We start from the raw sequence: 60948 nt of genomic DNA, 5'->3' as shown, positions 1-60948 counted from the left end.
AAGACATGGGTCAGGGAGGAGTCTGAAAGTGGGGAAGGACTGACTCAGAGGCCGGCCCGCTCTGCCAAGCCCAGCTCTGCCCGCCGCTGCCCCTAGCTTACCTGTTTTGTAGAACAAGGTCCCGATGCGCTGATGGGAAAGGGAGAGCACTGTTCAGATTCACCTGTAGGGTTCAGGCCAAGCCCACTTGGCAGGTACAGCTAGCACACCTGACCAGCTATCCACCTGTCCTGTAACTCTAGCCATGCTCACCCGGCATACTTGGCCTGTGGAGTGTGGCCCTCTTGGATGGCTGCTCATTCAGTCACTCGGCAAACGTTCCTGGAGCATCTACAGTGCACCAGGAGGACCCAGCGGGACCCAGCCAGGACCCTGCCATGGACTCTGCCCTCAAGCAGTTCAGAATCCAGTTGGCGAGAAGAGACAAAAGAAGCCACAAGCATCAGGGATTCTGCCCACGCACCTCACAGGGCTCCCTGCCCATCAGTCCTCTCAAATCTCATTGCGCTTCTCTTTAAAATGGGTGAAATCTCTGCATTGCGGGGATTCAATGAGAAAAGACGTGCCAAGTCCAGCCTGGATGGTGTTGGCAGTGCTGTGGTGGAGCTGGGGAAGATTTGCCCCAGCAGGGAACCTGTCCCAGTCCCCCTCTGAGGCTCTCCTCACAGCCCTGTACTGCTTGACCCTTCAGGGAGGATGGAAGGTTAAGTCAACAGATGCAAGGTCAACTGTCTTCCTATGGAACTGTGTTCCTATGGAACTGTCATGTCCCCAAGAGCCCGGTGAGACCACCTGCCCCTCTAGGAGTTTCTTCCTTCCCATTGGCAGATGGGCAAGTTGCCCCTTTGAAACCCAGAACAGCAAAGGGGAGGGGTGGGAGGGAGAGACCCGGGGGAAAGGGCACACCTGGGCTGGGGCATCCTGGGAGTTTCACAGGGGGCAGGGAGACAGCTGAAAGCATGTTGCTCTTAGCATTCCACGGAACATTGGCAAAATGAATTCCTTATTTTGCTAAAGAGCTTTGGAATGTAGAGCAGACTCCTGACTCAGAACCATCCCTCATGCCCACCAAGTCCGTCAAGGACTCTCCAGGTCCAGAAAACCTGGCTTTCTTCAGTTTCCTCACCTACAAAATGGGCAAAACCCAAATTTGGTTGGCTCCACATACACTTGGGGATGCAGAACCCCAACCCCCAGCAAAGCCTGTCTCCACCAACAGATCTTTCTGCGAACCTGGGATGGAGTAGGGAATGCCCAGGACTGCTTGTGACTGTGTTCTGCATACTGTCTGCGTTTCTTTTTTCTTTTTCTTTTCTTTTTCAAGATGGGGGTCTTGCTGTGTCTCCCCGGTGGGAATACAATGGCACAATCACAGCTCACTAATGGCTCGCTGCAGCCTCAGCCTCCCAAGCAATCCTCCTGCTTCAGCCTCCTGAGTAGCTGGGGCCACAGGTGTGCACCACCACACCCAGCTAATTTTAAAAACATTTTTGTTGAGATGAGGTCTTGCCATGTTGCTCAGATTGGTCTCAAATTCCTAGGCTCAAGCGATCCTCCTGCCTCTGCCTCCCAAAGTGCTGGGATTACAGGCGTGAGCCACTATGCCTTGCCTTGTCTGCATTTATCTGCCTCTCCTCTGCCCACTTCTCTGACACTCCAGGAGTGAATTCCCAGCCATGGATTCTTCTATCTGATGAGCCTTGAATCACAGCCCAGAGGTCTGTGAGCTATAGTCACTCCACTCACAGGTCTGCCCACACTGTGGTGTTATTAAAATGTTTACATTAGCTGCCAAACTTAAAAATCAAGCGGTATCACATAAAAGTTCCAGATAGACAACTTGTTCTTGAAAATGCAGAAAATGGCACACGTTTCCACCAGCAGTGTTGGCTGGATCTGGGTACACTCTCCTAGCAGGCTCCGTGAGGGTGTAGGCGTTTGAGTTTGCCACTCTGGGTCTAGTCCAATCTGCTTTGTACTCACCTGCCCTCTTATAGCATATCTGAACAATTTCAGCTAGTATCTGCTTAAATGCCTCTGGTCACAGGAGGCTCACTACATTAGCGAGGCAGTCCACCTGAGGTGCGAGGAAGGGGCTTCTATGGAACTGTCTTCCCCCTTTCTGTAAGGAAAAAAAAAAAGACACAGAGGAAAGAAATGGGTGTTGGAGCCAAGCAGCTGTGGATCTGAGTACCTCTCTGGCATTCAACCAGCTGTGTGATCTAAGGCAAATGATGGCCTTTCTGAGCTTTTGTTTCCTTAGGTGTGCCACCCCTGCAGGGCTGTGTGAGGCTTAAACTGGAGCGAGTTTATAAAGCCCCTAGAGCAGGGTCTGACTCAGGGTACATGTTCCCCAAATGGCCTTTCTCATCCTAGGTAACTTCCAGCCATGGCTGCAACACCCCACGGTGACCACGGGAGCTGGCAGCGAAGGAAGAGGGGGCTGGACGATGGTCTGTGCCAGACGGCAGTGGGAAGAGATCAGGCACTTGCTCCCGTGGGCATCCACCCTCTCAGCAGGCTGCAGGTACCTTGCATGCTTCCTGGACTGCTTGGCCCACCAGGTGTGTGAGGGACTTGAGGGTGGCGGAGCAGGCCCCAGGATGCAGCCTATATCCCGGTCCTCCCGTCACAGCCCAAAACTAGTTCTGGGGGATGGAACTGGAGACAGGGAAGATCAGGGGAGGGAAAAGCAGGGAATGATAGTCCGCCTCACTGGAGAACAGCTGTAATGACTGGCCACCTGGCTGTGCACCCGGCTGTCTGCCAGGAGTTCCACCTGGGTCCCTTCACTTCTTACAACCACCCTAGGATATCGATACTGGTATTCTTGTTTTACAGACATGAAAGTTTAGACTCAGAGAGGTTAAGAAACCTGCCTAAGGCCACACAGCAGGACACTTGTCTTCCTGGTCCCTGAGCCTGCCCTCCTGACCACTGCAGTCTAAGACCTCCCTAAAACCCCATGGTCCCTAAATGCCAAGTCGTTGGAGTGGGGAAAGGGAAAGACTTTTGGTTTTGGTGTTTTTTTGGTTTTTCACCTCAAAGTGCCTCTGAGCCGTCTCTGAGCCTCTGCCCATGAACTAGTGTGCATCCATCGGAGTGTGTCACCACACGAGGTACTCGGTGTTTGGGGTCATGCGTGCAGGAGCGAGCGTGGGGTGGATGTGCGGCCCGCGCGTGTGTCCACAGAGGGAATCCGTGGGTGGGTCTGGTCCTGGTGTCGCCGGGACGTCCCGATGGTGTCTTCGCGCACTGGGACCCTGAGTCCACGTGCGCAGCGCGGGGCGCGCCCCCGAAGGTGCCCGCAGCCGGGGGAGGGTGGGCGTGAGCACGTGCGGCGGCGGTGGCCGCGGGCCGGGTGGCCGCGGTGCGGGCTCCGTGTCCCCCACCCCCCCGCCTCGGTGCTGATTGGCTCGGCGCCGTGACGGGCCGGCTCCCGCCCGGGGCGGCGGCGGCGGCGGGCGCGGGTGCCCGCGTGTGCGCTGGGAGCCGCGTGTGCGCCGGGGTGTGCGCCCGGCCGGGTGTGCGGAGAGCGAGGGAGCGCGCTCCCTCCCGACGCGCGGGCCGCCGCGGCCGAGCCTGAGGGTGCGCGGCGCCCCCGCCCGCCCGGCCCGGCCATGGCCCCCGCCCGGGGCCGCCTGCCCCCCGCGCTCTGGGTCGTCACGGCCGCGGCGGCGGCGGCCACCTGCGTGTCAGCGGCGCGCGGCGAAGGTGAGCGGCGGCGGCGGTGGGGCGGGGGCGGCCGAGGGGCGCGGGGCGCGGCGCGCGCTGCCTGCGGCTCAACTTCCTTTGCATCGACCCTGAGCTCCAAGGCGGCTGGGATCCCTCGGCCCGGGGGGCAGGGGCGGCACCGCGGAAGAGACCCGGGATTAAGGGACAGAGCGGTGGAGATGGGAACTCACCAGCTTGAGGAAGAGGGACAGGTACCGGGGACTGGGGGACAGTGGGAAAGGACAGGAGACAGGACTGACGGATGTGCAGCTGGGGACAGAAAACTGAGGGCCGGGGACAAGGGGACAGGACTGGACAGAAGACAAGAGAAGAGGTAAGGAGGAACGGGTACAGTGAAATAGGGCAAGGAAGAGGGTTGGGGACAGAGGACGTGGGGGTAGACACTAGGGATGGAGAGACAGGAGAATGGGAGAGGAGGTTCAGAGGTCGGAAGGAAAAGGGGGTGGGGACGGCATTGAGAGACAGGAGCCAGGCGCTGAGAAACGGGACCCCGGAGAGCAGGACGGGCTTTGAGGGGAGGCAGGAAGGAGGGGCGGAGAATGAGAGTCTGGGAGAGGGGTCAGGACCCGAGGGCCACAGTCTGGCGATGGGCTGGGGAGAAGAAGCGAGGGCAGGGAAGTTCCAACTGGAGGAGAGGCAGCTTCGTGGGCAGCGGGAGCGGCTTGGGGAGGAGAGGGCTGGGGGATGGGGAGGCCACAGAGAGACTGAGGTAGGCAGGCCCCAGAGAGCAAAGTCTTGTCAGAGAAGGTTGGGATGGCAGGGTCACTCTGGGGCCCCGTGTGGGAGGAAGGATTGGGGTGGGAAGGTGCACTGAGTCGTTGGGACCAAAAAGGTCTGGGAAATGATTTCTGGTGGTGGGGGCTGAGAAAAGCTGAGAGGGAGCACCCAAGCCTCCCATCCACACACCCCTTAGCTCCCTGGAGACCCCAGCTCCATCCAGCTCAGGAGGTTTCCCTGGGTCCCACTCCCCGCACCCCAATCCCTGCCCTGGCCCTCCTCTGTTCCCACAGCTCTGCCCCAAGGAAGCCAGAGCATCTCTGGGCAGGCTCCTGGGCTGATGATGTCCAGGGACCAGAGCTGGGTCCTCACCCTGCCAGGATGAACTTCCAGGTGTGAGCGAACTCCAGAGCCAGTGCTGCTCTTCCACGCCCAGACAGACCACAGATCTGCCCTTCACGCACAGCTCTCCGAGGTCCCACCCTACGCACAAGCACACACACAGGCTACTTGGGATTCACACTTGTGACTCAGGCCTGTAGAGACTCACGTGTGTGGTCAGTCTCCCCACCCCACATAACATCCACAGCCACACACACAGAAATGAAGCCAGTACACATGAGCACAAACACACATGTACATGCACGTACAGATGCATGCACATGCAAGTATGCAACTCTGTGTCTACATATATACATCACACCACATATGTAAGGAGCCCGTTGCTTGCATTGATGCCCATGGAAATGCATGTGCACCAACAAACACGCACAGACACAGATAAAATCATAGTCTCCCGTGAGCCCAGGACCCAGCATGGAGGAGGGGCATGGCAGGGTGGCGAGAGGTGAGATGCCGGCAGAGCAGGGCCAGGTGGATGTAACAAGAGGCAGGTTCCCAGGCACCGGGAGAGGTCTGGGGTTGGGGGGTGCTGGGGAGTAGGAAAGGGGGCAGGGTTGGAATCTAAGAGGCCTTGGGGCCCTGGGAGCTGCGCCTGAGAAGACGGCTTTCCGAGGGTGGGTGGAGGGAAGTGGGCAGTTTGTTTGCCCAGCAGGCTCTGAGGAGACCTCCATTGAGGCGCTGGGAGCCGGGTGATGCACCCCCAACCTCCTGCTTCAACTCTCTTCTCTGGGGAGGAGCCATCACCCTCTGGAATCACAGGCTGGTAGCCCCAGAGCCCCTCGAAGAGGGGGCTTGGACCAGGCTCCTGTGCCAAGGACAAACCATGGGTCTGGGGAGGGGACCTGTGCAGCGGGTGGGGGCCAGCAGCTGAGGAAGAGGCAGGGTCTAGAGAGAGAGGCAGGTGGGGAAGTCTGTGTCCCGGGTGAAGGGAGGCGTAGCCCAAGGGCGAGAGTCCACGCCCTCTCCGATCAATGCAGCAGGGTACCCACAGCCAGGCACAGGTTACCCACGTGAGTCAGACAGCCATGGGGTGGAGACCTAGGACCTGAGTTCCATGTGGCGCATCTGGGAGTCCTCTCCAGCACTGTCCCTGGGCTGGTCCAGAACAACCAGTGCCAGCCGAGGAGACTGTTGAAACTCGGGAGCGGGGGCTCTGCTCCCAGCTGGGTCTAGCAAAGGTGACAGGACCTTAGCCTGGCCAAATACCCCTATACCAGGCCACTCTCACAGCCTTTGCTGGGGCACCATGGGCCCAGGAAGGGCCCCACACCTGCAGAGATGGCCCCCGACCCCTGCCAGGCCCAAGGCCGCTTATTGCTCTCTGGTGCGGTTTATCCTCCACTTCGAGGTGATCTCCAAGGCATTCAGAATCCTGGCTGACATCCCCTGGCCACCCCGAATTCTCCAGCCTCACCATCATGCGCTGTGTCCTCAGGGAATGTAAATCAATTTAAGTATTAGTCTCAGCGAAATGGAATGGGGGAAGGCGACGGTGATGGAGAAAAAAAGAAATCGCATAATGCCTTCCACAGTCCAACAGGAGCGGCTTAGGAGTTATCTGTGTTTCCCAGAGCAGGAGAGGGACCGGTTTGATCCCCTGAGAACAGCCCGGGCAGATAGGCCTAGGAGAGATGCCTATGGACATCTTTCAGATAAGGAAACTGAGGCAGAGGGGTTAAGCCCTTCACTTCACTGAAGGGCCCTGGGAGACCATGGAGTCCAATCCCCCTGGTTTGTAAGCGGGGAGATGGGCCCACAGGGGAGAACTGGCTTCACAGTCCGGCAGCGCAAGAGGCAGGAGAGAGGCCCCCTGCGGTGACCAGAGCGTCTGAATTCCCAAGGGGACCCAGACCCAGGCTGGGTGGGCCTAATGCTGGCGTTCTCTCAGCCCTCATCAAACGTCCTGTGGACTTGGGGCTTCCTTCAAGGGACACCCTGCGTTTTCATCCATTCAAGGGGACATGGATGGGGAAGGTGGAGATGGAGACAGAGGAAGAGGAGGGAGGGGAGGGACAGAGAAGGGTCTGGAATGAATTGGAACAAACAGCTCTGGAATCCTATAGCCCTTCCTGAGGCCGATAGAATCGACTTTTGACTTATCTTTGGATTATCTGAGCCCCCTGGCTGGTTGATCAGGAATCAGCTGCAGATAAGGTGGGGCCTCCCCGGGGAGGGCAGGGCCTGGAGAGCGGTGTCTGCAGGCCCTGAAGTCCGCACGCTCCAGGGGGAGAATCCTAAACGGTGGATATCCACTCGGGTGGCTCCAGGGTAGGGGCAAGTCTGGGCTGCATCCAGGCCAGGTCACGGAAGGGGCCCAGTCACCCCGAGACCTGTGTCCGAGATGCGGGATGGGGCAGGGGGGCCCATACGTGTCCTTCCCTCACCGTGTCCCCAAACTCGGCTTTGCTGGTCTGGGGGAAACTGCAGTGCAGCCCCCTCCCCCTCCCACCAGCCAGCAGGAGGAGAGAGCTTGCCTGACCCAGTTTTCTCCACATTGCCTGAGAGGGAGGGAGGGAGGGAGGCGGGAAGCCTTCTCTCTGCCTCTGCCCCTGGTGTGGGGCCGGCTTGCGGAGGGGGACGTCCCTCTGCGGACATTCGCTCTGTCCCCTGATCCCAGGTGGCCCCTGGGGACCCAGAGGGGAATGCAGGGAGAAGCACAGAGAACCCCTCCCTAGTTCTGCCAGCCCCACGCCAGCCGGCCTCCTCCAGGGTCCCTGACGGTGGGGTGGGGAGGGTGAGAGGCAGGAAAAAATCAGCAAATAAGAGCATCTTCACTCCAGCATTTCCTGAGGACACTTGTCCCCGTCTTTGAGGGGCAGGCTTAGAGCTATGCAAATCTCAGGCAGAAAGACACCCAGCCGCCTGCGGGAAAGTTCCAGGAGGGCTCCATCTTTAACCCCCGTCACCTGCCCAAGCCCGCTGACTGGGGTGATTAAAAGCCCATGGCTGTTGGCTGGGAGAGGAGGTTCATGGAAGGCAGAGTGAAAGGGAAAGCTGTGGGACTCTGGAGCCAAGAGCCTCTCATATAGCAATCACCAGCTAACCAAAAGGAAGCAGAGAGGTGAAGGGACTTAACCAAGGACACACAGCAGTTAGAGACGGCTAAAGCCTGAGCCCTGATTTCTAAACAGCATAATGCATCTGTATCACCTTAAATGAGGGAGTGATCACAAGGGACATGGAGAGAGGCGGGGGGCGAGGGACTTAGAGAAGGGAAACTAGTGTTGTTGAGGACCAGCCCTGGCTCCAGGCTTTGCATACTTTCCTGACCTTCATCCCACCCTTAGGTACTATGAACCCATTTTACAGATGCGAAAATTGAGGGTTACCTGCTAATAAGTAGCTGCCTTGAGACATGGGCCCAGGAATGTCTGACCCCCAAGATGGCTCTTTTCCCTCCCGTGTTGAGCTTGCGGGCTCTCCTTTGCAGAGGGCCTGACTTAGAGTGACTTGCCCTTTGGACCAGTGCTCCTTTCCCGCTGTGGAGACTACCCAGAGGTTCTGCTTCTCAGGCCCGAGCATCTAGGGATGGTGATGGCCTGCAGTTGCTAAAGCAAGTGCTCCGAATGCCAGCCCTGCCAGCTGCACCTGTGGAGCTCTTGGCACATTCCTGGACCTCCCTGAGGTTCGGTTCTTTTATCTGTAAAATGGAGATAATAATGGCCGCCTCTCAGGTTGTTGTGCGGGGGCGCAGATGAGGCATCTCAAGCTCCCTTTGCAGATATTGGCACATAGGTGCTCACTAAGAGGCAGCTCTTATCCCCCAAGCCCCTCCATACCGGATGTGCACAGAGGACATGCTGGCTGCCAGGCACCATGCTGGGGGAACAGGGTAATTATTAAGCTGGGGCCAGTCCTCCGATGGGAGGTATGACTTTGCAGCATGGACCTTGAATGCCATCATGGCTCCTATAGGAGACAAGGGTCAGGTCATCATCACAAAAGCCCTGTGGGACTGAAATCGTTATTACCCCATTTTACAGAGGAGGAAGTGGAGGCTCAGGAAGGTGAGGGGACTTGCCCAGGGACACACAGCTCCTAAGTGGCACAGCTGGGATTTTGAGGCCTGCCAGCCTCGAGCCCACCTCTTAACTATCCCACTGTGCCAGCAACCAAGGATGTCTGGCACTTGGAACAGCTTGTGCTCTGGGAGTTCAGAATATTACTTTTTGGCCAAGAGGGTGAGAGGAAGGCTTCAGGGAAGAGAACTTAAACTGGGCCTTCAAGGAGAGGGGAAGAGAGAAAGGGCATTCAGGCAGAGGGACCCGTGTGAGCTGTGTGCTGGGGGCTGAGAATGGACCAGTATAGCTGGGTCAGGCTGCGCTTGAGGAACTGGGGAGAGGTTACAGGGGCCTGATGCCCTCTTGTCTCCTGTTTTACAGTGAATTTGCTGGACACATCGACCATCCACGGGGACTGGGGCTGGCTCACGTATCCGGCTCATGGTGTAAGTGACGGGCAGTGGGGACAATGTCATCCCCCTGTGAGCGGAGAGAGGCTGCCACTCACAGAGTCTGCATGAGATCGATCAAAAGGAAGCAGAGGCCCAGAGAGGTCAAGAGACTTACCCAAGGGCACACAGCAGTTAGTGCTGCTGATCTCTTAACAGTTTAGTGCATACAGACCCTTGAGATTACGGAACCAACCCTGGCAACAGATCCCTGATTCTTCAAGTCTGAGGCCCTAGATCCAGGGATCCCCATGGCTGGATCCTACAGATTCATGAGGTGCCAGGCCAGGACTAAAGAAGGCCAGCCAGGCCTTCCTGCCTTCTGGGTTGCTCCCTCCCTCCCAGCTGCCCTGGCCTCACCAGTCCTCCGACCTCTGGAGTCTCTGCTTGTCTGTCTCCCCAAGTGGCCAGGTTCCCAGGCCTCCATGGTGACTCTGGACTCGGCCTTCAGGTCGCTGTGGGTAATGTGCTCACAGGCCATGCCCCCATCCTCCTGGGGAGGAGCTGCAGTGAGCAGGTTGCACTGCCCTGTCCCTCTGCATCTCTTCTCTGAATCCTGCGGGGGCAGGGCAGTAGAGTAGGAGTGAGCCCATGAGCCTGGTGAGATCCCGGCTCTGCCCTTGACAAGCAGGTGGCCTTGGGTCACCACTTCACCTCTCTGAGTCTCAGTTTCCCCATCTATAGAAAGGGACAAGCCTGTGATGACCTCCTAGGTCTGCGGCAGGGCGAGAGCAGATGACACAGTCTTGGTACTGAGTCTGGCACAGGGTGAGCCCTCAATGAACGTAGGCTTTTATAATGATCTTTAGCATTGTTACTCACGTGTATTATCGCACACAGTTACCGTCACATGAACTTCCTCTCACCAGGGTGCTCAGAAACACACACATGCACACACACGCGTGCGCGTACACACAGATGCACACATCCCTGCCACGGACACGAGCACATGGTGCATACCTGAGTTCTGTCATGTCCACGTTCAGCTTCTATGGCTATGAGGACAGAGGGATAATAATATTAATAATGATGATGATGATGCCACCAACAGTTACACTTGTGAAGGGCCTTTCTTGACTTTGGGTAGAGTTTTCATCTGGGCCTTTTGTGGGGGGCCTGTGGTTGGAAGTCTAGACATGGCCCCACTCCTCTCTCTCTGGGAGTCTGGTCACCAGGCAGCAGTGAGCTGAGCCTGTTATCAACCCTCATGCACCGGGCTCCCGGGAGCTGGGGGCGGGCCACATGGCCCTGGCTCTCCAGGTCCCAGAGCCTGGAGAAAGCCCTCATCACCTGAGCCAGCACCACTGCCCGAGGACGGAGGCCAGGTGCTTGGGGTGTCCCTTTACCTCGCAGCGTGTCAGTCCCCCGCTCTGTAAAATGCTCCTTGGTGTGGCTATCTTCCCCGCGTGAGTGTGGTGTGGAAGGCTTTGGTGCAGTGAGCTGGCCCCCGTGTCAGGGTTCCACCCATGAGGAGATGGATCCTGGTTCCTCCCTCACTGCATGGCCGTTGGCTGAGTTGGCATTCCCCTGAATGTCTTTATCCTGGGGTGTCTTTATCCCGCCCAGAGCATCGGACTTGGTGTTTAGGGTAGCGAGGAATTGTCAGGGTTTTCAGCAGGTGGGGAGCATGGCTGGCCTCGTGTTTTGGATGCTCACACTGGCAGTCTCAGGTGGGTTTTCGTGCAGGGCGCTATAAAGCATAGCTCAGCATTCTGGCATTGCATTCACGAGTTAGAACAAATCAGGCAACTTCACTGAGCTCTGAGCAGGTCACAGGCATGATCTCATCACTCCCCACAACCAATCCTTGAGGTGGGTGCAGCCACCGCACTTCACAGGTGAGGAAGCTAAGGCTCAGCGCAGCGAGGAGTAATTTGCCCATCATCAGGCAGGTTCCAGCTGATGGCAAGCCGGGACTTAAACTTGGGTCTCTCTGAGCCCAGAGCCTGTGGTGAGTCCCTTATGCCACCTTTGAACTGCAGGCAGTAAGGCCTACTCTGTGACCATTTCATGAGATGGGGAGGCAAGCCTGCACTCTCTGCTGAGCCAGGGACCACCTGCCATCACCAGGGGGCCTGGAGACTGGGGCTTCTCGGAGAGGAGGGAAGGCTGGAATGACATGCCTGATTCCCAGACTCTAGACTTTGAACCTGTGCCAGGCTAGCAGGTGAAGCCTGCAGAGTTCCACATCCAGGAGGTCTGTGGAAGGGCCTGGGAATCTTCTGTTTAATAAGCTTTCCAGGGAGCCAGGCATGGTGGCCCACACCTGTAAGTGTAGCATTTTAGGAGGCTTGCTTGCGACCAGGAGTTTGAGACCAGCCTGGGCAACATAGTGAGACGCTTTCTGTACAAAGATATTAAAATTAGCTGGGCGTGGTGGTGTGCGCTTGTGGTCCCAGCTACTCAGGAGGCTGAGGTAGGAGGATAGCTTGAGCCTAGGAGGTGGAGGCTCCAGTGAGTCGCTGTACTCCAGCCTGGGTGACAGAGAGAGATCTTGTCTCAAAAAATAAAAATAAAAAATAATCAGCTTTCCAGGTGATTCTCCTGCTCAGCTGGTAGGGGGAACCTCTGGAGATGGTCCTTGAGGTTCTATCCATCCCTCTGACTCTGGAGTCCATTCAGTAGCTTGAGGACAAGGGTCACCCAGGGCAGTCTCCAGCCTCAGAAATGTTACACAATTGTCAGACAGGTGCAGAACCTGAAGGGCCAGGGCGCTGGGTCCTGATGAACGGGGGCTCCACCTCCTGTAGTCAGTGTGATTCAGGCAGATCACTTACTTCGTCTCCACCTCCTCATTTATAACATGGGGACAATCTTAGAACTGCTCCGTGCAGTGCCACCAATGGCATGATACATGAAAAGGCCGTTTTACCAACGAGAAACTGAAAGCTCTCAGAGGCGAAGTAATTCTGCGAAGACGGGGAGGTCTGGCCCAGACCCTCTGCTCTTCATCAGGCTGCGTCCTTCCCTCTGCTCCCGGGAACTTCTGCACGCTGGGGCTGGGACGTGCTCCGCCTGCTCTGGCTAATTAACATGGACTAACGAATGCTGCTTTAGGTAAGCGGGCAAGTTAATTTCCATTGCACCCCCTGGAGTAGACGGAAGGAGCAGGCGTTCGCTACCCCATTTTACAGAAGAGAAGCCCAAGCCTCAGAGAAGGGACGTGCCTCAGCAAGCGCTGCACAGCTGGTTCACTGCATTCTGATCTGGGAGGAGGACAGAGTTGGGGGAGCAGTGTATCAGAGTCGGTTTTTGGGCTTGAGAAGCAGCGGAGATGGGAGTGGCACCCAGCATGGGGTGGGGGTGCCCCAGGCCAAGAACAGGGCTGATTCTGCCCTTGCACCAGACCTCCAGGAGTCTGTGCCACTCTGGGCATCTGCAGCAGCTCCTGGGGTTGGCAGGGCTAGGCCAGACCATTGGCCCCGGTGGGGCAGCTGTAGTAGACTCAGATTGAGCTGATTAATTTATCCGGGTCCCTGGCAGGAAACAGACAGGGAGCAGCTGGCTGGCTCTTTGGTGCTCCATTAATTGTGACAATGACTTTAACCCCAGATATGATGCTGCGCTGCCTGGAGCCTCTGACAGCAGAGCGGGGTGTGGAGCAGGGGTCCTTCTTGGGTTGGGGAGACTCGGAAGCATAAACTCTTTCAGGTGAGGATCGCACTTCCTGGGACCCCTTTGGAAACAGGAAATCTTCCCACATGGTCCCTGGAGGCAGGCGCGGTGGGCTGTGAAGATGCTGTCAGTTCAGTATCATATTCGGGCCATTTGTCAAGTGCCTTCCTGTGCCAGGCCTGAGCTAAGCACTTTGCAGAAAGTTTCCCACTGCATCCTCTCAAACCTAGCTGAAGTGGGGCCTGCTTGAGTCCCATTTTACAGATGTGGGCACTGAGGATCAAGATGAGACTAGATGGAGGGGCTTGGGATGGGGAGGAAAAGACTTGAGATGCCCATGACCTTCTCTCTAGCACTTGTGGAATAAGCCCAGAATTCCACAGGTTCTCAGAGCATCTGGTCATGAAGCCCCCCTCTCCCTTTAAGCAATAGGCTCTCTCGTTCAAGGACAATTGAAGAAGGTCAAGGTGTTGCATATGTGAAGGAACCAGGACAGGGGCCCAGAGACCAACCCTCCCTCTGCCCTCGTCCTCCAGCTCCTCCTCGGGGCCCTCATGAGTCCCTGAAGTCAGCTCAGCAAGGACTGCTCCTGGCCAGCTGGTGCTCAGCAACTGAGGAAGTTAGGGCTGTCCCCTCCCCTGTCTTCTGCAGACCTCCACCCTTGCAGGAGGGTACTGCTTCAGTGCAGTGCCAGGTTGACAGGTAAACTACAGATGCCCACACCCAGGAGGGCTGGGGAGGGGCCTGGGAGTCTTACCCACCTGAATTCCCTGGGCTTATCACCTGGCACTGCCTGGTCTGGTGGACCTGGGGCACTTGGGACAGGGAGTGTTTGTGGTATCTTTCTTTCTTGCTTGCTTATTCTGATGAAATACACATAATGTAAAGTTTACCGTCTTAACCCTTTTTAAGTGCACAGCTCGGTGATATGTAGTGCATTCACATTGCTGTGTGGCCATCACCACCACCACTGCCAGGACTCCTTTCATCCTGCAAAATGGAAACTCCGCACACTTAAACAGTCACTGCCTCTCCCTGCCAGCCCCTGGCAGGCAGCGTTCTACTTTCTGTCTCTCTAAATCCGACTAGGTACTGCATATATGTGGAATCCTAACGATATTTGTTCTTTGTTTCTAGCTTATTTCATTTGGCATGTCTTTAAGGTATATCAGAATTTCCTTCCCTTTCAAAGCTAATACTCCATTATAGGTATATTCCACATTTTGCTTATCTACTGGTTCATTGACGTACACTTGGGTTCCTTCCACATTTTGGCTATTGTGAATAATGCCGCCATGCATAGGGGTGTACAAATATCTTTTTGGGACCCTGCCTTCAATTCTTTGCGATATATACCCAGAAATGGGATTGCCAGATCATATGGTAATTCTATTTTAAACACTTTGAGAAGCTGCCATACTGTTTTCCACAGCAGCTGCACTATTTTACAGTCCCACCCGTAATGCACATGGTTCTAATTTCTCCACATCCTTGCCAACACTTATTATTATCTTTTTTTTTTTTTTTTTTTTTTTTGAGAGGGAGTCTCGCTCTCTCGCCCAGGCGGGAGTACAGTGGTGTGATCTTGGCTCACTGCAACCCGTCTCCCAGGTTAAAGTGATTCTCCTGCCACAGCCTCCCGAGTAGCTGGGATTATAGGCACACGCCACTGCATCTGGCTAATTTTTGTGTTTTTAGTAGAGATGGGGTTTCTCCATGTTGGCCAGGCTGGTCTTGAACTCCTGACTTCAGGTGATCCACTTGCTTCGGCCTCCCAAGGTGCTGGGATTACAGGTGTGAGCCACCGTATCCAGTCTTATTATTATTATTTTTTATAACAGTCATCCTAATGTGTGTGAAGTGGTATCTCATTGTGGTTTTGGTTTGTATTTCCCTAATGATTAGCGATGTTGAGCATCTTTTCATTTGGCCATCTGAATATTTTCTTTAGAGAAATGTCTGTTCACGTCCTTTGCCCATTTTCTAATCGGACTGTTTCCTTTCTGTTGTTGTTGAGTTGTGGGAATTCTTTATGTATTCTGGATATTAATCCCTTATCAGCTACATGATTTGCATATAGCTTCCCCCATTTCATGGGTTACCTTTTCAGTCTGTTGAGAGTGTCTGGTTTATTTCGAAATCACTGTTGCCCAGCCAGCAGGCAGCACAGAAGCAATTACACTCAACTTTCTCACATCCTGGGATTCCCTTGAGTGGGACCCAGGCCAGCCCAGGGAAACAGCAAGAAGAGCAGGGTGGAGGGAGTCTGTGGATCAGGCAGTCACTCAACAAGCAGCAGTGCAGGAGAGGCTGCTGAAGGATTTGAGGTGGGGGCAAGGCATAATCTGGTTCGTATATTAGAAAGATCCCTCTGGCAACTGATACGGAAATTGGACTTACTGACTTCCCCAGGCAAGTCCTCCCACTCTAAGAAAGATAGAAGGAGCCACAGAGAAATGAGGGCAGAGCTTTGGCATCAGGCAGGCCCGATTCCCATCCAGCCATTGCTCGATAACGACATGACCTCACACGTGTGGCTCACAGGTCAGAGCCTCTACTTCCTCATCTCAAGAGTTAGTAAATAACACTTCCCCTTTAGATTGTGGCCCTCTGCGAGATCACGTCTTCAGGGGGCCTGGCATCTGGTAGCTATGACAGTCCACCAGCAGGCCAGCTCCTTTGTCTTTTTTTCCCCAGCGTTCCCAGCACAAAACACAGGGTCACTGGCAAAAGAAGGTGAGGTGCTGGCTGTGCTTCAGTGGCTGTGTTCTCTCTGCCCACAGTGGGACTCCATCAACGAGGTGGATGAGTCCTTCCAGCCCATCCACACGTACCAGGTGTGCAATGTCATGAGCCCCAACCAGAACAACTGGCTGCGCACGAGCTGGGTCCCCCGCGACGGCGCCCGGCGCGTCTATGCCGAGATCAAGTTTACCTTGCGCGACTGCAACAGCATGCCCGGCGTGCTGGGCACCTGCAAGGAGACCTTCAACCTCTACTACCTGGAGTCGGACCGCGACCTGGGGGCCAGCACGCAAGAAAGCCAGTTCCTCAAAATCGACACCATTGCGGCCGACGAGAGCTTCACAGGTGCCGACCTTGGTGTGCGGCGTCTCAAGCTCAACACGGAGGTGCGCGGTGTGGGTCCCCTCAGCAAGCGCGGCTTCTACCTGGCCTTCCAGGACATCGGTGCCTGCCTGGCCATCCTCTCTCTCCGCATCTACTATAAGAAGTGCCCCGCCATGGTGCGCAATCTGGCTGCCTTCTCGGAGGCAGTGACGGGGGCTGACTCTTCCTCACTGGTGGAGGTGCGGGGCCAGTGCGTGCGGCACTCGGAGGAGCGGGACACGCCCAAGATGTACTGCAGTGCGGAGGGCGAGTGGCTGGTGCCCATCGGCAAATGTGTGTGCAGTGCCGGCTACGAGGAGCGGCGGGATGCCTGTGTGGGTGAGCGCCCATGGCCTGGGCATGGGTCAGCCGGCAGCGGCGCTTGGGCTGGGCAGGACTGCCAGGGTGTGAGGGGGGACGTCAGAGCCCACAGGCACCTGGGTGGCCCACACAGGCCCTGGGAAGATGGATAAACCTCCAGTGTTCCTACATCAGCAAATACGCCAGGCCACCTGTGTCCGTGTGTTGGGAAAGGACGTGGAAGCAAGAGGAGGGGAGAAGGAGGGAAACAGACTCCAGCCAGGCGGTGCCTTCTGTCGGGGGGTACCAGCTAAAGGCACCTGTGCAATTGGGTATGCTATGGGATTCCTACCCGGATTAGGGAACGATACCGTGGGCTAACTCAGATCAGACATAGTTCTAAGCACTTTGCGAGTATTAACTCATTGAATCCTGGCCACTGCGTTATGACATAGGAACTGCTATTATCCTGGTTTTATAGATGAGGAGACTGAGACACAGGCAAAGCAACTTGCCCAAGGTCATGCAGCTGGGGATGGCAGGGCTGGGATTTCAACTCAGAAGTCTGGCTCCAGAGCTGGTGCTCGAAAACACTGAACTTCCAACCTGTAGAGTAGAGGGAAGTGCGACCTGGGCCCTGGGTGAATAAGCACAGTGAGGGGTATAAAGCCAGGGGCACCCGGGGAGTACAGTCTGGGTTGGGCCTGTCCCTGGGGCCCTGAAAAGGCTGCTTCTGTTCAGGGGGAGCTTATCAGCGACCTGTGCTAGAAGACAGGCAAGGGCCTTGTGGAGGAAGACAGCGAGCAGAGAGCCCCTGGGCCATGACTTAGGGTGGCACCTGTACCCATAGGTGTGCTGCTGGGTTCCTGTGTCAGACCAGGAGCAGGGCATGCAGACGGGGGAGCCTAGGCCCAGGTGGTGTGAGTGTATGCATGTGTGTGTGCAAGTGTACATATGCATGTGTGGGTACGTGTGTGCATGTGTGCGTGAGTGTATGTACACATGTGTGTACGTGTGCACGAATGTGTATGCATGTGTGTGTGCATGTGTGTGTGTATGTATGCATGTGTGTACATTTGTGCATGAGTGTATGCATGCATGTGTGTGCACGTGTGTGTATGCATGTGTGCGTGAGTGTATGTGTTTCTGTGAGCATGAGTGTACGTGTGCATGTGTGTGCATGTGTGTGCGAGTGTATGTGTGCATGTATGCAAGTGTATCTGTGCGTGTGTGTGTCTATGTGCGTGTGTGCATATGTGCATGATGGCCCTTGAGTGTGTGCATGTGCACGTGAGTGTATGTGCGCGTGAGTGTATGTGCACGTGAGTGTGCACGTGCGTGTGTATGTATGTGTGTGTGCATGTGCGTGTGAGTGTATGTGTGCATGTTTGCGTGTCCACATGAGTGTGTGTGTGCATATGTGTGCAGTGTGTGCACGTATTTGTGCAGTGTGTGTGCATGTGCATGACTGTGTGCATGTGTGTGCATGTGTGTGTGTGCGTGTGTGTGTGTGCATGTTTGTGTGCATGTGTGCATGAGTCTGTGTGCGTGTGTGTATATGTGCAAGTGTATGTGTGCATGTGTGCGTGATTGTATGTGTGTGCATGTGTGCGTGAGTGAATGTGTGACTTTGTACGTGTGCACACGTGTGCATGAGTGTGTGCGTGTGTGCATGTGTGTGAGTGTATGCATGAGTGCATGTGTGTGCATGTGTGCATCAGTGTGTATGTGTGTGCATATGTGCGTGAGTGTATGTATGCATGTGTGTGCATGTGCGCTTGAGTGTATGCGTGCATGTGTGCATGAGTGTGTGCATGTGTGCACACGTGCATGTGGGTGTATGTGTGCATGAGTATGTGTGCATGTGTGCATGTGTGTGTGCATGTGTGTGTGCATGTGGGGGAGTCTGTTCAGCCGGGCACCCCAAGAGCAGGGAACACTAAGCAAGCTTGTGTGGACAAACAGCAGGTGCCCAGCTGCTCCTGGTCTTGGCCCAGCTTCTCTCTGTTGTTTTCTTTGGTCTCACCAGTGGCTGGGCACATGGTGGCTCAGCTCCCGGGGCACAGTGAAGCCTGGCTTTTGAGATCGTTGGATCTCAAAAGAGGAGACAGAGGAGGTGAAAGGGAGGGGGATGTTCCTATGCAGGGATCAGAGAGACAAGAGCCTGTCCCCAGATACCCTTAGTGACAACTGGAACGGTGCCCTTAGCCGCTGGGAATATGCTCCTAGCCTTTTGCTGCTACTACACAGGCCCTGGGACCACAGTGAGAGGGATCTTTAGTCCTCATCACCCATCCCTCTGCCCCCAGCAGGCAGGCGGGAAAGGCCCCTAAGCACTAACAGGACTGGGCATGACATAGGCTGACAGCCTCAGGTAATAACAGGTGGGGATGGAATCCAGCTGGCTCCATTTAGGAGCCGTCTTGCCCAGAGATCTCTGGGGCCAGGATCTTCCCTGCAGTCACCAGGCCCTTTCCAGCCCTTCCCAGAGGCTCGATGTTTCTTTCTTTCTTTTCTTCTTTTATTTCTTTTTTCTTTCTTTTCTTTCTTTCTCCTTCCTTCCTTCCTTCCTTCCTTCCTTCCTTCCTTCCTTCCTTCCTTCCTTCCTTCCTTCCTTCCTCCCTCCCTCCCTCCCTCCCTCCCTTTTTTTTTTGGAGATGGAGTTTTCACTTTTGTTGCCCAGGCCGGAAGTGCAATGGTGTGACCTCAACTCTCTGCAACCTCCGCCTCCCGGGTTCAAACAATTCTCCTGCCTCAGCCTCCCGAGTAGCTAGGATTACAGGCACCCACCACCACGCCCAACTTATTTTTGTATTTTTAGTAGAGACGGGGTTTCACCATGTTGGCCAGGCTGATCTCAAACTCCTGACCTCAAGTGATCCGCCTGCCTCGGCCTCCCAAAGCGCTGGGATTACAGGTGTGAGCCACCGCCTCCAACCCGCTATCTGGTTTTCTTAAGAAATTTTGTTTCACATCCCCAATTTCTGAGTCTTCTCCTGTCCTGAGCTCTAAACCCCAAAGCACCTTCTGTGGCGTTTGCCCATTTCTGGATTTGTTCTGCCCTCTGCAGTCTGGTTTGCCAGGCTCCCCAGGCCACAAGCCTCTCATGGCTACTGTCACAGACAGCCCCGTATGGCTCAGCTTTGCACTGGGGAAGAAAAACAACCAACACCCCTATTGCCTTCACAGCTTATGGTGGGATGCATCACATACCAGCTCATTTGCTCATTGCAGCAAGGCAAGTATCACAACTCCATTTTACAGATGGGGAAGCTGAGGTGTAAGAGGTAGTGTCACCTGCTTAGGCCTCACAGCTGGTGAGAGCTGGAGCCTGAAGACAGGTCTATATTGCTCTGAGCCAGATACAGGCTTTTAGCGTCTCCCTGGCTGCTTTGCCCGCCAGAGCTGCTCCAAACATCATTCTGATGGGGATAATGAAGGACCTTAGTGATGATTTTTCGTCTTTGATGTTATAACAGTTATCCATTCTGCTGAGCATCTACTGTGTCCCGGCATTGGGGATACAGGTACAGGGAGTCCCTGCCTCTGGGGACTTAGCAGTTTCCTATCCTTACAACAGTCCTCTAAGCTAAGTATTATAGTCCCATTTTACAGATAAGAAAAACTGAGGCCTCTCAATTTAAGTCGCAGAGTAGTGATCTGATCCCAGGTTGCCTGATTCCATTCTTCAATGGCTTCCTCTGTGCACAACGCCCTTTGCGAAGCCCCACTTCCCTCCTCCATGGGGTAGCGTTCGGATGGATGGTTAGTAACTGGTACAGCATAAGTCATAACAATCTGGCTGGTTGGCCGGTGCATATGCACTCAGGGTCAGCCACCATCCCCAACTCTGGATTTAGCCAGTGAGTACAAATACGGCAATCATTTGTCCCGGGTGCACTGAGCCACATTTGTCTGTAGGAAGGAGACCTGCCCTCCTGTCTTTGGGGTCACGACCTCACTTGGAGGCCTCAGGTAACGCCACAGTCTTTGTGGCAGAGGAAGGAAGCAGAGCCCAGAGAGGGAATGTATCTTGCCCAATTTTCACAGCACATCAGGGGTGGGGCTGGGTGGAAACCCCAGGGCCTGAGTGGCAGGACCTCACGGGGGCTAGGAGAGGCCAAGGCCACTCCTATTTCCTGGCGCTGCTGCCACGTCAATAACAAATAAAAAGAAATGCCAAAGCGGAGTTAGGGAATTGCAGCATATTTTGAATTTTACATTTAAATCATAATACAACATAATTATGCCAGTTTCAAGATAATTACAGGTTTTATAAAAAATATTAATTCATAGTGCACTGCAGGCAGTGAGATTTGGGAACGGAAAGCCTGTTTTAAGTCACACAAGGAAAGACATTTCTCAGCCCCGTTGGTGGCTTCTGTAGCTGTATAACTTCATTTGGGAAGGGCAGCACGGGTCCCAAACCAAGGCCCTTCACAAGTGGTAGCCAGGTCCAAGAGCCCCGCCTCGTCCCCCTTTCCACCCCTGGAGAAGCCCTTGACCTCTTTGGAGCTGCCCGGCTCCTTAGTGGATGGCCTGGGGCAAAGGAGGGAACAGAGTGGGGTACTTTTCCTGGGATACTTGAGATGTTATCTGCAAGCTGGGGCTGCCCCTGCCCAGCCTGAGGGAGTCTTCAGGAGATCTCCTGAGGTCCATGGGGCCCCTGCCTGGTTTGAGGACATCCTGATCCCTTTTGGGCAATTCTCTCAGCAAGCAGTTAAGGAGAGGAAGGGCATGGAGTCAGGGGTCTCAGCTCACCCAGCCCTGAGTCCTTGTCCTTCTAGTGACAGGAGCAGGGGTCGAGAGCCTGAGACCCACAGTAGCGGCCAGGCCCCCTTCTACAGCTGCCATCCCTGCCTCGGGTTTTGCCCTCAGAGGTACCCTCAGAAGGTGGCCAGACAGTACTTGATTTTGCAGAAGACAGTATAGCCTGGGATAAGGGATCCAGCAGGTCACATGGCTCTTTAGAGGTCTTGCTTAGATTGCACTCAGCCCTCAGAGACCCATGGAAAAATGTCAGAGCGATGTGGGGCTCGTCCAGTTTACCACTGGGGAATTGGAGGCCCAGAGAAGTGAAGTGACTAGCCCAAGGGCACACAGTGAGGGGTGGTTGATAGAATCTCACATCTCCCGACTCCTTGACCAGAGGAAGCTCCCCAAACTCCACAACTCTGGATCCAGTGACCTCCCCACACCAGGCTGTACTTCCCAGCACCCCCCTGCACCCCAGTTCACCCCAGAAAGGGGAAGGGCCTCTCAGCACATCACCCAACAGGGCAGCAGCCCAGAGTCTGAAGTCCTGGTTGCCGTCCTTCCTGTCACCTGGACGCAGAATATAAATCACCCTTCGCGGCCCTAATCATCTTTCTATAAATATCAGAGCCTCATTTCGGAGGGGGAGCAGGAACAGCAAGCTCTTTTGCCTTCCTGACTGTGTTTAAAATCTGATTTAGAATTAATTTCCTTTGGTTGTCCACCGGCGGACACCTTATTTGTCAAATCTCCGGCTCTTTGCGGGGGAGAGCAGAGAGGTGGCCGGGGCCGCAGGCAGCTGCTGGCCTGACAGGCGGCCTGGGCAAGGTGCCCTCGGCAGGGGCAGGAGCCCCTCCTGGCTTGCGGCCCGACACCCGGCCACACGCAGGCTCCGGAAGCACCCCGGGTCGACAGGCAGGGCCGAGCCCCAGCCCAGAGCTGCTCCATCTGTCTCAGCCATTAATTCCCGGCCCAGCCTCCAGGTCTCTGGGCTCCCTGAGGCCTGGTGATTAGTATTCTTATTAAAGATTATTTTATTTTCATTGCGTGGATTAATCTGGCCTTGACACGTTATAGCCATATGGGTATTAGCCGAGCGTGTGAGAACTGCCGACTGGTGAGCCACAGCGGCGCAGCTATCTCTCAGCTCTGGGATGGTGCTACGAAGACAGGGGGAAAGGCCATAGCTCCAGAGGCTCCCCAGCCTGGCTGCACGGCCTGGCTCTGCTGGGAACCTGGGGCAAGGCACTCAGCCTCCCTGAGCCTCTGTTTCCTCTTCTGTCGAACAATTGTAAGAATTCCAGCTACATCAAATTGTTATAACAACAAGTGCCAGGCACTGCCCTGGCATGAATTTATGTGTCTTCACTCATGTCATCCTTGCCATCTCCCTCTAAGGCGGGTGGAATTATGATGTCCACCTTACAGACGAGGAAACTGACTTCCAGCAACTTGCCCAATGTCACCGAGCTCAGATAAAGGGGGTTAGGCAAGGACGGGAACCCAGGCACTGCTCCCGAGTTTCTGCCCAGGCCTGACAAGGACCAGGTGGGCCCTGAAAGGGTCAGAGACTTGCAGGATCAGCTGTGGTTCTGGCTTCCCTCAGGCCCCGCATCACCCCATGAGGCTTTGTTTGTCTGTCTCCCAATGCTCTGGAAGCTCCCTAAGAGCAGGCCCAGCTCTTACTTCTCTTAGGTCCATAGTAGAAGCTCAGTAAATTTGGAGAAAGGAATAAATGGGGGAGGGAAGAAGCAAATGGTCTCCGAGGTGTTAATCATTGTGGACTGGATCATTGCAGTGAGGATTACTGTTATTCAGCTCAACAGCAGGCTCAACAAATATTTGCTGACAAAATGCAAAGCCCTCTTCTGATGATGCCACCCCCAGCGGCCCCCGGGGCTCAGAAGGAGCCTGTGCCCCAGGCTGTGTCCCAGGACTGAGCCTCCCGGGGGACTTCTGGGAAGAGGAGGCGAGATCACAGTGTGTCAATCAAGACTCCCCGGGACTCCGAGCTCCCAGCCTTGAGCTCAGCCCCCAGGCAGGCCGGAGCCCTCTGGGGGTCTTTTGGAGGGGAGGGAAAGATGTCGCAACACTGGGAGGTATTTTCCCGCACCCTGCCACTTACAAGCCCTTTCTGGCTCTGCAGCCTTCTAGAGTGTGAAGCAACTTCAGGGCGTTACCATTTCTCCTGACTCCAGGTTTTCTCTCAAGTTTGTAGAATTGTACAAATGAACCTGGTTTTAGCTTTTATAATAAAGAGATACGATCAACATCCAGAGAAGAAATGCTCTGCAGTGGCGTGATGTCTTTGTAAATGAAGCTTCTCTCAGGCACTAAGTTTTCCAGAACAGGATCTAGTGGAGAGAGAACCGCAGTGAACTTCCTGGTGGTTCCCTGTTGCAAAGGACTTCAGCTCCATGGACGCACCCGGGAGCTGCCTGGCTGGGTGGCATTTGATCTCCTTGAACCTGTAGGGTTTCTGCCCAGAGCAGATAGTGGTGGGATCCACTCAATTTGAAAACTCCTGCCTGGAGTTTAACAGCATCTGCCCAGGGCTAGCACTGGACCAGGTTCTGGGACATTGAGATGAATAAGGGAGTGCTACTCTGTTTGCAAGGATCTGCCCACAAGGGCCTGTCAGTCTAGAAAGAGAGTCAGACACAGACAAGCGAGTACAGCCATAGTGTTGCAGGTGGTGAGGCCAAGCAGGGGCTGCAGGAGCAGGGCAGAGAATGGTCCTTTCTGTGTCTGTGTGTGTGTGTGTGTGTGTGTGTGTGTGTGTCCAGAGTTCCAGAAGGGACAGTCAAAATTAATCTTAAAAGAGGAGCTCAGTAGGTGGACAAAGGAGAAAAGGCATCGCAGGAAGAGGGCACAGCATGTGCAAAGGCCCTGAGGCAGGAATCAGCCGGCTGGGTGTGGGGATCGGCCAGTGCTTTAGTTTGGCCTAAGGATGGAGGTGAGGGGCAGCACTAAAGGAGGCTGCAAGTGGGTTTTGGCCGGGCAGGGAGGGATTTGAACACCAGGTTTCATTGTGTAAGCCCTGGGGAGCCTGTGAGGTGCGAAATAGGCAGTGACTGTCTGAGATGTGCATTTTGGAGACTCCCTCAACCGAGGGTATCCCCCTCCTTACACAGTGGACTCGTTCTTATTCTTTAGGCCACAACTCAAATATCATCTCCTCCTCTGGGAAGTAGCTCCTCCCACCATTTACCCTTCCTTCACCTTAGCCTCCTCTTCTCTCTCTCCCTCGTAGCAGTGATCACAGCTGAGAGCCAGTGGCTCTGGTTCACAGCCCTCGGAGGCCCAAACAGGCCTGGTCCAGAGTCGTGCTCATGAACAGTGGTTGACTGAAAGCATGATCATGCAGGCAGCTGTGGGGTGGAGGCAGGGCTGGAGGCTGAGTCTGAAGGCTGCTGTGGGTGAGAGATGAGGTAGGGTGTGGCAGAGGCTGGAGAGAGGGTCAGTCCCAGCCACAGTGACAGTGACAGTGACAGTGGGGGCCCAGGAGGGGAGGAGCCTGCACTTCTTGGACAGTCAGCCTCCCACGGGGAGCTTGTAAAACAGATCCCCAGGTACTGGCCCTGGCTCTTCTAACTCAGCTGTCTGTGGTGGGGCCAGGAATCTGTATTTTTACAGAGGTGGCTCCGTGTCTGCCCGTGTTTGGGAGCGATGGGTCTTACCACATGTCCTCACCTTTCTAGTCGCATTCCCAGCAACCCCGTCCCTGGCTGGCTTCCTCATCCCACCCAAGTCACTCCCAGGGCATTTGATCCTCAGCCCCATGGCCCTGGCCCCTAGGCTGGTGTCCCACGTAAGGACCAGTGTCCCATAAAGGACAGAAGGACAGCATCTCCACCCCTAAAGCTGGAGACAGGGCCTGGGGGAGGGATCAGAGGAGGGTGGGAGAATTTGGAGACGCTCGGGGTGGGGCTGACTTTGAGGCTGGGACTCCCATGTCAGGGTCTTCACTTTAGCTCTGCCCTGACTGACTGTGGAAGACACAGGCCCCCTGTGCACTTCAGTTCTGCCACCTGCAAATGAGGGCGGCACTGGGCAGTGCTGAAGGTCTGCACCTCCGTCCCTCTGAGGGACCGCCAGGAAGCTGTGGGCCCCAGTGTGAGCTGTCCCCAAGGCCTGCCAGGGTGGCCCTGCTGGCTCACGTGCAGCCACCTTCTCCTCCACAGCCTGTGAGCTGGGCTTCTACAAGTCAGCCCCTGGGGACCAGCTGTGTGCCCGCTGCCCTCCCCACAGCCACTCCACAGCTCCAGCCGCCCAAGCCTGCCACTGTGACCTCAGCTACTACCGCGCAGCCCTGGACCCGCCGTCCTCAGCCTGCACCCGTGAGTACCACTCCCAGATGCCAGCACCCTTGAGTCCAAGACTGGGCTGGGCCCCTGTGTTTGGTTCTCCAGGCCTCAGAGAGCCAGTTCTCTGCTGGTGGGCAGGGGCAGGTGGCTCTCTTGGGCTAGAGGTCAGACTGGGGTCAGGGGGTGACTCTGACCCCTCCACGGTGGCCTAGACCTCTCTGGGCTCCCCGCCTCTGCCACGTGTCACCTACACTGGAGGGCAGAATGAGCTGGCCTCACTTCCTTCACCACACTGAGCAGTTTTTGTCATCTTCTGATCTAGCAGTGATGCCGATGTCCTGGGGGCCAGGTGGGCAAGCCAGGGTGCTGGCCTGTGCGGAAAGGGTGAGGGTTAGAGCAGCAACCCCTCCATCACCATCATCTTTGATGAACTTGTTGGAACTACTGAATGCTGAGAGCTGCCTTAAGTGTGTATGGTGTGTGTGCGTGTGTGTGCACACATGGAGTTTGCATGTCTGATTCTGTATGTGCCCTGGGCCCCCTGCAAGGATTATGTGGTTGCATGTGTCTGTGTGGGCAGCTGCTCTTACAGATGACGCCTGTATCATGTTTGGATGCTTGCGTGTAAATGTGTGGTGTGTAGTTGAGCTCACATATATAAAGGATTCATCACATATATTAAAGATTCTTAGGAGGAGGTGTGTGTGTGTGTGTGTGTGTGTGTGTGTGTGTGTGTAGGTGTATGTACATCTGGGTACCTGAAAGGGACACAGAAGTCCTTGTAAAGCTTGAACGAGGGTGTCTTGTGAGCTCAGCACGTGTGTGTGCGCACGTGCACACCTGGCTCTGCAAGGGCGCCTGTGCCTGGAGAGGGTGTGGCTGCATGTGCACCAGCCCTGCAGACCTGAAGGTATGGGAGGGATTCTGTGCCCATGCCTGCAGGGCCGCGTGACTGTCCTACCTTCTGCTGATGCAGTGCCTGGGTTCTCTCCTCTCATCTGTCCTGACGGGCCACTCATACTCCCATTCCAGGCCTGGGGAGGGACCACAGCCTGCTCAGCCCAGCCCAGTTGCCAACCCTGGGCTCTTGTGGTAGGGCAAGAGGCGCTTCAGACTGTTCTGATTTTGCTCTGAATCTACCCAAGCACCGACGCCCATCTCCCCCTCCCATACATCCATCACCACCCAGCCCCAGACTCCCTGCACATGGCAGGCGAGGGCCCAGGTGCATTCATGCCTACACGCTTGTGCACATACACACAGACACACACACACCCCCTGCCTCCACTGCCCTGCCCAGATCTGTGCATTTTCCCCATGTGGGACCTGTTGGGGCAGAAAAGGTGGCCAGGTGACAGGGTGACAGCGTGGGCTCCTCAGGCAAGGCAAGTCCGGCCCCAGGTCATGGACACTTGCGTGGAGCTGGCTGGACTCGGGTTTCTTTCCACACCCACAGTTCAGTGCCTTTAGGTTCTGGAAAGCTTGAGACTATAAAGTCTGATCTTTTCGTATTCTATACCCTTCAGATGTTAAAATTCTCTTCTCTTCAGATTGTAAGATTCTGATTCCAAGATCTTACAATTCTGTTTTCTGAAGATCTAACATTCTCTGCCTGGGATTCTGAAAACTAGAATTCTGAGGCCAGGGGCCCCCACAGACCCCCATGCTCTCCTCGCTCAACCCCCCACCCCAGCCCCTCATGCCCCAGCCCCACGTCCTGGTCTGCTCAACCAAGGGGTCACCCCTCTCTCTCCAAAGTCTTTGTGCTGCCCAGACAGAGGCTCCCATGCCCGGGGTTGGGGAGGGGTTGCTTGGTACACACAGCCATGGGGATATGCAGTGGGCTTCTGGGGACCTCCACTTAATCCTACAGTGCGTGCTCAGTGGCGTTTTATAGCAGATCCAGCTCAGAAGGGTCAAGGAATGAATGTGGCTGCAAATGCCTGGGTCACTTACACACGGGGTGGCTGCTATGGGCGCCCCCGGGACTGTGCGGTCTCTCTCCCGCTCTGGGTGGGCGCTGGGACGCCCAGACCCTGGGATCACGGTGGTCCTGATGGGCGGGGGAGATGGGGTCCCAGGGTTCTGTGCCCAGACTCTGACATTGTGGTCCCAGTCTGATGGCAGAGACACAAACTCTGCCGTTGGGGAGGCTCCAGGGGATGGTGTAGATGTGACCCTATCCTTAAGGAGCCCTAAATATGGTGGGGAGCCCTTCCCTTGGGGAGGCCCAGGTCTGACGATAGGAAGACAGGATGGCCCAAATAAATAATCACTGCCCCACCTGTCATCCTCTGCCCTTAGGGCCGCCCTCGGCACCAGTGAACCTGATCTCCAGTGTGAATGGGACATCGGTGACTCTGGAGTGGGCCCCTCCCCTGGACCCAGGTGGCCGCAGTGACGTCACCTACAATGCCGTGTGCCGCCGCTGCCCCTGGGCCCTGAGCCGCTGCGAGGCATGTGGGAGCGGCACCCGCTTTGTGCCGCAGCAGACAAGCCTGGTGCAGGCCAGCCTGCTGGTGGCCAACCTGCTGGCCCACATGAACTACTCCTTCTGGATCGAGGCCGTCAATGGCGTGTCCGACCTGAGCCCCGAGCCCCGCCGGGCCGCCGTGGTCAACATCACCACGAACCAGGCAGGTAGGCGGAGAAGCTCCGGCCCGTAGCTTCCCGGTCCCCCAGCTTCCCCTGCCCCAGGCCCATCCAGGGATCAGAGCTCTGCCGGGACGTGCTGTGGGCCTTCAGGCAAGTGCCTCTCTGGCCCTGCCCTTCTCACCAGGACCCAGAGCTGGAGGCTCTTCATTGCCTTTAGAAAAGTGGAACATGTTCTATCAGTAACAGAAATCCCAAAAGCTCAGAGGCAGGCTAGTGTGGCTGTCGAAAGCCTAGGTTCCAGAATTTTCCCTCTCTGCGCCTCTGTTTCCTCCCTGGTGCAATGGGAATAATAGTACCTGCCCGAGGTCCTCTCAGGAGGCTTAAATGAGAGGAATGAAATTGCTTAGCCCAGCACCTGGCCCGTGGTAAATGCTCAATAAATGTCATTAAAAAATAAAATCACTCTGATGATCATTTTCCAGAACAGCTGCTACAGCTGCCCCTGGGATAGACTTGGCTTCACTGGCTTGGACCACAGTCATTTATCCATCAGTTTCTGGCCAGCTGGTGGGCAGAATTCACCCCAGAACCTCTTTCTTCCCAAACTCTGGAGGATCCTGCCTGTTAAGTGATAGGCTGACCCAACAACCCGCCCAGGGCAGCTTCCTATTAACAGCCACCCTCACCTGTGCCCAGGACCCTCAGGCCCCCACCCACCATCTCCTCCCAAAACCACGCAGCCCTGGCCCCACAGACACTATGCCTACCATGTCACAGAGGAAGAAACTGAGGTCTGGAGAGCCACCCAGGGCCACCTGACATAGGAAGTGGCAGAGGCAGGGCTCAAACCCAGGTCTGTGTCACTCCCAAGTGAAGCAGGTCCCCCCAACTCTGAATCCAGGGAATGCTGTTCCGTGGCGCCAGGGCCTCACCCCTTCAGAAGATTCCCTCATTCTACAGCCCTCGTGGAGCACCCACTAAATGCCAAGCGTGGTGCCAGGTGCCGGCAACACAGAGAGAAAGCAACCTATGTGACCCGTGGTAGAGCCCAGCCCTTGCCCACCTGTCTCTAGGCACCTGAGGCCCCTGGCAGGCTGGTCCCAATAGAGGGGAGAGCAAGAGAAGCCCACAGCATTCAGGCAGCCTCCAGGAAGCCCCAGCATTAAAGAGGAACTAGACCCTGCCTTGAACCTGCCTTCCCTTCCAGCCACCAGACCGTTTCTCTTCCCATAAGACCCTCTCTGTCCATGCCTGGCGTATCTACTGCCTCTCCCCTGTGGGCCTTCTCTGCATCTTTCCTCACCTCTCCACAGAAGTCAGCAGCGCCGCATGGCCACATCCATGGGCGTCCCTCCCCCTTTCATTTCCTCCTCCTGGGAACACTTTTCTCTTGCTCCTGTGTCCCAGCCCACCCCCATTTTCCATCAACCTGTGTGGCCTGTTCCTCTCATCTTTGTAACCCCACCTCCTCTAAATGGCCTCTAAAGGCCACAGGTCCCTGGGAATGTCCTGGGCCCTCCTCTCTTTCCTGTGTGCCCAGATCCATCTTTTCTGGGCGGCTGTTTCAGCGCCCATGACTTTGAATTCCATCTTCGTACTAACAACCCCAACTCGCAGTCACCAGCGCAGACCTCTCCCCTGGGACCCAGCTGCCCTCTCCCGTCTCCATTCGGTTGTGTGTCGGTAGTGTGAAAAACAAACAACCCTGCCACACCTGCACCTGCCCCGCCCTAGGACGTGGCACCCTCAAACCCAAGCTGTCATCCTTGACTCTCATGCATGTCACATTCATCCACCTGAAAGCCCCAGGGGCCTCCCTTCAAAATGACCAACTGACTTCCACCCCCCACGAGTCCATGCCTGGACCACCACAGGAGACCCCTCTTACCTCACCCCCACAAGACATTCTCCACACCACTTCTGAGTGAGCTTTAAAAATAGAAGTGAGGGCTGGGCGTGGTGGCTCACGCCTGTAATCCCAGCATTTTGGGAAGCCAAGGCAGGAGGATCGCTTGAGGCCAGGAGTTTGAGACCAGCCTGGGCAACATGGCAAGACCCCATCTCTGCAAAAAACTTTCTTTTTTTGAGACAATGTCTCAATCTGTCGCCCATGCTGGAGTGCAGTGGCACAATCACAGCTCACTGCAGTCTTGGTCTCTGGCGCCCAAGTGATCCTCCCATCTCAGTCTCCCAAGTAGCTGACCAAAGGCACACAGCACCGTGCCCAGTGATTTTTTTTTTTTTTTTTTTTTTTGGTAGAGATGGGGTCTCCCTATATTTCCCAGGCTGATGTGAAACTCCTGGGCTCCAGTGATCCTCCTGCCTCAGCCTCCCACAGTGCTGGGATTACAGGCATGAGCCACCGTGCCCAGCCCCCCAAAATTTTTTAAATGAAAATATGTGAGATCAAGCTGTCCTCAAAGCCCTTCACAGCCCAGGCTGAGTGCACATGCAATTCAGACATTCTCATGGCCTGTGGACCCACATGGCTTCGCCCCCGCCTGCCTCTCCAGAGCACCTCTTTCCCTGGCTCACTCTCTTCTGGTCACGATGGCCTCCGGTGTCCCTCGTTGAACACGCTGGGTCTTTCTCTGCTGCTAGGCCGTGGCCTGGCTTCTCCTTCGGAATGACTCGCTCTTCCCCTGACATTCCCATGCCTGGCTCCTCTGCCCTGGAAGCTCCCCCAACCATCGCAGCTGAAATGGCCCAGTGCCCTTCCGGGCCCTGCAGACGTCTTCTCCATCACAGCACCCCTTCCTACCTTTCCAGCACCAAAAGAACCCCCATTCTCCTGTTTATTGGACACCCTGTCTCCTTTCCTGGGACAGAAGCTCGTTGAGGGCTGTCTTAGGCACCGCAGTGCTCCCGGCTCCTAGCCCCATGCCCAGCATGTGGTAGGCACTCAGGAGTTCTAAAGGATCAAGCGACAGCTCTAAGCAAATGGAGAAGACTGTGCTCAAAGACCACCTGCCCCTCCTGCCTCACCATCACCACTTCTCTACAACCATCTTCTCCCTGGAGCACTCCCGCTCTGGGCCCTGGTCTCGCTCTGTCCGCCCCCATCCCACAGCACCTCCTGCTTTGGTTTTTAAGAGACACATCCTGTGTGTCCCTTGCAAACAGTGGCCTCATCAAATCCTCCCCTCCCCCTGGCAGGTGGTGCTCATTAGCTTCACTTCATAGAAGGGGACCTGGCGTCCACAGACAGCAAGTGACTCACCCAGGGTCCCAGCTAGCGAGAGGGAGCCGAGTCCCGAACCCACGTCTGGCTCCTGGGCTGGTGGGCTTTCCCCTGGACCACACCCTTCCAGTGCAACTCTGGAGCTGCTTCTTAATTTCTCATGCCAGAATCATCAGCAGCATTTATTGGGCACCTACTCTGTGCAGTGCCTGCCCTCAGGGAGCTCCCAGTTATGCTGGGGATGCCCAGACATGAGGGAAGACTTAGTCACATAGGGTAGAGAGTCAGAACTCGGAGTGAGCAGAGGGGAGGAGGAGGCCTGAGGGCTGGAGGGGCAGGAAGGACAGCACAGTTCCCTCTGTTTGACTGTGGCTGTGGCTGTGTCTGACCCCTCCTAGCAGGCTCCCCACTGGGCTGACCGCACCTGAGCCAGGAGGGAAGGATGCATGAAGAAAGGCATGGGTGACTCCGTCAAGGAGGGAGGGGTGGATGGGCAACCAAGTGTGACCGGGAGAATACCTGGGGCTCAGCTCACCCTCTTCCCTCAGCATCCAGAGTTGTCCCAGCTACGCCCTCCAAACCCAGGCAGTAAGGGGCCCTTTCCTCCATTCTTTCTACACTTCTTTTGCCTGACCTTTCGTCCTTCCTCAAGCACTCCCAAGCAGCTGGCCCATGCCAGGCCCTGGGCTGGAGAGCGAGACTCAACCCTCTTCTTGGCCAAGCCAACCCTAGCATCCCAGACCATGCCAGGCCACACCAACCTCAGGGGACTGACCCCAAGTGGCCACCAGTGATTTGTTGAGAGAACTGGAGGGTGCTGGCTGTCCTGGGGCTGGGGCAGGACCGTCAGGAAGCTGAGCAGGGCTGGAACCAGCATCCCTGGGTGGAGCCTGGGAAGGGGTGGGAGAGAGGCCACCCCTTGTCTCCCATTCGCCCATCTGATGGGACTGGCCGCCCCAGCCCCGTCCCAGGTGGTGGTGATCCGGCAAGAGCGGGCAGGGCAGACCAGCGTCTCGCTACTGTGGCAGGAGCCTGAGCAGCCCAACGGCATCATCCTGGAGTATGAGATCAAGTACTACGAGAAGGTACCACGGGCAGGACTGAGTGGGCGGGGCTGGGCCATCAGGGCAGGGCCCACTGACCACCATCCCGTGGCAGGACAAGGAGATGCAGAGCTACTCCACCCTCAAGGCCGTCACCACCAGAGCCACCGTCTCCGGCCTCAAGCCAGGCACGCGCTATGTGTTCCAGGTCCGAGCCCGCACCTCAGCAGGCTGTGGCCGCTTCAGCCAGGCCATGGAGGTGGAGACTGGGAAACCCCGTGAGTGCAGGGAGGGGGCGGGTGTGGGCGTGGAGCAGCTCAGGCGCCAGGACCCTGGGGTAGAGGGGTGGCTGAGAAGAGAGCTAGTGCGAGCTGAGCTGGTGCCAATGCAGGATTTCTGCTCTCCTTGCCCTACCAAGTGGAGTTGTCAGAGTTTTTTGTTTAATTGAGACAGTTTCACTCTGCCACCCAGGCTGGAGTGCAGTGGCGCAATCTCAGCTTATTGCAGCCTCCGCCTCCTGAGTAGGGTTCAAGGGATTCTTCTGCCTCAGCCTCCACAGTAGCTGGAATTACAGGTTTGAGCCAACACACCCGACTACTTTCTTTTTTTTTAGACGGAGTCTTGCTCTGTTGCCCAGGCTAGAGTGCAGTGGTGTGATCTCGACTCACTGCAACCTCCACCTCCCAGGTTCAAGCAATTTTCCTGCCTCTGCCTCCCGAGTAGCTGGGACTATAGGCGCCCCCACCACACCCAGCTAATTTTTGTATTTTTAGTAGAGACGGGATTTCACCATCTTGGCCAGGCTGGTCTCGAACGCTTGACCTTGTGATCCACCCACCTCAGCCTCCCAAAGTGCTGGGATTACAGGCATGAGCCACCGCTGCCAGCCTAATTTTTTGTGTATTTAATAGAAATGGAGTTTCACCATGTTGAACAGGCTGGTCTTGAACTCCTGACCTCAGGTGATCCACCCCCCTTGGCCTCCCAAAGTGCTGGGATTACAGGCATGAGCCACTGCACCCGGCCTCTGTCGGCATTTTCGCAGATGAAAAACCAAGGCTCAGAGAAGGACAGTTGCTCGCCTAAGGCGGCAGAGATGGTGACAGCCCCCCACACACAATGGCTGGTACTGAGATCAGTGTCAGGGTCTGGGACCAGCAGCGTTGGTCTCACCTGGGGACTTACTAAAAATGCGAATTCCCAGTCCTCACCCCAGCCCTTCAGAAACCCTGTGGGTGGGGCCCAGCCATTTGGGTTTTAACAAGCCCTTGGTGATCCCCAGGCACTGTCACATTTGGGACCCTCTGGCTTCGAGGCTGTCCCTTTCACTCTCCTGCCCCAATCTCCAGCCTGAGTCAGGGTCTCCTGTATGTGCACCCACTGCGTGCTGGAGCTAGGACAGATAGCGACCGCCCACCTGGCACTCACTGGGCATCTGAGTGCCTCCAGTGCTCGCAGGCCTGGCACCCCCTCGAGACCACCCGGATGGGAATCCTGAGCCCTCCATCCTATATACTGTGTGGCCTCGAGTCAATTCCGTGAGTTCTCTGAGCCTCAGCTTTCCATCTGAAAACTGAAGATAATGCTGGGGTCTCCCTGGAAGGGATGTGGGGAGGGTTTACTGAGGCTTGAAGGTACAGCTCTCAGCACACTCTGTGTTGTCACTGTCAGGATAACAGGAAGGACAGGCGTTTATTGGCTCAGAGGACACACGAGTCTTTCCCGGTCCCACAGCCCCAAGAAGCAGCGGCACCAGCATTAGGAAGCTGGGGCATCCAGGTCTCAGGAGCTTGAAGAGGAAGCTTAGGAGAGGGTGGGGTGGGAGCAGAGGAGGAGCTGGCCTGTGCCCTGACTCTGGGCTGGCTCATGGCTAAGGAGGCTCCCCACTGGCCCCAGGGTCCCAGCCAGGCAGGCTCAGAGGACTGCCAGACCCCTGGGCCCAAGGCCAAGGCTGAGAGCCTGGTCCCCCAACCCTGGCTTTCCCCTGCAGGGCCCCGCTATGACACCAGGACCATTGTCTGGATCTGCCTGACTCTCATCACGGGCCTGGTGGTGCTTCTGCTCCTGCTTATCTGCAAGAAGAGGTGGGTGGTCTGGCCCAGCCACACCCAGCCCCTCCTCTCAAGCGCTGTACCTCCTGCCTGCCCCCAGCCCCACCGAGCCGGTGGTCCCCGTGTGCCTGGGGCTGGCTCACTTACAAATACATCACCTCATTTAACCTAATGACATGCCAGTGATGTAGAGATTCTGACCTCACTTTGCAGGTGAGTAAATTGGGGATCAGAGAGGCTAGGCTTCTTGCCAGAATCACACAGTTGATAAATGCCAGAGCTAGGACACAAGCCTAGGTCTGTCAAACTCAAGCCCGTACTCTCAGTTACTTTGTCCTCTCCACTCCATTTTGGAGGGAGGTAGAGACAGGATAGTGTATGGGCTTGGGGTCCCAGACAATGAGGATCATCTAATTGATGGAGAAATGGTGACCCAGGGAAGGGAAGGGAAGGGGCTGGCCAAGGTCACCCAGTGTCGTTGGCCACAGAAGCCTCATCTCTCAGTGCCCCACCAACAGTGGTTTCATATAACATTGGGCTGACAGCGTCGTAGACTTTGCCAAGAGGGTCAGGTGGACTCAAGGGCATTTTGAGGATCGCACAGTGCTTGTGACTGTCATGACTGTCACAGTTTAGCTGGGTTGAGAGCCTGAGGTCAGGGACTTTCCCCTGCAGACTTTGTAAGGAGCAGGAGCTGACCTGTCAGGGGAAGGGACATGAAGAGAGAAGCCATGACTCATCCCCTGGTTGGGGTCAGGTCCTGGGCTAGGGATGGCCTGGCCTCAGGCAGGGCGGTGCCCTCCTCTGCAGGCACTGTGGCTACAGCAAGGCCTTCCAGGACTCGGACGAGGAGAAGATGCACTATCAGAATGGACAGGGTGAGTACAGGGGCCCAGAGGTCTGGGGCAGAGGGAAGGCCATAGGGGGACCCAGTGCTGGACAGGGGGTGGCACAGATGGGAAGGAGGAAGGTGCCCAGTGAAAAGACTAGAGCTGGCCGGGCGCGGTGGCTCAAGCCTGTAATCCCAGCACTTTGGGAGGCGGAGACGGGTGGATCACGAGGTCAGGAGATCGAGACCATCCTGGCTAACACGGTGAAACCCCGTCTCTACTAAATATTACAAAAAACTAGCCGGGCGAGGTGGCGGGTGCCTGTAGTCCCAGCTACTCGGGAGGCTGAGGCAGGAGTATGGCGTGAACCCGGGAGGCGGAGCTTGCAGTGAGCCGAGATCTGGCCACTGCACTCCAGCCTGGGCGACAGAGCAAGACTCCGTCTCAAAAAAAAAAAAAAAAGAAAAGAAAAAAAGAAAAGACTAGAGCCTGAGAGACAGACTCCAGGATGTCACAGAGACCTGGTGTCCCAGAGGGCAGCGCCGTTCATGCCTCTTGGACTCTCAGACTACATTCAGGATGCTAGAGATCCTCTCTCCAGGGAAGGGCACACATTTGTATATGATTTCCGAGTGGGAGTTCATATACTCTTCGACAATGAACCCCTACTACGGAGAGATTTTCAGGATCCTGTAGAGATCCCAGACAACAAGGCGAATCTCGGGACGCCTCCCTCCATGCCCCACTCCTGTGCCCATGGCAGACATTAGCATCAAGCATGGTGCCAGTTCCCACCAGGCCTGGGTGCAGCCTCAGACTCCTTAACTACTTTTTATATTTATTTATTTATTTATTTATTTATTTATCTATTCATTCATTCATTCATTCATTCTGAGATGGAGTCTCACTCTGTCACCCAGGCTGGAGTGCAGTGGCTGAATCTCAGCTCACTGCAACCTCTGCCTCCAGAGTTCAAGTGATTCTCCTGCCTCAGCCTCCCAAGTAGCTGGGATTACAAGCGTGCACCAACACTCACTGCTAATTTTTGTATTTTTAGTAGAGACGAGGTTTCACCATGTTGGTCAGGTTGGTCTTGAACTCCTGACCTCAAGTGATCCACCTGCCTCAGCCTCCCAAAGTGCTGGGATTACAGGCGTGAACCAACGCGCCTGGCCAGAAACTATTTTCAATGAATCAAAGTTGACCCTTGTGGCAAAAACTTACTTTTGCGACATCCCTACTCCAGAACAATGGAGAAAGCTCTCAAGGACTGTAAAAGTGACCCCAGAAAATGGCAGACATGCCCAGAACTCTCTGGAGACTCCACAGCCCCATAGAAACCCCAGAGCGATTCCAGACACCCCGCTTTCACGTGGGAAGTACTTATGGGGTGCGTGTTGTTTGCTAGCACATCCAGAGATTCCCAGAGACACCCCTCACTCAACCCAGACCCATCCCAGGCCCAGGGACTGCTGGGAGAGAGAAATCCCTCCTGGGCCCCACTGAAGGGCCTCCTCCTGCCCCTCAGCACCCCCACCTGTCTTCCTACCCCTGCACCACCCCCCGGGAAAGCTCCCAGAGCCCCAGTTCTACGCGGAACCCCACACCTACGAGGAGCCGGGCCGGGCGGGCCGCAGTTTCACCCGGGAGATCGAGGCCTCTAGGATCCACATAGAGAAAATCATTGGCTCTGGTGAGTCTCAGGGGTTGTGAGGGCGGGGACAGCACGGGGCAAGGTAGGGGCACCCAGGGCAGAGGAAGCGTGTGACCCAAGGGTCTGGCAGGCCCAGGGGGCACAAGGGCCTGGGAGCCTGGGGGAGTCTGAGGGTCCCACTGCCCCTCCTCCCCACCTGCCCCTCTCGGGGCCTGCAGGAGAGTCCGGGGAAGTCTGCTACGGGAGGCTGCGGCTGCCAGGGCAGCGGGATGTACCCGTGGCCATCAAGGCCCTCAAAGCCGGCTACACGGAGAGACAGCGGCGGGACTTCCTGAGTGAGGCGTCCATCATGGGGCAATTCGACCACCCCAACATTATCCGCCTCGAGGGTGTTGTCACCCGCGGTAGGTGCCAGGCAAGGACAGCCTCCCCCTGCAGTGCCCCTCCTGCCTGGACAGGCCCCTGGGTCCATCCCTCATCCATCCTGCTCTGCCCCACCTGACCCTGTTCTCGGCTCAGGTCCCCAAATGACTCGGGGTGCCCAGAGCCTGGGACCCCAGTGGAAATCCAAGGCACCCTGGGGCTTCCAGTGCTGGCACAGGTCCTGGGATGGCAGTATGCTCCTGGGGTCTCTGATCAGCAGCTCTGAGCCCCAACCAAGAGCCACCCTCTCCCCACTGCCCGCCCCAGGCCGCCTGGCAATGATCGTGACGGAGTACATGGAGAACGGCTCTCTGGACGCCTTCCTGAGGGTGCGTGTCCCACCCCTGCCTCTTGCATGGGCTTGGGGAGGGAGGTCCAGTCTGGGTTTTTGGGAGCTAGTACAAAGCCCTCTAACTCTCCTCCCTGGCTTGGACACCACAGGCTGGGGAGTGGGAGGCAGGTATAGGGAGGAGGTCTTCGCGGTCAGCCAGTCAAACTGCCTTTCGGCCCCCATTGCATGAAAGTCCCTCTGCTCCACTGGGTCCTGCTGCCCCGCACACAGGCTGAGGGAGGTGCCTCTGTGGGAATCCAGGCCCCACCCAGCTAGGGGACATGCTGGCTGTGGTGGAGACTGCAGGATTCCCAGCTGCTGCCCTGCAGTTTCTTTGCTGGGTGCTCTTAGGCACAGAGCTTAACCTCTCTGGGCCTCCATCTCTCGTTTCACAAAATGGGTAAGCCGTCATTGCTGCCCCACCTACCTCTCAGGGTTGCTGTGAGGGTGAATGAGACCAGGAGAATAACCCTTAACTACAAGGTGCTTCAGAAGCATGGAGCACTTGGTAAATTGCAAAGCGCCATCTAGAGCATCCTACAGATGGGCGGGGTTCCTGTTCACGGACCAGGCGCCTCACTGGGCCTTCCTGAAGCCCAAGCCGTGTCCCCCTGCAGACCCACGACGGGCAGTTCACCATCATGCAGCTGGTGGGCATGCTCAGAGGAGTGGGTGCCGGCATGCGCTACCTCTCAGACCTGGGCTACGTCCACCGAGACCTGGCCGCCCGCAACGTCCTGGTTGACAGCAACCTGGTCTGCAAGGTGTCTGACTTCGGACTCTCACGGGTGCTGGAGGACGACCCGGATGCTGCCTACACCACCACGGTGCGTCGCCCACACTCCTTCTGGCTAGACTAGGGAGTGGGGAGGTGGCGCCGGTGGCACCCAGGGCCCGACAATTCTTCTGCAAGTAGTTGAATGAAGTTGGCAGTTTCGGGGTAGCCCTCAACCTGGGGCACATCCTGTTTCTCCTCTTCACGCCAGTGCCTTCCTCTGGGAAATGGGAACAGCCTTGCCTGGCTTTCCTCTGTCACCAGGTGGCCAGGGGAGACCCCAGGGCTGGTCCCCAGGGTCGCTCACTCACCAGGAGACTTGAGGAGGATTGGAATCTCCCCGAATTGTACCCAGACTCCACATCTGTCTCTAAAGTTTGCCTAAAACCCAGCTGTTTGCAAACATGTTCCATAGGGATTTGGACCTCTCTAGAGGTGCCTTAGGGGTGGCCTTAAAGGCAGGAGCTGAGCGCACAGGGGTCAGTTTCCACCCCACCCTAACAGGAGCCCTCCCTTAGCCTCTGTCCCACAGCCTCTGAGTAAGGTTTCCCATGGAGAAAGGATCCTGTGACAACAAAAGAAAGAAGGAAGGAAAGGAAGGAGGGAGTGGAGAGAGGGAGGGAGTGAGGAAGGAGGGAGCAAAGGGAGAGAAGGAGGGAGGGAGTAGGGGAGGAAAGAAGGGAGGGAGAAGGAGGAAGGAGGAAGAGAAGGAGGAAGAAAGGAGGGAGGGAAGGAGGGAAAGAAAGGAGAGAGGGAGGAAGGAGGAGGCAAAGGAGGGAAGGAAGGAAGGTGGAAAGGAAGAAAGGAGGAAAGGAAGGGAAGGGGAGGGGAGTGTGGAGAGGAGGGGAGGGGAAAGGGGAGCCAAAGGAAGGGAGGGAGGGAACGACAAAGGGAGTGGGGGAGGAAGGAAGGGAGGGAGAGGGAGGGAGGGAGGAAGGAAGGAAATGAAGGAGAGAAGGAGAGACGGAGGGAAGGAAGGAGGGAAGGGAAAGAAGGAGGGAGGGAGTGGGGGAGACAGGGAGGAAGGAAGGAAATGAAGGAGAGAAGGAGGGACGGAGGGAAGGAAGGAGGGAAGGGAAGGAAGGAGGGAGGGAGTGGGGGAGGAAGGAAGGGAGTGGGGGAGACAGGGAGGAAGGAAGGAGAGAAGGAGGAAGGAATGAGGGAAGGAGAGAAGCAAGGAGAGAAGGAGAGAAGGAGGGAGGAAGGAGAGAAGGAGGGAGGCAGGAAGGAAGGAAAGAAGGAGGGAAGGAAGGGAGGGAGGAAGGCGGGAGGGAAAGAAGAAAGGAGGGAAGGAAGGACAGAAGGAGGGAGGAAGGAAGGAGGGAAGGAAGGAAGGGAGGAGGAAAGAAAGGAAGGGAAGAGGAAAGGGAGGAAGAAAAGAAGGAAGGGAGGAGGAAAAGAAGGGAGGAAGGAAGAAAGGAAGGAAGGGAGGAGGAAAGGAAGGAAGGGAGGAGGAAAAGAAGGAAGGGAGGAGGAAAAGAAGGGAGGAAGGAAGAAGGGAGGAAGGAAGGAAGGAGAAAGGAGAAGGAAGTAGGGGAAGAGAAGGAAGAGGAAGAGTTGGAAAATGACTAGGCTGTGGCCCCTGAGCCCCCTTGGCTTGTCACTGGTACTGGCTGAGCACCTGCTCGTGCCAGGCGTCTCACTCCTTCCTTCCTTCGTCTTCACAGCGGCTTTTGAGGGGCCTCCCTCAGGACAGGTGCTCTGGGAAGTGGGGGCTGTGTTGTCCCTCTGGACTGGGAAACAGAACCCCAGTGTTTAGCTCTCTGACTCAGAGGGCTCGGGGGACATCCTGCCAGGCCTGGGCAGCCCCTTGACTCTTGTGTGTCCATCGCAGGGCGGGAAGATCCCCATCCGCTGGACAGCCCCAGAGGCCATCGCCTTCCGCACCTTCTCCTCAGCCAGCGACGTGTGGAGCTTCGGTGTGGTCATGTGGGAGGTGCTGGCCTACGGGGAGCGGCCCTACTGGAACATGACCAACCGGGATGTGAGTACCGGGCCCTGGCGGGGGCCGCAGGCGGTGAAGACTTGGGGTGCCAGGAGGGACGGCTGAGCCCAGCGCTGATCCCCTACAGGTCATCAGCTCCGTGGAGGAGGGGTACCGCCTGCCCGCACCCATGGGCTGCCCCCGCGCCCTGCACCAGCTCATGCTCGACTGCTGGCACAAGGACCGGGCGCAGCGGCCTCGCTTCTCCCAGATTGTCAGTGTCCTCGACGCACTGATCCGTAGCCCAGAGAGTCTCAGGGCCACCGCCACTGTCAGCAGGTGCCTCATGCCCACCCCAGCTCCTCGAGGCCCAGCTGCCTCCCAGTATTGCCCCAGATCTGTCCCTGGGACAGTTTGGCCCTGAAACCTGGACCAGGCCCAGCCTGGGCCCCCGGCCCCTGCCCTTCCTGACCCCTTCCTCAGCCTGCCTCTTCTGGGGGGTCCAACCTCCCAAACCCCCTGGCCACTTACCAAAGGCCCCTGTGCCTCAGGTGCCCACCCCCTGCCTTCGCCCGGAGCTGCTTTGACCTCCGAGGGGGCAGCGGTGGCGGCGGGGGCCTCACCGTGGGGGACTGGCTGGACTCCATCCGCATGGGCCGGTACCGAGACCACTTCGCTGCGGGCGGCTACTCCTCTCTGGGCATGGTGCTACGCATGAACGCCCAGTGAGTGATGGCTGGGGCTGGGGGCCCATGCGTGTGGGGGTGGGGCGGGGACCCAGAGGCAGGGCCGCCGAGGAGGCTACAGGTCCAGATCCATGGCCCTGGCTGCGTGCGCGGCTCCCAGCCTCCCAGGCCCAGCTGGCCAGCAGCACCCTTCCTTCACAGAGACGTGCGTGCCCTGGGCATCACCCTCATGGGTCACCAGAAGAAGATCCTGGGCAGCATTCAGACCATGCGGGCCCAGCTGACCAGCACCCAGGGGCCCCGCCGGCACCTCTGATGCACAGCCGGCAGGGCCCAGGTGGCCACCAAGCCCTCCCCAGGTCATGCCAGCGGCAGAGGACGTGCGGGGCTGGCAGCAGGCAGGGCGGCCCCAGGCCTCTGCCCTCCTCTCGGGCGCTAGGGGAGCTGAAGGCTCCGCCACAGGACCTGGAGTTATCAGGGGTCAGGTGCCTGGGAAGGGGCCTTTGGTGACCACCCTGGCCAGGCCACCTGTCCCCCAGGGCAGGCGCCTTCTCTTTTCCGGAGCCTGGGGCCTCCACGCCACAGAGTCCAACAGGGACGTCACTCGCCTGCCTCTGTGTGCGTGTGTGTGTGTGTGGTGGGGGGTGTTCTCACAAGGTCAGGGGATCCCGAGTGAACAATGTGTGATCATGTGTGTCCACCTCTTGGGGTCTCAGCATGGACGTATGCATGTTATGAGCGTGTGCGTATCTGTTAAGCCTGGAGGCACATGTGGGTGATGGTGGATGATGTGTCATGAATGAGGAGATGTGTGAGCAGGGAACTCAGTGTGTGACACCGCCAGGTCCAGCACCCACGGGGACGGGGGAGAGGCACACCCCTACATCCCCGCACACCTGGAGGCTGGAGCCAGGGGCCACTTCTGAACTGCACCAGCACCAGGCCCCCCCTCATCTCTGCCTGGGTGAGCCCACCCTGGCTGTATCTCAGGTCTGGGTCCTCCCTCTAGCCGAGGAGGCCACCTGCAGCCTCCACCCAGCTCCCACCGCTGCTTCAACAGGAAAACAGGGTTCCCGGCCAGTCCCGCTGGCCGCCTTCATGGAGGCATCATGGCAGAGCACATGAGACGCCCTCAGCTGGGCTTGGCTGCCTGACCAGGGCCAGGGGCTCAGCAGCCCCCTCTAGCCTCTGATGCCTTCCCTCCACGGCCCAGGTCTCCTCACTCAAAGTCCCTTCGCCAACCTATCACTGCCCAGCCCTGACACCTCCCCCTTGTCCCCCAGGCCTAGGATCAGGGACCAGAGGATCCTAGCTTCTCAGCCCCCAGCCCAGCCCTTCCTGTAGCATATGGGGATACCGAGGCCTGGAGAGAGGGGTGATGCCCCGTCCCAGGTTGCACCACAACCAAGTGGCAGAGTCGGGGCTCCTGCCTCCCGCCAAGGCTCTTGTCCCCATACACCATCCCACATGGGCGCTGGGGGTGGAGGTGCCCTGGAAGCCCTGCCCGCTCACACTGACCTCCCCCTTATGGCCCACCAGGGTATGTAAATATCTCTTTTCTACCATGTCAGAATATTTTTTCCTCACTCCTGACAATGCAAAAATGGTCTTCAAAGCACATAAAAAGCACCCAGGGTGATAAAGCCCCATCCCGGAGGCCGTTGGCAGGCAGGGTAGCAGGAACCCCACCGTGTGCCCCCTGCCAGCCCCAGAGGGAGGGGTGAGCCCAGTTCCCCAGCCCTGTCCCCCCTCCCCATAGCCAACACAGCTATCCCGCGGGGACACCAGCACTGAGCCCCCTCTCCCTCCTGCAATAATTCGGGGAGTCTCAGCCCCATCCAGGTGCCGCGGCCAGCTCTCTACACCTCTATATATTATATTACTATATAGCCGAGCTGTTCTTCCTTCCTATGGAAGTCGGAAACATGGTCAGAACACGATCTGGGGCGGGGGGAATCCTGTCTTCTTCCCCACCCCCACCCCACTCTTACCCGGTTTCTGGGCTCTGGATCCTCACAGTCATGGAGGCACCGTGGGCCTGGCACTTGCAAAAGTGTGGCCCCTGACTCTAGCGTGGGGTCCCTCTCAGGGTCCTAGGGATCTGCCTCTATGTGGTCTCCATCCTGACTCTTGAAATTACCCACAATGAGAATAAATTCTGCCTCATCTTTGCCTGTGTTCCCCATTTTTCCCCCATCTCTACAAGCTTGACATCTCCTGTTGGGGAAGGGCCAACCTCATACTGAGCACCTACTGTTTGCATCCCATTCATTTATCTCCCCTCTGGTTTTCTCATCTGTCGGGAGAGGTAGGATTAGTGCATGCATTGTATATACGGGGAAGCTAAGTCCTGGTTCAGCCAACCTGCCTAAAGCCAAAGAACAGACTGGGGCATGAATCAGAACCTAGATTTGTCACACCCCAAATCCCAGGCTCAGCTAGGAAGCACCCCACAGCCCCAAATTCTCTCTTCCAAGAGGTGCACATGGTGCTTAACCTTAGAGTCCAGTCCCTTCCAGATGGGCATTGCCCTTGAGTTCTCTTGGGGGAGAAAGATGCCCCCATGGAAGAGGAGGGAAAGGACATTTCCTGGAAACAGCTTCCTCAGGACTAAGGGGGACCACTGGGAGACCTGGGTGCTGGGAGGCAGAATAGGGGAGACAGGGTACAAGCATCTTCCATAGTTACATCAGGGAGCTGAGGACTCCCTCTGCTCGTGGGGAAAGGGAGCAGCAGCAGGGGTTCTGGTCAGAAGACAGAGATAGAGGCAGAGCAGAGGCCAACAGTATCCATTTGTGCCAGTGGCTCAGACATTTGGGGAAGGTGCTCCAGGGTCTTAGAGGTGAGGGAGTGGATGATCTCCAGCTGAGTGAAGGGCTTCACTCCTGAACCTCCCTCAAACTGGGGAAGTGGGAACAGGCAGAAAACACCTACACTGCATTTCCTACGTTGTCTCGCTCGGAATCACAATAGCACTATGAGATTGAGAATATCGTCCCCCACTCACACATGGCCAAAAGCTTACTTGGAGAGGCCAATGTCCCACATGGCAGAGCCACCACATAGAGCTAAATCTGTCGATTTCAAGCCAGCTATACTTCCTTGAGACTCCGAACTAAGCACCAGGTCCTTTCCTCACAAAACCAGTTGTTTCCTGTGAGGAAGAATCTGTTACTACAGACTTACCTTCCCTTAAGGGGAAGAGATCCTAACATCCTATTGGGCGATAGGATCCAATCATCAGATCCTAATCAACACCTGCTCTGTGCTGGGTGCTACTGGGGGTACAGGACTATGAGACGCAGCCCTTCTTCTCAGAAGCTCAGAGACTAGGTGGAGGTGCAGACTGCACAAAAGAGGTTCCCTCAATCAGATCTAGTGTGCTAAATGTCCAAAAAATGGAGCACACAGAAGGGTTCCAGAGTGTTAGAGAGAGCCTTGACAGGCAGGTCTGTCATTGGAGGACTTACTGGAGGAGGAAGCATTTCAGTTGAGCACTGAAGAATGAGAAGGGTTTGGAGGTTGATTTCCAAGGCAGTCCTTTGTGCAAGGCATGGAACGCAGAGGAGAGGAAGAAACAAACCATGTTCATGGATGGGGAGCCTCACCACCACAATGCTGGCTATACCCTTCCAATTTAATCTATGCATTTTTATTTCCAATAAAAATTGCAATGGGGTTTTCTCCGCAACTTGACAGAGTAATCCCCAAATGTACATGGAATAATAAAGAACACAGAACAGCCAAGACAATTTTGAAAAAGAAAGAGGAAGAGGAAGGGAACCTCCCCCATCAGGTATCAATAGGCACTATGGAGCTCTAACAATTAAAATAGATTTGGTCCCAGGAACAGATCAACAGATAGTAGAACAGAGAATAATGCCTAGGGGCAGATCAAAATATATAAGAGAGTGTGAAACAAGACAAAGGGTAAAATGGTCTTGTTAACAGATGATGTTGAACAATTGAATACCCCTATTGGAAAACAAAATTGGATCCCTGCTCACACCACTCACAAAATAAGTTCCAGGCTGGTTAAAGTCCTAAATGTGAAGAGCACACTATAAAACTTTACAAGAAAACAGAGGAAAATAACTTTATGATCTTAGAGTAGAAACTAAACAAAACACAAAAAGCATAAATGATTTTTAAAATGATAAATCTTATTACAATTATTTCTGTGTGACAAAAGATGAATAGATTTCTTAAAGCCACTGGCTGGGAGAAAGTACTAGCAATCCATACGAGCAAGAGACAATTAGTTTCCAAAACAATGTTTTTTATAACTCCAGAGAATCAATCTACCAAAACATTCCAGAGCAATAGGAAAAGGGGCAAAAAAAAAAAAAAAAAAAAAAAGTGAATAAATACCAGAGGAAGAAATGTGAAAGGCCAAACAAGATATAAAAGAGTCTCAACATCACTAGTAAACATGGAAATGCAAGTTGAAACAATAATGAGATGGCTCATTACACCAATCCGATTGGCAAAATTAGTGTCTAACGTGAGTATTGATGAAGATATGGGGGAAATAGCAATGTTTATAAACTGCTGGTGGGAATTTAAATTTGCACAGCTACTTTGGAGAGCAATTTGAAAATGCTTAATAAACTTTAAGACGAGCAAATCTATGATCTAGCCAACTCCGCCACTAATGTGTGCCTCTTAGGTTAAGTTTCCTAATCGGGGCCTGAGTCAGGGATTCTTGTGCAGTGATTTATTGAAGCAGAGCTCTTAGGTGAAAGAGAGATGGGATGGCAGATAGGGTGGAAGCGCTAGGCAGTGATATGTTCTCAGTTGGAGATTAGCTTCAATCTGATCCCATGGGAGCTCTGGGGCAGGAGTGACAATGCGGAGTCGGTCTACCTCGAGGCAAGGGAGCCAAAATTTTCTACCCCCATGTCACTCAGTCATCAGCTATGGCCACCCCATAGGAAGGATGGAGAAGTGGTGTAACTGTGGGCAAGGGAGTTCCCAAGAAGGGAGTAGCTCTGAGCCCTTAGTGTCAACACTCACAGCTGGAGGGTGGGAACACCTACAGGTAAAAGGCATCTGAGTGGGACATCAGCAATGTTTTCCACCGTGTCCCAGAGAAGCATACTCATATGCAGAAGCATACATGTCCACGGATATTTATTGCACCTTAGTATGTAATAGAAATACAAAGAGGAGCCTAACTGCCTCCCAGCAGGAAAACAAAAAATAAACTGCTTCATAAGTGCAATAAGATAATCAACCACCGTTCAAACGAACAAACTAGATCAACATCCATCAATAGGGATAAGTCTCCAAACGTAACATGGAACGAAAAAAATAACAAAGGAACCTCCACAGGTTTACACCATTTATGTAAACTTTAAAAAAATATATGTAAGAATTGAATACACAGGTTTTGAATGCGTAACTAGGTAATGACAGCATAAAATATGCACGAGGCAGATAAACACCAGGTCAGCACAACTGTATCTGTCTTTCATTGACATCTCTTTTGTAAAAATAGGGGACTCTGAAGCAAATATGGCAAAATGTGAATATCCACTTAATGTGTGTCTGTTACATTATTTCTCGATTTTCTCATATGCTGAAATGGCCTATAATTTTAAATAAGAGTGTTTATAAAACACAAAGGGGACGGGGCTATATGAGAAGTCTCTGTACTTCCTGGTCAATTTTGCTGTGAACCTAAAACTGCTCTAAAAAATAAAGTTTCTTATTTTTAAACACCCACAAGGGAGGGAGGGGTTCTGCAGCCTGCCTTCAGGAAACTTGGGGTCTCAGAAATGGGGTTGGGGAAGTGGGGGGATGGTGGGGTGGGGAGGTTGGAAGAACTGGCTCTTCTGGGTTGAGGGGAGGATTGACGCTGTCCAGGGTCCTGGACCCCGGTGGCGGGGGCTGGTTGCGCTGCGACAGACCAGCAGATCTGGGCAGTTCTCGCCCCAAAATGTACACGGAGCCTAATCATGTCCACCTGCCCCTGGTTCTGCTGCCACCTCCTCTTCCCTCAGCGACTGCGGAAGCCTCCTCAGTAGCCTCCCCACTTCCTCTCTGGCCCCCATAATCCATTCTCCGCAAGCAGCCAAAGGGATCTTTTAAAAACATAAACCAGATCTTGCTACATTCTGGATTACAATCCTGCAAAAGCTTCCTATCAAGTTTACAATAACGTGGAAAATCCTCCCCCGACCTCCAACGCCCTCCCGCCCCCCGCCCCTGTCATCTGCTGCCGCCGGCCTCTCCAATCTCTCTCCAACTATCTTCCCCTCTCTAGTGCCCTTCTTTTCTTTCATTTATTTAGTTAAAGACAAGGTCTTGCTCTGTCACCCAGGGTGGCATGATCTCGACTCCCTGCAGTCTGGATGGACTTCCCGCGCTCAATCAGTCTTTCCTCCTCAGCCTCTCAAGTAGCTAGGACCACAGGCGCAGGCCACCACACCTGGCTTATTTATTTACTTATTTATTTATTTTATTTATTTATTTATTGTAGAGACAGGGTTTGCTATGTTGCCCAGGCTGTCCTCTTACTCCTGAGCTCAAGCGATCCGCCCACTCAGCCTCCCAAAGTGCTGGGATTACAAGCATGAGCCACGGCGCCTGGTCCCAGCGTAGCTTTTTTAAAATCTGTACCCACCCATATCTCTGGCTTTGCTTCCTGTCCTTACTCTCCAGCAAGTCCACAGGAAACCTCCAGCCAGGGGGAAACACCTGCAAGTCTCACCCCTCTCCCCCGGCTGTGGCATGTATGTTTTCTACCAGAGGAATGTCCTTCCTCTCCCTTCTGCCCCTGGCCAATTTCAACTCACACTGAAGATCTCAACCTCTGGCTCCCTTCAGCTAATTCGAAGTTAGATGCCTCCCTTCTCTGAGATCCCACAGATTCCGGGGCTGCCCCCCTTGAAGCACTTATGTTCCACTGTCATCGATCTCTCACTTTCATCGTGAATGGATTAAGGCCAGAACTGTCTCCACTTAGAGAACCTCAGTGCCTAGTCCAGGGGGAGGGGGGACACGGTAATAATTCAGTGAATGAAAAATGTACAGGCAAATCGCTCTTACTGGGGCCCTGAGGATCTGCCCTAAAACAAGGCCAGTTTCCTCATCCTTCCCTTTCATGTGACCTTGAGGAAGTCACTTCTCTTCGAGCCCTGTTTCATCCTCTGCAACATGGGGCCACCACTTCCATCTACTCCACAGGATTGTCATGAGGATTGAAGGGTAATGTGAGGACAGCACGCAGGGGACAGTGTTTGTCACTATTGCTGGAGGGGGATGATTTGGTGTCTCTATGAAGGGACCGAGAGCAAAGCTGTTGGCAAGCATGGATGAGTCTTTGGGAATAAGAGGGGGGGCAGCCCAAGTAGTCGAGTCCCGGCCCCACTATTGCTCCTCTGTCACTCACTCCACCTCGGGCTGGTGGCCCAGACCCAGGGCTGGCCGCCCCTTTCACTCCATCCCCAAGGCCCAAGAATCTCTGCAGGACCCTCCAGCTCCCCTACTCTGGGCAGCTGGGGAAGGGTCAACTGCTGGATGGAATTTGCAGTCCTCAGAGGGTTTGCATTTCCATGTCTCCCGTGTTGGGGATGGTGGAAGGTGATGAATAAAAGATGGGGATGGGGGGAGCTCCTGTGGCTTTAAGAGAAATGTGATGAGCATTCAGAGTGGGGAGATTAGCGAGAAACTTCTCCCTGAATACCAAGAATGCAGGTTTCAGCATCCAGTGCAAAATCAACCAAAATCAACCAGAAAGCCACCTTTCTGCTGCGAAGTGACAGGACCCAAGGAAGAAGAAGGCACCCCAGGGCCTTTGGTGGGGAGCAGGAGGGGCCAGGAGGTCACAAACTCAGGTGAAGGAAGCCTAAAGCATCAGGAGAGAAGTACATGGATGCACGGCCAAGGTGACCCATGGATGGGACCAGGGTGGAGAGCAGAGGGGCATCCAGGTGCAGCCCTTTCCTTCCCGGGGTGGACGCCCTCTTCAGATGCTAAAATAATCCCCACACACACTCACATGAGAGGGGCTGTGGAGGCAAGGCTGTCTGCATGGCCTCTGACAGGAGCCTCGGTGGGTGGCTGATTGTCATGATTGTCACTAATGATGGGGAGTCGCTATTCACCGAGATTTTATCCTGTGCCACACAGAGCGCCAAGTGCTTTCCGTGCACTGTGCTTTTCAGTCCTCACAGCAACTTTAGGAGGTATTGCTATTACCATCCCTTTCTCACCAGTAAGAAAACCGAGGCACACAAAGGTTATGTAACTTGCTCCATGTCACACAGCAGGTGAGTGAAAATCAGGATCCAAACACAGGTCAGGCTGACTCCCTCGGGGAGGGGCAGTGCTGGTGTGTGCTGGGGCTGGGAGGAGGGTTGAGGATGTGGGCCCTGTACAAAGTTCAGGAGTCACCCAGCCAGCCAGCATGTCACACCTGAATCTGTCTTCCAGTTTCTCCTGGGGGAGAGTATCCCAGGCCCACTGGTCAGGGATAATGAGTGATGGGTAGAGGGATGCTTTCTTTCTTTCTCTCTTTCTCTTGCTCTTTTCTTTCTTTCTTTCTTTCTTTCTTTCTTTCTTTCTTTCTTTCTTTCTTTCTTTCTTTCCTTCCTTCCTTCCTTCCTTCTTTCTCCTTCCTTCCTTTCCTCTTTCCTTCCCTCCCTTCCTCCCTCTCTCCTCCCTCCCTCTCTCCCTCTCTCCCTCCTTTTTCTCTTTTTTTCTTTTTTTTTTTTGAGACGGAGTCTCACACTGTCACCCAGGCTGGAGTGCAGTGGCCAGATCTCGGCTCACTGCAAGCTCTGCCTCCCGGGTTCACGCCATTCTCCTGCCTCAGCCTCCTGAGTAGCTGGAACTACAGACACCCGCCACCTCGGCCGGCTAGCTTTTTGTATTTTTTAGTAGAGACGGGGTTTCACCGTGTTAGCCAGGATGGTCTCGATCTCCTGACCTCGTGATCTGCCCGTCTAGGCCTCCCAAAGTGCTGGGATTACAGGCTTGAGCCACCGCACCTGGCCTCCTTTCTTTCTTTCTTTCTTTCTTTTCTTTCTTTCTTTCTTTCTTTCTTTCTTTCTTTCTTTCTTTCTTTCTTTCTTTCTTTCTTTCTTTCTTCTTTTTTTCAGACAGCGTCTTGCTCTGTCACTCAGGTTGAAGTGCAGTGGTGTCCTCACAGCTCACTGCAGCCTCGAACTCCTGGGCTCAAGCGATCCTCTCACCTCAGTTTCCCAAGCAGTCAGGACTACAGGTGTGCACTACCATGCCTGGATAATTTTTTAAAATTATTTTTTGTAGAGACTGGGTCTCACTACATTGTCCAGGCTAGTCTCAAACTCCTGGCCTCAAGTGATCCTTCCATGTCAGTCTCCCAAAGTGCTGGAATTACAGGCGTGAGTCACCGAACCCCACCTCACTGCTATGAATTTGTGCTTAGATGTGAGTAGATGACTAGGAGGGGTTGTGACATATTTGTGCATGTAGTGGTGTGTGATTGCACAAAGGATACATGTGGCATTATCTCCACATGTGTATGACTGTCGGTGTACCACCATGCATGTATGTGTTCATATGAGTGTGGCTGTGATGGGTAAGTATATGCTATGAGCATGAGAGTGGTTGATCATGGGTGTGTCTTTGTGTGTAAAATCCAGTGACTAAAACATAAGATACACAAATGGGTTCGGTGCGGTGGCAGGTGCTTGTGATCCCAGTCACTTAGGAGGCTGAGGCAGGAAGGTCACTTGAGCCCAGGAGTTCAAAACCAGCCTGGACAACATGGTGAGACCCAGTCTTTACAAAAAATAATTTTAAAAATGACCAGTTTCGGTAATACCCTGCCTCAAAAAAAAAAAAAAAAAAAAAACAAAAAACAAAAAACACGTGCGTGTGTGTGTGTGTGATTGGTGTAGGTATAGTATTATATACACGATTGTATGTGTGCATGCTTGGTGTACATGTGTTTCCATGACTGTGACATGGGACAGCCTGTGACTGGGTGTGACTCGTGTGCCTGTGTGTACAGAGAACTGTGCGTGTGTGTGCACATGTCAAGTCAGGATGGTCACCTCTGATTCCTCTCTCCCCACCCCCGTCTTGTCCCCAGGATAATTTTTTGTCTGTTGAGACACTCAGAATAGGAATAATTTTGCTTCCATGCAAGGATCCTTGCAGGGACAGCCTGGACATGGAGTGTTCAATGGCAGATACTCAGCAGAGCCCCAGAGTCCAGCTTAACATGTTTCCCTCAAGATCCTCCCAGTGTCCCTCCCAGCCAGGCAGACAATCTTGGCTGTATCCTCATGAAAGGCCAAATCTCAGAAGGACTATGCAGCAGGCACATTAGATATACTATATATTGTATATCTTTCTCCCCATTTCATAGCTGGGGAAACTGAGGCTCAGACAAGTTAAGACTTTGCCTTCAACTTCAAGTCAAAACTGCTTTCTCTGAAGATTCCCTAATTTTCTGAGAAAGCAATTCAGCAATGGCTGAAACCAAGATATTCAATTAGTCGCTCATTTATCAGTTAGTCAGCACTCCCATCCTGTGACCACACAACCTAGGCTGCCAGCTTGTCACCAACTCTCTGAGGATGCAGCCACCACCTTCCTCAGCCTCCCACAGCCTCCAACCCAGCAGGACACATGCAGATCCATAGCAAGGCTGAGCTGTCCTTGGTACTGAAGCGGCATCCGCTGGCTCTTGCCTCTGGGTCCTTGGCTGGGACCGGCTGCTTCTTGACTTTGAGAGGCTGCAAACATTATTCCTAAGAAGTCCCCAGGACCTGGGGCTGGATTGTTGGGAGCAGAAACTCACGATTTTCCCGCCGCGTTCTATGCTGGCCCAGAACATCTAGAGCCTTGCCTCTCTTGTAGCCTGAACACCTCTTACACAGCTTCTCAGGGGCAGGTTGAGGTTGATGCAACCCAGAAATTGGCTGTGATACTTGCTGACCTGAGCTGAAGGGAAAGAACAGGCCCTTGGGTGTGTCCAGGGGATGGAACCATAGTGGAGGGGGGTCTGGATGCCACGGCATGGGGAGACAGTAGCAAGACCCTGGTGAGGATTCGGGAGCATCACCAAACGCTGTCTGTCCTCAGGTCCCTTGGAATCTCTCCTGGGAAAGGAACCTGGAGGCTAGGAACCAGGCTAGATCTTTGCAGAACCAGATGGTGGATGCTTCAGGAAGACAGATTTCAGCTCCACTTAAGAAATCCTTTCTTACTGTCAGAGTTCCTCAACAAGGAATCATTTTTGCCTCCAAAAGAAGTGAGCTTCCCAAAAATGAGAAAGACAAAACATTATTTTTCTAGGGTTCTCAGGGCAGCAGACCAGCTCTTAGGCACAATGGCTGCCTTTTATTAAACACGTATTATGTGCTGGCCACCACCCAGAGGTGTATGTATTATTAGCCCTATGATACAAATGAGGAAACTGAGGCTCAGAGAAGAAAGGCGACTTGTTCAAGGTCACACAACTAGGAAGTAGTTGGGCTGGGGTCACACTCAGGTGCGTCTGACTCCAAGCCTGTGCTGTTAACCTCTGTGCTACGAAGACTCCCTGAACCAATCTGGAAGGCAGAGCATTTCTACCGCTCCCCCACACCCCGCAGCCTTCTCTCAGCTCCCTCCCCTCTTTCTCCCCTTGGGTTGAGTTTTAAGGAAGAAATAAATGAAAAATGGATGAGGCACCCAGCCCAGGGTGTGGGGCCTGATCCGATTAATACTGACGTTTCTTTCATGAGGGATGAGACGGTGTCTCTCACCTGCAGCAGCCCAGGGCTTGGAATAAGCTGCCTGTAAGTCATTAAGGCCACCTGCCTCCTGGCTCTGTGGGTTCTCCGGCCCGCCCCGCCCACCATCTGCCACCACCTTCCCCTCCTCCCTCCCTCCCCACGGCCCAGCCACAGCTCTCAGAAGCCCCGCTAAGCTCCTGCACCATCTCTGAGACAGCCTGGGGCAGCAGAATGAGCCCAGGCTTTAGAATCAGACTGGAGTCTAGATCCCGGCTCCGCCTCTCACCAAGAGACTTTAGAGAAGCCAGGGAGGCTTCAGCTTCCACTCTAGTAAAATGGGGCCGATGCCTGCCTCACGGAGTCACTGTGAGGTGTGAGCTAATGTGTCTTGGGGTTGGAACACAGTTTACCTCTTCCTGGTTAACACTCGGTAAATGACCATTACTGCTCCTGCCGCTCCCACGGCTGCTATGGTTATCTTGATGAATGGAAGTATTTTTTGTCCTGAGTTTTGAGGAGAGAGAACTGGATGAAAATCAAGGCGATTGGTGCTGAGGCCCCATTTACTCCTCAGGGAAGCCCCAATTTCCTCCCCCCCCCCGTCTCGTTGGTGTCGGGGCGGGGCGGCAGTCAGCAACAGGGAGTTGAGTGACTGGAGCTCCAGCTGTTGGGGGTTTGCCTCACCTGACTTTGTGACCAAATAAGAGACAGATGGCAGTTCCCGATGGATACCAGAGGCGCTTGGACCACTGAAGAAGCTGATGCTGTCAATGTGGCTTCCATTTGAGAGCCAGTAGGTTTCCTAAAGGGAATTCTAGGGTCTGGCACAGTCACTCCCCTGCTGAAGTACATTGGACTTAGCAGCAGCATCAGTTACAGAAGAGCAGAGTGAAAGTGAGCTTCCTGTGAGCAGCCCAGCCCCCAGACAGAAAGATTCCACCCCTCTGATGCTGAAAGTCCTTGGCCCAACTCCCTCCTCTCCCTGAGCCTCAGTTTGCTGCTCTGTTAAATGGGGACAATAACAGAATCTACCACACAGTGTGGCGGCCAGGGTCAGATGGAACAGGCGAATGAGGCAGAGGGATGGGGCAGCAGCCCAGCAGGCTCCCTTTAGAACTTCCCAACCCCCCAAGTCCAAGTCCCCAGGGCTAGGACCCTGAACTGGGTCTGAGCCCCCCACAGAAAACTGGGCCCACATAGGGGTCCAGGCAGTATTCCCACTGCCCAACCATGGAGCAGACGTCACGGCTGCTCCGAGCCTCCTTGCCTTGCGTGCCAGATCATGCACGTGGCTGTGAGGGGGAGGGGGAAGAAGCCGGGAAGCCTGGGGCCCAGGGGAGCACCCCGCACGCCAGTCTCGTCACGCAAGGGGCTTAACACGAAATGTGAAGCCATCTGCCGGGTCTCCTCCTGCTAACGTGTCTAGGGAGGGCTCAGTGATTCCAGCCTCTGTCCCTAACTCCAGCCTCCAGTCCCTGTCACCTGGTGTCAGTCCATGCAATTGTCCTCTCAATGGACAGCCTGGCTGTCTGCCTCTCCCTGGACCTGCTGCTTGGACTGTCACTGGGCCCGTCTGTCTGCCTGTGACTCTGTCTGTCTACCCGTGGGTTGTCAGGCTTCTTGTGAGTCGGGCTGGCTGTCCCTCTGTCATTCTGTTTGTCTGCCTGTTTTCCTCTGTCTACCTGGCAGTCGGTCAGTCCCTCTAGCTACCTGTCTGCCTGTCCATCCACTTCTTGCCCCTGTGTCTCTCTGCCTACACTCTTGGCCCTTGCTATCCCCAGCTCTCTGCCCACTTCTCTCATGTATGGCACTGAGTTCACTCATCACCAAGGTCACTCCTCTAGGCCATGGGCCAGGGCTGGCTGCCTCTGATGAGGTAGAACAGGCCCGCTCCTACCCTCAAGCCCCTGCCCCAGTTTACACTCCCCAGCCTCCATTGCTAAGCCTCTCCCTTCTTCCAGCCCCCGTCCCCATGCTCCTCTCTCCAGCCCTTGAGTGTTAGAGAAAGATTTAGCTGAAGGTATTTGGGGGAGACTAGGTTTGAATTAATGGTGAAAATCAGGTTTACTGATTCCATTTCAGTTTTATCCCTCGACTGATTTTCTACATTACCATTGAGCAGCAGTTGAGAACGGCTGTTCTCTGCAGTATTTATGGTAATGCAGGTTAATGTCTGAGTTCGAGGAGCTCAATTAGCAAATTCATGGACAAGGGGGTCTGTTCGCGCTTCTCTTGTGAAGCTCGATGATTCATTAGCCATAGGGAGACTCCGGGTTTCATGTCCGCATACAAAACGCCAGACGCTGCTCTCCAGGCACGGTGCCTGGCTCACCGCTGGTGCTCAGGGAGCCCGTGTCTCTGTTCCCTGTGCCCATCATAGTGCTTGGCACAGAGTAAGGCCTCCATATGTCTTTATTTATTTATTTATTTATTTATTTATTTTTTTGAGATGGAGTCTCACTCTGTTGCTAGGCTGGAGTGTAGTGGCATGACCTCAGCTCACTGCAACCTCCACCTCCCAGGTTCAAGTGACTCTTCTGCCTCAGCCTCCCAAGTAGCTGGGACTACAGGCACACACCACCACACTCAGCTAATTTTTACGTTTTTAGTAGAGACGGGGTTTTACCATGTTGGCCAGGATGGTCTCGATCTCCTGAACTCGTGATCCGTCTGCCTCGGCCTCCCAAAGTGCTGGGATTACAGGCGTGAGCCACCGCACCTGGCCGCCTCCATATTTCTTTGACACTAACCACAGGGCACATGGTAGGTGCCTCTAAACATTTAATAAATCAATGAGTCACTTCATTCCCAGTGCCAGGTATGGAACTCCAGAACAGAGGAGGTGCTCAGCATTTGCTGAAGAAATTGACACACCCCAATAACCTGTGCTTAGCAAAGCATTGCCACCTGGTAAATGCTAGGTGAATGTTTGTTGACTGACCAACTGATTGATGATGGATGCATGAATGAATGAATGATTGCTGGTCTTCTCTAGCTGCAAGGCTACTCTGATCCCCAGGATCCCACCTGGAGGGTGACTGGAAGAAACAGGATCTTAAGGAGGGGATCTTAGTCCAGACAGCATAGGGCTGGAGAAGATGTGCAGAGCTCCTGCCTCCACCTCAGGTGAGCACCAGGCTTCAAAAGGTGGAGTGGCCATTTTTAGGTTTGTAGCTTTGGATATGCTGGGCTGGGTCCCAAGCCTGGGGAGAAGCTGCAGGTCACACCCTACTCCTCTACTAGGTGCCCAGCTGTGATTCTCAGGGGAGGGGAGATAGGCAGGCAGAGGAACCCATTCTCCTGGTGGCTTTCCAAGACTGGCCTCATCGGAGACTTGCTTCTCGGTGATGTGAGGCAGGGTGATGAGTCCCCTTTTGCAAACGTGGAAACTGAAGGCCAGAGAGAGGAAGTGCCTTGCCCAAGGTCACACAGCATGTTAGCAGTTGAGATGGGCTTTGAACACAGGTCTTCTGTGTTCTTTCTACTGTGGCCCCATCACATTCTTCATCCTCCCCGGGCCTCTAATTTCCAGCAGCTTCCCCTTCCAGTCCCCCATTCCATCTGCACTAGAATGTCAGCTCCATGAAGGCAAGGAGCCTAGTCTCTTTGTTCACAGGTGTCTCCCCAGTGCCTAGAACTGGTCTGGCAAACTATAGTAAGTGCAAAGCCGCCTTATTGCATACGTGAATGACTGACTGAATGAATGAATCTCTTGCCCACCTGAGAGGGTGGGGACACAACACAATGAATAGCATCTCCCATTCATTAGGCTGCCACTCTGTGTGTTCCCAACTGCCATTGTTCCAGTTTTCCCAGTGGCCCTATTGGGAGAACATTTACCCTGGGCACGTTTTCAGCTGAAGAACCTTCCTCTAGAGAGGCGACTTAACTTGCCCCGGGTCGCACAGTGAGCCAGAGTCAGGCTTCCAAACCAGTTCATTCTGCGTCCGAGCCTTGAGCCCATGCCCACCAGGCACCTGCCCTCTGCACTGCTAGCTGGAGGCTGGCCCCCCACCTGCCTGCCCGCCAGCTCCCTCTAAGGCCAGCCCGTAGACTGACAGCTTCCCAGCCAAGCAGGCGACCCAAGCAACCTGCGGGGTCACCTCCCCAGGCTGGAGCCAGAGCTGTGACAGGGAGACCAAGAAAGGCCGAGCCCAGTGGGGGCAAGGCCAAACCCTGAGCTGCTCACTGTCTGCCCCGCCCGCCGGAGGTCTCATCAGTGTCAGTGGTGGCCTCTGGGCAAGATGAGGTTGACATTTCCTGTACATCCTGCTGGAGGCGGCCTGTCTTTCCCGGGAAGGGGCTCTGGTGGGAGGGCTGTGGGGTGACAACTGCGATGTGACAGGCAGGCCTGGGAGAATACTCCAGGGTGCTCTCCTACCCCAAGAATTTGACGAAGGAAACAGACGAGGCTCCCGCCCCACGCTGAAGGCTCACAGGAGTAGCTGCTGGCATTGATGGAGGGCTCACGCGTGCCAGGCTGTGAGCTGAGCGCCTCACCTGTGTCCTCTCCCTCACCCTCACAGCTATGCATGGGGAGGCACAAGGAACAGCCCCAGTTTACAGTTAGGGAAACTGAGGCTCGGGGATGTGAAATCAATTGCATGCAGTCATGTGAACAGAGTGGCAGATGCAAGACCGAGTTCTATCTGACCTCCGAGCCTTCACCCTTAAACTCCACTCCCACAGGTCTCTATGGAGAAATGTAAGTTACATAAAGGTGGCCCCTGCTTTCTGGGAACTTCCTCCTGCAGCTTAATGAGGCAGGAGAAGCAGCCCCTGGCTGGGGAGGCAGAAGACACAGGTTCAATAATCCTGCTTCCAGACCCTAGGCTGCTCACTTACCACCTCTGACCCTCAGCTGTGACATCCTCACGATGGAGATTTCTCACATCCATGTCTGAAAGGGACCATCCTGCTCTCTGAGCCCTGGAGGCCCCTCCACCTTCCTGCTCTGATTCTCTGGGTTTGAGTCTTGGGGGCAGCAAACAGCACAGCCTGTGAGAAAGTCCCACAGTGTGGTGTGGGGCAAAGCCCACTGAACCCTCATCAGGGGATCCCACAAGCAGAGAGTCAGAGAGCGCAGTGACTTGCCCAGGGTCACAAGGCACATTAGCATCTGCAAAAGCATTCCCAGTCTAGCACCTTCCACCATGCAGCAGTTGCAGCCATATAAATGTTCAAAGAAATGTAAGAATTTTACCTTTGGCTCTTGTTTTTTTTTTTTTTGTTTTGCTTTACATCTTTATTCTCTTTTCTTTGATTCTTTGAAGAGAGATAGCACGTTGGAGTTCATAGAAACTCTTTTTTTTTTCTTTTTTTTTTTGTCCTTTTAAGCAAAAAATAAGCAAACTCAGTCTAGAAGACCCTGAAGACAGAAATGGCATCTCGGCTTCTTCCCATTATCCCCCCAGAGGCCTGGTGGCTGTCTCCCTGAGTCCCCAGCGGCTGGCACCGTCATGGAAAGGCCCGGCTGGGGGACTTGCCGGACCAGCTGCTGCATAAACAGCGAGCAACTTCAGACAGACTGGAAAATCAGGCGCCACTTCAAAGGCACAGTGACAGGCGGCAACGCTGGTGGGAGCATGGAGGTGGCCTCCCCTGACGACCAGCCGGGAGCAGGAGGCTGGACTCGCTGTGGTGTTCTCACTGAGAAACAACAGACCAAAGGATGGGTATCGCCTCCCCCACCAGCAGGAAGCTGTTACAATATTTGTCAACCTGTGAGCTTCAGGGAGGCAGAGGAGCCCGCTTGGGAGAGCCGAAGCAGGACAAAGGAGCACTGGCTGGGGCCTGGGACAGGCAGGCCTGATGCTTCCCAAAACCAGGCTTCACCTGCACAGCCAAGGGCCTTGGGTAGGAGGCCATGTGGCCAGAGTTCAGCATGGCCCTGCCCAGCTCCCAGCCCACACACCAAGCCCCATCTCTGTGCCAGGCAGTATGTAGGGCAAACCTTGGGGGCAGGTGAGGAGAAGTTGAACACACTGGCCCCTGCGAGGCAGCAGGAAGCCCTCTGCAAAGGTTGGAACAGAGCAAAAATGTTGAAGAGTGTGTGTGTGTGTGTGCACTGTGTGCACGTATGTGTGCACCCACATGGTGGTGTCTTTTAGCAGGACCTATTTCGTGCTCACACCTTGCGAGGTTCACTCATTCGGCCTCGGGCCCCCTTTCACCCCCAGCTCTTTCTGTAAGTCACTAAGGCCACCTGCCTCCTGGCTCCGTGGGTTCTCCAGCCTGCCCCGCCCACAATCTCTGTCCTCCCGCTCTTCCTCCTTCTCCAATCACAGGGACATTGGAGTGAGGCAACTCCAGATGTGTCCCGTCACTTCCAGGCAGTGTGGCCTTAGACAAGGGACTGCACCTCTTTGAGCCTCAGCTTCCCCATCTGTAAAATGAGACGCATGGCTCCACCTTCATGGAGAGATGGAGGTATGCAGAGCTTAAAGCTCATGCCTGGTGCACAAGAGCCCTCCACATACACAAGCCCTTCCCTCCCGCTTTCCCCACCACCCTCCAACCTCTTCTCGCCTCTCCTCATCTTTGTTCCTTCCCAGCCCCTCTCTGTGCCTCTGTTTTTCCATCTGTAAAGTGGAAATAATGCTACTTATCTTCAAGGCTGGTGGTGAAGATTAGGGAAGAGATGTTTAAGCAGGGCCTGTGGTTTCATCACTCACTGGCAGTGCAATCCTCATCATCCTGATGTCTCCATGCCTGGCACATAAATGGAAGTGGTTACTACTGAACGGGGAGGGGTGCTGCGTGTGTGTGTAACTGTTTGCATTCATCTTAAGTGTACCTTTGGCTTTTGCATCAAATGGCTTATGATGCAGGTGTACGCCCATGAAACCACCACCTGAATAAAAAATGTAGAGCATCTCCAGCACCCCAGAATGTTCCCTATCCCAGTCACCACCTCCCTTCCACCAGCAGAGGTAACCACTATTCTGATCACCAATACAGCCAAAGTTGCAGGGAAGAGAATAGACTGAACGGGCAAAGGGCAGCCAGAGGACCAAGGCTGGGGTATCTAAGGCAGGGATGCTATGGTGGACATTTGGGGGTGGTGGGATGATGATAAGCTTGAGGTCTCAGGGGACCCCTTCTCTAGGAGCCTCCTGCTGCCAGAGAGAGAGGCAGGAAGGCTGCCTTGTGGCTTGTGGTCACACGCGTCTGGGGCCTCTGGGCTGGACCGGCCCAGCAGAGCCGAGACTCGGGCAGCTGCTGCCCCCGGCCCTTTGATGTGACAGAGATGGAGACACACGCACGCCCGGCAATTAATTAATTGTGACTTTCACCACACAGCGGCCGCTTCCTATTGATCTCCGCCCGTCTGGAGTGAGAGAGACAATTAGGAGGGAGTGCAGCAGCGGCAGCTAATTACCCACTGAATAAAAACTGTGCCTTTCCATTTATTCAACTTTTATCACAAAAATAACCTGGTCACTCCCTCCTACTGAGAAGCAAAGGAGGGTGCTCTGGAGTGGCGCCCCCAGTTAGCCCCTCACGGATGCTGAGAGCCTCAGGAAGTCACAGCCGCTACCTCGTTGCCAAGGAAGACCCCCACACACAGCTGGGTTCTGGGAACTGGGGCTGGGGGACCAAGGGCCGCTACGTCATCAAAAACAGCCCTCAGGTAAAAGCAGGCAATAGACCAAATGAAGTGAGACAGAGGGCTCCAAGGAATCCAGAGGCTTAGATGAAGGCCTGGGAGTGTCCAAGTCAAGCTGCAAAGACTCCTGAAGATCCTATTGTCCAACCCCCACCCACAGGGGCAGCCTGATGTACAGCAGGGGAAGGCGCGACAGCCCTTGGTTCAAACCTCAGCCAGGCTTCCTTGGATTTTTATTTTATTTTATTTTATTTTATTTTATTTTATTTTATATTTTTTGAGGCAGAGTCTTGCTCTGTTGCCCAGGCTGGAGTGCAGTGGTGCAATCTCAGTTCACTGCAACCTCCGCCTCCCAGGTTCAAGCGATTCTCCTGCCTTAGCCTCCCGAGTAACTGGAATTACAGGCATGCACCACCACGTCCGGCTAATTTTTGTATTTTTAGTAGAGACGGGGTTTTGCCATGTTGGTCAGGCTGGTCTTGAACTCCTGACCTCAGGTGATCCACCCACCTCGGCCTCCCAAAGGGCTGGGATTACAGGTGTGAGCCACCGCAATTTTCATTGTCCACCAATACTTGGATTTTCATTGTCCACCAATACTTAGCACCTTCGAGGGAGAGTGTCACTCCCATTTTACAGATTTGAAAACCAATGCTCAGAGAGGTAACGGTGCCAGCTCAAGGCCACACAGCACATGTGCTAACGCCTAGGGCAAGCAATATCACCTAATCAGGAGTGAA

At 54.9% G+C, this 60948-nt stretch overlaps 1 protein-coding gene across 1 annotated transcript; it reads left to right on the top strand.

Annotated features, from left to right (window-relative positions):
* Positions 1–3620: 3620 nt before the first annotated feature.
* EPHA8 (EPH receptor A8) lies at positions 3621–43108 on the top strand. The gene is made up of 20 exons (XM_073008020.1): positions 3621–4048; positions 4201–4444; positions 7472–7574; positions 8838–8861; positions 9237–9301; positions 15703–16366; positions 25267–25422; positions 27694–28029; positions 32126–32250; positions 32324–32486; positions 34199–34292; positions 35070–35137; positions 36618–36782; positions 36962–37147; positions 37434–37495; positions 38115–38324; positions 40107–40256; positions 40345–40535; positions 40748–40921; positions 41084–43108. Exons 1-20 carry the CDS (start codon positions 3621–3623, stop codon positions 41196–41198), a joined length of 3723 nt encoding a protein of 1240 aa, XP_072864121.1. The 3' UTR covers positions 41199–43108.
* Positions 43109–60948: the final 17840 nt, after the last annotated feature.

This window comes from Chlorocebus sabaeus, chromosome 20 (assembly GCF_047675955.1).
Source record: "Chlorocebus sabaeus isolate Y175 chromosome 20, mChlSab1.0.hap1, whole genome shotgun sequence".
In the NCBI taxonomy this organism is placed as follows: Eukaryota; Metazoa; Chordata; class Mammalia; order Primates; family Cercopithecidae; genus Chlorocebus; species Chlorocebus sabaeus.
Note: the sequence above shows the minus strand (reverse complement) of the source record. Positions and strands in the feature narration are given on the sequence as shown.

What these genes read in the sequence shown, in the direction of transcription:
- EPHA8 (XM_073008020.1), top strand. Translation starts at nt 3,621, where the DNA reads ATGGCCCCCGCCCGGGGCCGCCTGCCCCCCGCGCTCTGGGTCGTCACG. An exon ending in CTGCTTATCTGCAAGAAGAG is followed by an intron (nt 34,293 to 35,069) that starts GTGGGTGGTCTG and finishes CCTCCTCTGCAG; the next exon opens with GCACTGTGGCTACAGCAAGG. An exon ending in GCACTATCAGAATGGACAGG is followed by an intron (nt 35,138 to 36,617) that starts GTGAGTACAGGG and finishes CCTGCCCCTCAG; the next exon opens with CACCCCCACCTGTCTTCCTA.